The sequence below is a fragment of the Fringilla coelebs genome (assembly GCF_963513975.1).
Source record: "Fringilla coelebs genome assembly, chromosome: 15".
NCBI classification, from domain to species: Eukaryota; Metazoa; Chordata; class Aves; order Passeriformes; family Fringillidae; genus Fringilla; species Fringilla coelebs.
The window spans coordinates 1,450,635-1,522,723 of NC_140041.1; positions in this window are offsets into that span (position 1 = coordinate 1,450,635).

Sequence of the window (72,089 nt, forward strand, 5' to 3'; positions counted from 1 at the left end):
CAAGTTAAGAACCAAGTCTAAAAGACACTGGAGGCTGCTGCCTGACCAGGAACAGAGGAGGGGAGTACACATGAGCTCTGCAAGATTATCTTGCAAACCCCACACTACAGCTCTCCAAGGAGTCCAACTCTAACTAAAACTTGTTGGGCCTCACAAATGATACTATCCTGTATGTTAATGATGAGGCCAGAGCATTAAGCTGAAGTAAAAATCATTGATGATTAAAAATTTTTCACTAGAAAATTTCTAGAGAAATGGTATTAATAGATCAGATTCAAGTGACATTTTAAAGAAACTGATTTTTGTTTGTATTAGTGATGCATGAAGACAAACTGTAATGGGCTAGCGTAGGATTTTATCCATAAGCTGTTATATTGGGAAATACAATGTTATATTCCCCATAGAGCAAAACGTTGTTTTGTCTTATTAGTAAATATTGACCAAAAAACACTGATTAAATGAGTGTTCCCATGCTGCTGACTCAACCACATCCGTGTTTGTTCCCTTAAGAGAGCATTACACACGCTGAACATACATCCAGAGGAATCAATCATTAGACATATGGTTAGGATATTATCTTTTCCAAACCAAAAGTCCAGGCTTTCAGGGAGAAACCAAGAGCCAAGACAAGTTGTTAGACTTGGTTATCTCTCAGAAGCACAGCAGAACAGGTCACACCCCAGCCTTTGCCATATTCACATATTTTAAGGAATTTCTAAAGAGAATCATAGAATTCTTTTATTTCTCATCCCATTATTTTATGCTGTGGCTATCTATAAGGAAATTAAATAGTCTTGCAATTAAAAATACAACCCTGAATCCGCCTGATTTTAGGCAAATAATCTCCACCCTGGTTTTAAAGATCCTTGATGAAGGTGCAGAGCTTTAGAATAGGCTTCGATGTTTCCCTGCCACCACTTTCAAGGGAGTTGAAACCTACAACCTGTCTTACTCAAGTCTAGCAGCAGTGAGTGGAACAAGGCCTAAATATCTTTAAAATGCTTGGGTTGGACAGATTTTCAACACAGCTCAGCTCAAATTTCCCCTCTTCAGCAGGATCCACATGAAGTCAGAGCGTGGGGCCTGGGGCTTGCCGGCTCAGCTCTCCAAAGGCTGCCCAGCATTTTTGGGAATCTCGCCCCTTTCTCGTGTTCTCAGCTGAAAGATGAGCTGCTTGAAAAGTCCAGCTTTCATTTTTTGTAAAAAAAAAAGGCTCCCAACACACTGCTGATTCACACAGGCTCGGGAAAGCAGAAAGTGTCCAGAGCTCAGGCCTTCAAAAGGCTCCTGAGAGAAGCAAACACGGTCAGCCTGTGTCCCTGCACTGCCCAGCCCAGCAATATTCCTCATTCCACAGGCCACAGTCTGCTCTTCCATCTTCACATGCTGGCTTCTAAAACTAGGCAATTTAATTCAAAATATTTAAAACTACTGAGAGAGAAAAGCTGCTCCAGCTCTTCAAGTGACAGCCAGGGAATAACCTGGGAGGTCACATTTAGCAACTTTTCAGTTAATTATTTCTGGTTATAGTGAAAATAGTGAGATCTACAAGTCCTCAGATCTACTCCTCATTTTAAATAGTGTGGACAACAACAGTTGGATGCATACGGACTAAAATTTCTCTGTGTCATCCTAATACTGTTACTTCCCAGTAGGCTTTTGAAGGAGAAAACAAAAGTCCTGAAGATAGTTATTAACGAAGAGTTATATTCTTCATTTTGAAAAAAATTATGGCCCTTACTTTTGAATCTTGTCATGTGTGATGGACCAAAACCATATTTAAGAAGGGAGTGCAGGTGGATTTTGACAAAATGGGTGACCTGAAGGGTAAAATTCCATCAAATCTGGAAAATTGCTTTTTGAAAATTGACCTTTAAAATACGAGAAGCATTTTCTGATGAAACTTATTAACAACACTCCATTTAGAGTGCCTGAGTAATGCTCAGTGGTGTCTCAGCCACATATTCCCAGGATACCTTGCAGAGCTGTGTAGCTCTGGTGGCAGACACTGTGTGGGCTCCTGTGAAGAAGAAAGTTCCCATGGCCCTGTCCCAGTGTCCCAGCAGAGCAGCTTTCCAGGCTCCCGTGCCTGCCAGGACCAGGACTGAGCTGGAGCTGCCCCGTTGGGATGAGCTCCAGGTGCCAAAGGGTTTGGGAGAGCTTGGCTTGGCTCTCTGCTGTTCAAATGTGCTCATTACTGGCCTGGGGCATGATTACAGGAACCCTGGGAACGTGAGGGAAGGGACAAGTGCAATCCTCTGTAAAATATGTCCCAGCTGGGGATGACATCATGGCCATTGATCAGCCTGGGAGCCCTGCAGTCCCCATCCAGCCTGTCATTTACGCACTGCAGCAAAAGGGAACAAGGCCTGCACTGAGCTGCCCTGGGAGGCACCTGCCAAGAATTTCTTCTTGTCTCAGGACACTGCCAAGCCTCTCAAGAAGTTTTCTTAAAAGAAAAACCAATGACTGACTTCTTTCCAAGGATACTGGAATACCTCACGCCCTTTGGGTTTGCTGTGTCAGGAGCAGCTCCTGAGGTAGCTAAGAGCTGCTAAACAACTTCTTCAGGTGGGCAGACTAGGCACAGAATGGCTCAAGTGTGGCACTTGAAAGTGTCACCAGCCTAGGCAACTGCCTTTAAGTACATTTATATTTTAAACAAATACACTGAGGGATGGGGTTTTCTTCTCCCATTTGTCCAACTTACAGGTCCCAGGCTGAGCTAAACCCTCTCCAAACCTGTCCCCTCTGTGCAGCACATGCAGCCTCACGCTGCATTCCAGTCAATCAACAGAAAATCCCACACTCCCTCCTGGATGTTCTCCCTCCCTTCTGGATTAGTCCCAAGCTCCGAGCACTCCAGTAGGCACTGACAGACAGCAGGAGATGATGTAGAGGTGCAATCAGATCACACTAGGGAGAGTACAAATCTGTACAGCATAATGAGTCTTCTATTGCATATATCAGAGCTTTGAAAGTTTTTCTAGTTAAATATATAGTCTGAAAGCATTCAGCATATATCATCTCATCAGAACAACAGGCTTCCATTGTTCCGGTGGCATAAATCTCTCCCAGGCTCCTAACAGCACCTGATTTCCACGGCTCCAGGCTGATAGAGTGTGGCACGAGGAGAGGAGGGTTTGTACATGGAAATTGACTTACACTGGAAGAACAAATTTTGCATTGTTCTGTACCTGCAAGTCACACGTCTCCGTGCTGCCCAATGAACTCTTGCACGGGTTGTGCCGAGGGGAAACAGCTCAATAATCAGGTGTGGTTTGCCTGGGGGTCTGCTGGAGCAATCTGCAGCTCTGTGGCAGCACAGCCCTGCTGGATCAGCACAGCCCAGCAGTCGCAGCACAGAACACGGCGGCCCCAAGCCCCGGATCCAGGAGCCACAGCTCCGCCACTCCCTGGGGAACAAGACCTGTGCCCTACACCCTGCAGCCCCAAAAAGGACCCATTGGTGCTCTCTCTCAGCTCTGTGAGTGAGAGTGGGACACTTCCTCAGGGGAATAAAGGATCATTTACAACTCAAGGTCCTGTGTCAGGATGAGCAGCAAACACAGGTAGGCACTTAGTGGCTGCCAGGTGGAAGATATTTGCTTGGCAGGAAATGTCCACATTTCATTTTTGCTGGATGAAGCTCCACAGCTGGCTGGAGACAGCTGCTGCTCTGGGGCCAAGAAGAGCTTGGTATTAGGCCCTCTAAAGGCAGTTCTAGACCTCTAGAACTGGAACCAGCTAGACTTCTAAAGGTCCCAGCTAGGCAACTTGCTGCTCTACCTTCTGCTCTCTTAGCAAAAAGGACCTGCTCCTGCATCACAACAGGCTGCCTGGAGCTGGTGGATGCTGGATACAATTGTTTCTATCCTAAAACAAGACATCCTCTACCTCCTTCATTGTCAGCTTTGTTTCCATTCTCATTCCTGTCCCTGGCCACTTTTCCCTTCAGCTGTCTTCCCAGTCCTTCTTTTTGGGAATATATTGTTCCCTGCCAGGGTGGGCAGGCCCTGGCACAGGGTGCCCAGAGCAGCTGGGGCTGCCCCTGGATCCCTGGCAGTGCCCAAGGCCAGGCTGGACACTGGGGCTTGGAGCAGCCTGGGACGGTGGGAGGTGTCCCTGCCATGGGTGGGACTGGATGAGCTTTGAGGTTCCTTCAACCCAAGCCAGTCTGGGATTCTGTGATAACAATCACACCATGGCCATCCATACCCCTCCAGATGAAGACCCATAGTTTTCTCAGGGCTCTTGTGGCAGCTCTCAAAAGCACAAGAGAGACACTGCAGCACCTGTTAAATGTTGGGGACATTTTATAAGACTAACCCTGCATGAGAGGGGCTGTTCCAGGGGTACCCCCGGCTCAGGGGCTGCCAGTGCCAATCCCTTTGCCTGGAGTGCCCCCAGGAGGGGCCTGGTACATGGCACACGGAGGTGGCCAGAGGTCACTTCAAGGGCAGGATGCTCTCATATTCCCCTGAGGATGGAGCAGATGGAGTGCCATGGAGATGCTCTCTAGGGCTCTCCTGCAGCAAGCAATTGACAAATTCAGCCTCAGAGGCATTCCCAAGGATGAGGTGAGTGCAGCCATAAAGGCTGGTTCATGAAAGGGTATAAAACACACTGTAAAAACATTCCCATTCTAGCTGGAGATGGAATTGAAGTCCTTCTGCACTTACCCTGCAGCCTGTCCTTAGCTCTGAGGACCACGGGCAGGGAGATGCCCAGAATGCTCAGAGGGCAATTCCCGGGGACGGTAGGAAATGACTCACTGACTTCTGGAGGAGTGCATGAAATACTGGCTGTGCTCTCACCTCCTACCACACAGGCAGAGAATTCCTATCAGCACACAGAGGCTATAGGGTTACATTTTCTCATCAGAGCCCAGACAAACAGCACAGATTGCAGGCACTGCACTGGCAGCCTTGCAGGGCCAGGAGCTTGGCCTGCAGCATGCACGTCTGTGTTCTGCTGTCACTCAGCTGCACTGAAATTTGAAAACAAGAGGTCATGAACTACAGGCTTGCCAGGGTAGGAGCCAGAGTACAACCATCACCTCCCCGGCAAACAAGCATTCTGGGATAAGGAGCAAACTGTAAATAAATTATTTCTGGATCAGGAATAGTGGGGCCAGCAGGAGCAGGGCAGTGATTCTTCCCCTCTGCTGGGCAGCACCTTGAGTGCTGTGTCCAGTTCTGGGCCCCCCAACTTGGGAAGGACATGGAGGGGCTGGAGAGCTCCTTCCAGAGAAGGGCAACAAGGCTGGAGAAGGGTCTGGAACACAAGTCCTGTGAGGAGGGGCTGAGGGAGCTGGGGTTGTTTATCCTGGAGAAGAGGAGGCTCAGGGGAGACCTCATCACTCTCTACAACTCCCTGACAGGAGGGTGCAGAGAAGTGGGGCTGGGCTCAGCTGCCAGGTAACAGCAACAGGATGAGAGGACACAGCCTTAAACTGTGCCAGGGGAAGGTCAGGCCGGACATCAGGAAGAATTAGCATAAAGATTGCACTTAAGATAATCAGTAAAAGCACGGCACAAGTTTATAATTCCCAATGAAGTGGTTTATCTAATCTGAATAGTGTTTTCTTAATGAACAACTTTTAGACCTTTCAGTAGATTTCAATTTCAGTGAATGCCACAGTGATATTAAAATCTGCATGTTGTAAAATGCTTTGCAACAGATTTTGAGGGTTATGAGAATGCTCTCCAATGTACAGTTCTTTGATGTGTGTGACAAGGATGGCAATACAATTTTAGCACACAAAAGGACAGTGGGATTAAACTGACTCTGTTTGAAAGTACATCAAGATCCTTAGGAGAATGTACTAGAGATAAGAAGGGCTAAATGTTAATATCCAGAAACTGTCATATGATAAGGTCAATATATTGTTAGCTAATGAAATACAGACTTAATGTATCTCCTGTTGGCTATGGAGCAGGCAGGATGTCAGCCTATTTTATTAGCTTAATGAGAATTTGAAAATAAAGATATGAGAGAAGGTGGCCAGACCAACGCATGCTTTTTAATTACCCCAAATGGGATAATCTGTTAATTTAAATTCTCAGCTCCAGACATCAACATGACCAGTGCTGAGACATCTTCACAGACTTTGGCACCCTTCCTTTAGTGAATAACAGCCACAAACATTCAAAGGTTTAAAATAGCGAAGTTTCTGATTTTATTAAACATAAAATAGGCATCACATTGCACACATTTTCCAGTCTCCTGGGTCCTTCAGGTACTGATTAGACTATTCCTTCAGGAAGCATCCAGGAAAGCCAGGAGAAGGCCTTAAGACCGTGTTTCCAGCATAGAGCCTAAGTGATGTGTCCTCACCTGAATGAGAAAAGGAGCTCTGTAGAAATTCAGACCTCTAATGCTGAAAGGAAATAATGCTCTTAGTCGTGACTCATCAGAGAAAAATAAGTCTCATTTGTTGCATTTAGGTTCTTGTTTACTTTCTGTCCTGTTAATGGCTGTTTGCCACTGCTGTCCCCTCCACTTCCATATGTTTGTTCTTCCCACACCCACCTGGGGTGCACAGTGATTCCCCACAAACACTGTCACTCATTATTTCCTTCTGCTATGTCATAAACATCTCCTGTGCACTCTCAGGCCTTCCCTTTGTCTTTGAGATGGTTCCCAGGTATAACTGAAGGAAAGAAAAATTGTTAAAATATTCCTGTCTTCACATTTCTTCCTTACTTCTCTTATTTCTCCTTATGTCTTGTTTGTAATATGCCTTGACTTCCCTGCTTTCGCTCTGTCCTGGGAACTGGCATGTAGATATTTTCCTTCCAAATGCTGAAATCAAAGGTTTGTCCCAGCAGTTTTCCCCCTGGACCAATGTGGATATCAAAGAGCAGTGTTTGTATGCATGCTGCAAACCAAGCCCCAAAGACCTCCAGCCTTTGCTGACACTCACAGATGATAGTGCTGCTGCAAGACTGACTGGTGTGGATGCCCTCTGCAGCACCTTGATTGCCACAGAATCTGTGTCCACCAGGCTAAAAGTGTCTCTGGAGATGTGTTTCCTTCTCCATTGTGTCTCTGGAGATGTGTTTCCTTCTCCACTGTGTCTCTGGAGATGTGTTTCCTTCTCCACTGTGTCTCTGGAGATGTGTTTCCTTCTCCACTGTGTCTCTGGAGATGTGTTTCCTTCTCCACTGTGTCTCTGGAGATGTGTTTCCTTCTCCATTGCTCACTCAGGGGGTCACACGTTCCCACAAGGCAGCTCAGAGACTGAGGTATTTCAGGGAGACAGAAAGAATTCAGGTGTGAGTATCTGACCCAACAATTCCATGTCAACAAAACACTCACTGAATCAACAAATCCCTCACCTGGATTGATGTAGTCATTGTCCTTTGGATTAACTGACACCCAGAACAACACAGGCTGCCCACAGCCTGCCAAATCCTGATGGAGCAAACCTAAAACATCTGGTTTTGGCTGTAATTCTGAGAATTCAGGAGATGAAGACCCTGCTGTGAGAACGGGGAAAACAACCTGTTTAACCTGCCTAGGTCCCTTCATGGGCAGCTGCCTCACAAGCCTCACATCAGCTGGAACTGTGAACATCCCCCAGAATCCCAGCACAAATCACCCAAAACGGGTCCTGCTGCTCCAGCTTTCCCACAGGCAGCACCTGCATCCCTCACCACTGCCCAGGGGATCTCCTGGTGGCTGCACCAGCCCCTTCCAGGCCCTCCAGCCTCTGCAAACACATGCAGAACACCAGGGTAAGTAATGAGATGCAAATGTATTCCTCCAGAGGTTGATCCAAAGCCCAGTCAAGTCAATTATTATTAATGTAATTAGTACTGTATGAGCAGTTCAAGGCATAATTTAAGTCAGGTCTCTATCCAGGCAGGCGGTGAATATGTGCAGAGCAGAATGAAAGGGTTTACAAGCTAACTGAGTGTGACAGACAAAAAGAAATAGAGGAAGGAGATGTGAGGTGATATAGAAAGAGCAGATAATCTGCCACAGAAACCCAATCTTAATCCTGGGCTTTGTCTGGCAAACCATGCAGCCTTCAGCGGGAATTTCCAATAGCAGTTACATCAGCAGTGTGTTCATTAAACAGTATTTTGAACCTTTATTTGTCATGATTTTCTCCCTCCTTACATTTTTATTCATTTTCCCCTATGCTGGGCTGGCATGAGCATGCTGTTTATTTCTCTAGCAGGGACTGTGTACCGGGGGTCATTGGAGCCAAGTCAATAACATGACCCTGGAGCTGCAGGCATGAATGAAGGGCTGAACAAAACCCACCATGAGCTTTGCTTTCTTCTGTACCAGTAATTAAAAATGCCTGACTCACACTGAGTACTGTGGAACTGGTTTGCTCGAGTGCCACGTCCAGATGCCAACCCACGAGCCCCTCGCTGTTCACTGGCACTCACCCAAAAGCTCTTTTTTCACCTCTTTTTCGCTCTCTTTTTTTTTTTTTTTTTTTTCTTTTCCCCAGTCCAGAAGGGAGAGTTTCCACACGGGTGGAGGGAGGGGCTGGGAAGAAGCGGGCACAGGGAGGGCGGCTGGCCGGGATGCAGAGCTGCTCCTGGCTGTGCTGGGCACCCTCTACCCGGGCTGCGGCTCGGCTGCTGCAGCCACAGCCCCTCTGCTGCTGCGCTCCCCCCTGCCAGGAGCCCCTGGCACCGCAGCCCCTTCCCAGCCCTGCAGGGATGCTGCGGTACCCGGGCTGGCTGCAGCCTGCTCCCTGCTGCAGCCTGCTCCCCGCGCTCTGCCAGCGCACCGCCTGAGCTTTCGGGTGCTGATGGAGCGAGGGGTGAGCCAGGCCGCCTCCTGCAGGGATTCTGCACACCTGCTGCCCCACAGCAGCCTTGGGGAAAGGCAAGACCATCTCCTTGTTCTGTAACCCGCTGTCTGCCAGAGCTGGGGATACAAGTCTGCACCAGAGCCCTTGCACTGGCATGGGCTTATCTGGAAATATTTGTAACTGCCCTTGATATTAGAGCATATGAATGCAATTACAATATTCCGGCAGAAATCAGCTGAGTATGTGGTAAAGCAGGGGAACGTACACACGGGAATGTGTGTAAGATAATCTCCCTGGCATGCACATGCGAGGGCACAGGGATTCCTTCCAGAATCCAGAATCCAGCAGCTCCCCACACTCCCTGCTGCTCCTGGAGAGGGGAGCACAGCCTGCCTGAGCCTGCACTGCTGGCGTGGAGGCCACCAGGTCACCCCTGGAGTGGCCAGGCAGCCATGCCAGGCAGCCATGAAGAGCAGAGGTGCTGAGATCTTTGTAGCTGGAAAAGGCAAGTCAACATGCAAATCCTAGTTAAAATATCTTTATTAGCAGCATTTTAATCACTTGCAAAATCTGGACCAGGATCAAACCAAACATAAGGCAGCAGCTGCTGTAAACAGCCGTTGTTGAAATGGAAAAATGATTGGTGCTGAGGGAAGGATGTCAGGAGTAATGAGGCTGCCTTGGCTGCCCGGGCACCTCGGCATTGTCCTGCCCTGAAACCCCTCCTGGGCCAGGGATCCCCAGAGCTGAGACCTCCCTGCCGACCCCAGTAACCACCCCCAGCCATATTTACAGCACCAAGGGCTTCTTCAGACTCTGCTTGGAGAAGGGAACAATTCCACTGGTGCAGGAGCCTCTCTCATTCTGTCACTCACTGGAGGGTAATGCTGAAAATCATTTTAACTTCTACACAATTAGGGAAAAGTAATTATCCACCTTGTGCTGAAACAAGGTGTGTATTAGCCATATTTTGGCTCTGGTATTAATTACACTTTCTTCCTCTCTGCTGCAGGAAGGGACCTGGGGATCCTGGTCCATGGCCAGTTGAACATGAGTCAGCAGTGCCCTGGAGCCAGGAGGGACATCCCTGTCCTGGGGACAGCAGGCCTGCCCAGGGAGGGATTGTCCAGCTCTGCTCTGGGCTGGGACAGCCTCACCTCCAGTGCTGGGGCAGTTTGGGTGCCACAATATAAAGAAACATTAGAGAGTGTCCAAAGGATGGACGTGAGGATTGGGAATGGTGTGGGGACGAGCAGCTGAGGGGATTTGGTTTGTTCAGCTGGAGGAGACTGAGGGGAAACCTCATTGTGCTCTTCAACATCCTCCTGAGGGGCAGCTCTGATCTCTTCAGTCTCCTGGCCAGCAGCATGATCCAGGGAGTGGCTGGGGCTGGGCCAGGGCAGGGCCAGGCTGGATTTTGGGAGAAGTTTCTTCCCCCAGAGGGTGCTGGCACTGCCCAGGCTGCCCAGGGAATGGGCAGGGCCCCGAGGCTGCCAGAGCTCCAGGAGCCTTTGGACACCAGGGATGCACAGGGGGACTGCTGGGGGTCCGGGCAGGGCCACAGCTCTCACTGTGACACCTCAGTTGTCCTCACAGCACAGAGAGCTTCTCCTCCCTTCCTCGCTGACAGTCTGCCACAAGAAATTCCCCATGTGAAAGCAGCCCGGACCATGCTGAGCACGAGCACACACAGGCCGCGGATCATCGCCGTGGGGCAGAGGAGCGGCAGCCAGTGCCTTGAATCATCTGCATTTCAAACGCTGACTGTCAAAACACGAGCAGTGCCTTCAGACGAACCAGCTCCGAGTCCCGTCCGAGCCGGAGGGGAAAGGCGCTGTTGAGTGTTTTCCATTTCCATCAGGGGGAGCCTGTGCACAGAGGATCGCGGCCGGCGCCTCCCGGGCCCGGGCTCCCCTCAGGCGCCGCTCGCCGGACCCTGCCGTGGGACCCGGGCTCCGGGCCCCGGAGCTCTCGCTCCTCTGAGGATTCAGAAACATTTCTGCGCTTGCAGACCTGTCTGAGCTGTGCTCAGGAGTGAGATCTGTTTATCTAATTACCTTAGTGAAAGGCTAACATTTTTATTTAGCTGATGTATAATTCATACCACCAACAATGCAAACCACTCTGTGGTTTGGAGGTTGAGTCTACCTGGTAAATATTAACATTTGTGGCGTGAAAAATAATTAGAGGGTTAGTATCAAGATCTGTGTCAGGGTCATGTGGTAAAAGGCCCTAGACTGTAGGGCTTGAAATTAAAGACTTTGCTGTAATCAGACTTTACAAAACACCACCCTGGATCAAAGGGAAGCAGTAGTTTCTATCTGTTATGGTAGCACTTGAGTAAGTAAATTGCTGATAAAAAATTTTAAAAATTCAAACGCTTCCCATTGGAGAGGTAGGAAAAAAGTCAAATGCAAATCATCAGGTGTTATACAGAGTGAATCAGGTGTTAAACACACTGAACTTCTTACACAACATATGAAAAAAAACTCAGTTGAATAAAAAGCAATGAAAATCTAACACTGCAGAGGCCTCTGAGGTGTAACTTTAGAGCTCTACTTCCAGTTCTCTTGGAGGGAAAAATTGGCCTTCATGGTTAAACCTGTCCTGTGTCTGAGAAAAGAGCAGTGGCCACCACTGAACACCGTGTGCAGCATCTGCTGAAGTTCTCCCACCTTCATCATCTCCCAGGATTTCTGGGGTAAACCCAAACTCCCACACTTAGCTTAAGCCTCCTGTTAAACACTCGGAGCCAGCTCTGTGATACCCAGGAAGAGTAACCCTTCCTAAAATGATTATTGTCATTTTGTTTACACTCAGGTTTTAACACCTGCTCTGTCACCGTTGTAAGCAAGGTCAGTTATTAAAACCCAATTCCCCAATTCCTGCCTGTGTACCTGTCCTCCATGAAGGTGACTCCTGAAAACGCCTGCCTACGCTCCCAGGTTTCTAAAAAGGACTGATTTGGATGCCTCCCAAGAGGCTCAGCACATCAGAAAATCTGATTTAGGGACCACCAAACCATTCAGGTGTATCTTTTACCAGGTCAGTCTTTCTATGAGATCCAGAAAAAATTTGGGGTGTGCCCCCTCATACTCCAAACTGCAATAATGGATTTGGTTCTTCCAGTGCCTTTTCTGTCTCTCAAAACTGATCTGGTGCAGGAACACTCTTGCATTTTGCAATTTAGGACACAATTCAACAGGGAGGCAATTACAGGTGAGGCCATTAAAAAAATAATAAAAATATAGTGACTATAAAGTCAGCTCTAGTGGCTTGAGCGCAGACATGAGGTGGCAAGAGTCAAAGAGCACATTATATTAATTATAAAATAACTATGGAAAAGGCTGAATTCTATCTTCTGAAATCTTTCAGCTGAGTCTTACTAAAATATGTGCTCTACTCCTGCTAGGCTTATAGGCTTACTGGAGGATTCAAAGAGAATCAGAATGGTATCTCTTGGCTTTGAACATCTCTGGATCCTATGTGAGCAAAGGAGCTGCCAAGGAATAAAGTCTCTTTTTGAATGCAAAGTAAAACACACCTCCACCTCCAAGCTGGGCAGACAGCTACTGAGGAGATCTGATATCAGATCCCAGGCTTGGCTCCTCTGCTATAAGGCAAGGGCAGATCAGTCCATAGAAAATCCTCAGCATATCGAAGCAGTTGGAAAAAAAGTACATTTACTTGTTAATGTCTCATAGTCTCAGATGTCTGTGGTACAAAGGGAAGAATTTGAACAACTTAAAGGTTTTATGGTTAGAATAACATTCAATAGAAAATACATTTTTGCAGGACTGACTAAGGCACCACGGGCAGGCAGGAATTCCAGGAAAGCCCCCATTCCTCTGGAAGGAGCCAGGGGGGAGCAGGGAGAGGGGTCCCTGTGCTTCCCTGGCTCCCCAGAGACACAGGGAAGGGATGCTTGGGATTTTTACCTCTGGAAAACTCTGGTCAGGCAGCTGGGTTCAGTCTCACAGATGCAGCTTTCTGCTAGCAAAATCCCCAATCCACACGCTGGGTGCTATGTTTGCAATCTCCCAAAAAATCTGACGTGTTCCATGTGCCACTAAACCTCCCCATATCTGTGAGCTTGCCTAGAACAAAGCCATGAACTCTTGGAGCAACAACTGGCTCTTGGACAGAGAGGTTCTGGGCCAAGCTTCAAATATCCCCACACCATGGGGGATTGGTATCCAAAGCAGAGCAGCAGATTTACTGTTTCTTGTCATTTACAGAGCTGAAACCAGGTGAGATTCAGGGTTTTTAATGAGTTTGACCTAGAATTTGAAAATCCCTTTGATGCCCAAATTCAAAGTGAATTTGAGTCAGAGAAATGAGCCCACATGAACCAGGCCCAAGAATGCATCTCCTCAAAGCCCTGTGAAGTGAAAGCACAACTTTGCAGCAGCTTTTGTTGACATCTTCCCTTGCAGCACCTTTCTAAAACTTCTGACTGCCCAAATGCAAAATGTCCTCACCTCACTATTCACAAATGGCCTTCAAAAAATATTCAGAGGTCTGGTTATACATTACATGAGCATTATGAGAATGCAATATCTGGCACCAGCATTTCGCTGGCTTTCCAGGAGTTATATTCTCTCTCTCTCTGTTTGCATCAGTCAATGCCAGCATGAACTAAAGGGGTACTTAAGTGATGAGGAGTGGGAAATACAAAAAACTAAAGGAACAAGGACATCTGTATAATATTTCCGAGTATCTTCCCACACTCAAGAGCACCAGACCTACCAGTTCTCTGGCAGTGGGAGCCATTCCCTGTGTCCTGTCCCTCCATCCCTTGCCCCCAGTCCCTCTCCAGCTCTCCTGGTGCCCCTTCAGGCACTGGAAGGGGCTCTGAGGTCTCCCTGGAGCCTTCTTCCCCCTGACTGACTTGAGCCCTGGTTGTGATGTTGAGCTGAGCTCTCCAGAACTGAAGCTCACAGTTTTTCATTTTAGAAACTGCACGTGGCACAAGCTTGAAAATCCCCTCCACTGCAAGTTATCATGAAACTTCTGCAAAGGACAATAGAGGGAACCAAACCATGAAAAAATGAAAGCCTGAAAGTCCCACTTTGGCTGCACAAACCTGGCTGTAAAGCCCTGTCCAAGAGATGGTAGAGAAAAGCTTCTTGGAAGCCACCTGAGAAACTTCTCTGGTGCGTGGCAGTGCCAGCTGACACAACGGAAAGCACACAGGGCATGTTTCAAGAAATCACTTCACTTGGAAAAAACACTATGAGCAATGCTTTTTTCTGAGAACTAATTTTCCAAATAGAAGGTTCATTTTCTTCCTCAGAACAATTTCTCCCTTCAGCTGTAAACTCGACAATTTACATCTGAAGTAGCCTTAAGATTCTACTAAGTCAAAATCAAGGCAAGTGTTCCAAGGCATTCATTCTTTTTGAGACATTTCTTCTTTGGAAAATGAGAGACCCAACAGAAACTGGAAGATTTTATTGCAAGTGACAGAATATCAGGCTCAGTGATGGAAGCCTCAGCCTTGGTGTTAAGGAACATAAAGCTCCCGATTCCAATTAAGATTTGTTCCATTTATATGGGCAGAGAATTGGGTCTTTTGGAAGAAAAGTCACCAGGCTTCAGGCAGCAGCCATGGCAGGGAGACACCACGTGGAAATTGCTTTTATTTCTGTTCCCAAGACATCAATCCTAAAGGAAAGGCTATAGGTGCTGACAAGCTTCAGCACTACAGATTAAACCAGGACAGGAAAAGTAATTAAGGGTGAAAAACAAACAAAGGAAGATTTTAGCTCTCTTGGGACCAAAAGGTTCTTTTGCCTGGCATTATCGGTCTTCTCACACAAACCTTTAGCTTTGTTGAGGAGAATACTAGATTCTCCCGGGCATGCCAAGTCCTGAATGCATCATGAAAATCTATTTTGGAAATCCTTCTATCCCAGTATCAAAGGAAAAACTTGTGTTGACAAAAGTGCTTGTTGCATTCGATGCAGCCTTTCCCTGTTTGTTGTGTTGAGAGACATGAAGGAGGTTGGGACCAAGGGATTTATAAAAGTTAAGCAAGCTCTGTCCCTTTAATCTGAAATCTGCCTCACTTTGCCCTGAGGTTGACATTTATTGTTTAAAAACGTTGAGAAAATGTGCTGAGGAATTGCCCATTCCCATCAGTGTAAGTATGAAATGTTTAAAGTGCACATTTTTCATCTGGTGCCAGCTCCAGGCCCGCAGCCAGGTCCTGTTTGACAACCAGATGGGCAACACAAAGGGGTTCCCCTCATGAAAACGTTTGGATCTGGGAGCTGGCACAGCCCCTGGCTCACAGCCCTCCCTGCCAGGAGCTGGGCTCAGGTGTGTGCAGGGCACCCAGCAGGAGCAGTGCCACGCTGAGCCATCCCAGGGAATGCCAGAGGCCAACTTGGGGCTCCTTTTCCATTGCACTGGAATTCCCAGAGCTGCTCCAGGGCTTTCCATGGAAGCGATTTTAAGAGGGAAAATGAAAGCAGAGTGCCCTTGGCCTGGAGGTGAAGCAGGGCTGGTGTGTGGGTTTGAGATGCTCAGTCTGAGCACTGCCCCGGCCCCAAGGTGCCCCATAAACAAATCAGTGTTGCATCTGCTTGACTGATTTCTGCACTGAATCAAATTAACACGCAAAATTAGAATCAATCTCTTTTTATTGGCCAAAATCTATGGATGAAACAATCTCTACTTATAAGAGCAGGTGGCTGACTTCCCCTCCTGAGCACAGAAGTGCAAAAAGTGTACAGATGTGTGCTGATTTCTTGGGCAGAGAACAGAAAATAATTTCATTTCAGAGATGTTTTAGAAACTTTGTAAATTAAATGGGTAGTGCTCTACTCAGAGCCATCTTTGCATGGTTTGCAGGATTTGCTATTGTTAATCTCTACTGATTGTGGGGTTTGAGCTGTACAGATACTCCCACCACAGGGTCACTCTATAATGGCAAGACCTGCTCCTAGTTTATAGTGGATTGGGATAGAAATGTGTTGTTACCTCCTCATCTCCCTGTATACAGTGCAGAGCCAGCAGTTTGGGTTTGCAGAGGGTGGGAAATGCTGAAATGGGAAAAGGCAGATTCTTGTCCCTCTGCTCTGAGCTGAAAGCTCCCAGAACATTCCTGTCTGGGACTCAGCATCTAGCACCAGCAGAACAACTGCTGAACTGGGACCTGTATTTTTAACATCCACTAAATGATCATCTTGCCTCCACACTGGGAACCTGCACACATCCAGTAAAACAGGCTGGAATACAATAGCAGCACATTGCCTGATTCCCTCACCTGGGCAGAACCTGCTGTTAGAGAGTTTTACAATTTGGGGATACAGCTGAGTTTGGCCCTGTCATGTGGCACACTGGCTGGAGAACAGAGTCGGAAGATGTTGTGCCAGAGGAGCTGACTAAACAGCACTGAAACTCTGGGCTTTTCCCAGACTTGGGAACAGGACAGGATCTCTCTGCCCTTTTTTGTGTCAATCCTTCATGTTGTCAAGCTGGCTGCCAAATGAATGGCTGCCAAGCAAATTGACCTTGTCAGTTTTAAACCACCAATTATCATCATTACATTATTGAAAACAGCACTGTGCCTGGAATTACACCAGTAGGAAGATGCTCTCTGATACAATTTTGTTCCCATATGGAAATCAACAGATTAGTCCACAGCACCTTTACACTGATTTAAAGTTTGTATTGTGCAGCTCATGCTGTTGTAATCATAATATTCTTATCCCTGGGAAAGACTGGGAGGCAGCTAAACACTGAATAAAGTGAGTTTCTTTATTTTATATAAAATGTCATGCTGCTTCCAAATTCAAATAATGTCCTTACAGCAGCTGAGTCCAAACCTGCACACTGAGATCAATGCACATTGATCATAGGACCCAAGAAAGGTCATGTTTTCATGTGATGTTCATCATCCAAGGGGTCAGAGAGCCCCTTTGTTTTCAGACACAGGAGTGGCTGCACTGAAGCATGGCCTGCTTTGGGGCAGAGCAGGAACCCCCAGAGGCACAGCCTGCTACCCTATAGCCACCTGAGGGAATGGGGACTTCCCTGGGTACCCTTTGTGCCTCTAATACCCATCTTTTATGCTTCCACATTACTTGCAATCACTTACAGCTTATAAAGAACATAAAAATGCCTGGATCCCCCCTCCCAGATACATTCAGGAAAAGAAAAGGTGAACACTCAGTAAAAAGCCCAAATTCTACTTTTGCAACCCAGGAGGGAGAGGTTTGAGCTCCAAACCCTCACCAATAACCAGAGAGGACCTGAGCATTTCTGCCAAGCTGTACTTCTGCACACAGTCAGAGGCTGAAACGGGTCTGGTCAGTGCCGAGCACCGAGCGATATCGTCCGTAACACTGCAGGAGAAGCTTTAAAAGCAGATTCCTGCAGAAAACAATCAATCATCTGCTGGGCTGGCCGGCAGCCAGGGTGACGCTATCGCAGCCATCTCCAGCGCAGCTGAGCCGGGCATTCCCCCGGGGCGTTTGCTTTGCGCAGGGATGCTGCTCCTCCATCGCGGCCAGAGCTGGGCCCCAGCCAGGGCTGGCACCCGGCCCGGGAGAGCTGATCCCCCGGGACACAGAGCTGGAGCTCTGCCCTGCTCCAGAGCGAGGGACAGCAGCCCTGAGCTGGGGCTGCTCCTTCCTGAAAGGCTCACCGGGGCCACGAGGCACCAACTGAGCCACGCACGCATCTGGGAGCCTCGTGCTTCAGTTCTGCTCCACTTCTGCTGAGTCCCTGCAGCTACAGCAGCAGGAGGCACCTGCAGCCCCCTGCCGAGGCTGGCCTCCAGCACATCTCCCCAGAGAGGCTGGAGGAGGATGCTCTGTGGTTTTATGCAAAGAAAATGTCCGTGTGGACCCCTTACACTGTAAAGACTTACTTCCATGTGCCCCAAAATTAAAATTTGGCCTTGAATTTTATTAAACGTGCCACAGGAAATAAAACCTTTCATGTCAGTGATTTGGAGAGAGCAAATGGTCCCAGTTGCTTGGCTAGCAGCAAACCCCTCTTATTTCCAAGCCCAGCCATTCCCAGCAGCCCACCATTCCTATCTATGGCAGCAGCAGCACCCATCCATTATTACAACGTTATGTGGTTTATTTTCTTCTTTACTTCCTGTTACTCCCTGCCTGCATCCTGTTCTGCTGGGCTCCCAGAGAGGCAGCTCCCACCAACAGATTTGTTGTCTGTCTTGCTATTTGTACCTAGAGCAACTTCTGCATCCAGAATAACCCTCCCCACTCAGAAATGTTAATCCCATAGATCCTCCAGCATCTTTTAGTGATTTTCCACTTCTTCCATGGCCTAAGCTGCCTTCCCTGAACAGTTATAAACTTTCTTTGCCAGAACACCACTCAACCAAAACCCCCCGAGTCATCTGCAGGGCCCTGTGTTCTCCAGATTTCCCTCTTGGTTATGTGAAGGTCAAACATGTTCCCCAAGGTTTTATTCCATGGATTTCTTCACGTGCGGCAGTCAGGCTTCACTGCACAGACATTTGTGCAGGGTCTGATCTCAGTGCAGAAACCTCTGGCTCTGAAGCCTGGCTGAGTTGCTTTGCCTCAGGGAAGCTGCCAGGCTGAAAGTTACTGCAGGGACTGGACATAAGCTCTGAAATCTCATTCCAAGGTCAAAAGACTCCTAAAACTAACGACGGGTCCGCCTAGAGAAGTATTTCTAACTTGGTCTACAGTAACAACAAACAAACCCACTTTGGTTCTGCTGAAAATTATTCTGGTTATTAAACCCCCAAAATGCCTCTGAACAACTTCTGGTGCTCCAATTTCCCCTGTGTTCAGGGAAGCCCACATGCATCCATCACATGCAGTGTTGCTATTGGAGCAGGATGAACAAAGGCACAATTTAAATAAAAAATCTGCTGGTGAAGTTCCTTGCACACAAGTGTCTCAGCTGGAATCATTCTGTGTGTGACAGCAGTTATCCTCTGCCTTTCTGGCTCAGAGACCTGTGGGCTCCACTGCTCTCCTCACTCACCCCAGCAGTTTTCAGTGGCTCTTCCAAACCCCTTTCCCAAGGACTTTGAAAAACCCGTATTCATCTTTTTCCAAAAATACCACCCACTTAACACAAGATGGCACCGCTGACCACCTCAGGGCTGAATGCGAGCCCAGGTACGCAGGACAGGTTTAGATCTCTTTATTCAACTCATTTATGGCCCCTGAAAATCCTCTCCTGGTGCTTCCCCTCCTCATCCCTCGCTGTGCTTCGTCACAGACACAATCCGTCCTCTTGCTTCATCTTCCAACAACCCCTTGGTCAAAACAAGCTAAAATCTTCCCCAATAATTTTTAATTCTCTAATTAAGGCTGGCAATACCCTGATTCATAAATGTGAAGGAGTTGTGATACATCAAAGACTCACTCAGTGTAGTACCATATCTCTCTTTTTTGCAGCACAAGCAGATCGCAAGCTTTGCCTCAGTGAGAGGTGAAGGATGCCCCACAAAACCTCCTGTAAACCAAAATCCAGGAGCTCTGGGGAGTCTGAGTGAGCTGCCAGCCTGGGCTGGGCACTCAGCACCACCAGGCTGGAACCAGCCCTTCCTGATCCATCGCACAAAACTCCTCTGACGGGACTGGCTTTCAGTCACCACCAATCTGGACCCCATTACTAAAGGGGGGGAACAAAAATAGGTTGACTTGATATTAGCATTTCTCTTGAGTCCCTGGGAAGCAGAAAGACTGGGGGAAGGGTGAATTCCTTCTCTATACAACTGAGAATTACATCCTTTCTCTGGAATGTTTAAGCTAATTTGGAGAATTTAACAGATATTAATGTTCTTGCTGCAGAGTCATACACACCAGTCCACAGCCTGAGATGAATTACTTGTGAATCTTGTTCTATTTCCATAGTTCTCTCTTGAAACAAGGCATGTTTTATAGCACTTTATACTTTTTTTTTTTTGAAGTAGATTCCCCAAATCATTGCCCTTCTGTAAAGACCATGGCATTCCTTAAGCTGTTTTATACCTAGACAGGACTGAAATCTCCAGAGCCCACTCAAAGATACATTCTCCTGGTTTCTCATTCCTTGAGGATACAGAGGCAGAACTTGCCCTGTGTGTATTCTCCAGGCTCACATTTTCCAGCACCTCCCCTCCCCTTAATGCTTCAAAGTGCTTCTGCAAAGAATCCAAACCCACAGGCCAAACTTTTGTGGTTCTCACAAAATATCTCCCAATCACAACTGAACGACCAACTGGCTTTACTGGGCTTGAATCTCACCCTCAGCTGCAGAACAACTCCTTGGCTTTCAGCTGAGCTAGGTCAGACATTGTCCAGCTTTACCACTTCAGTGTGACTGAAAAAAAAAGGTTCAGCATATAATCTTTCAGGGCCACACCTGAGTATTTCTAGAAAGGTTCCTCCTACACTCAAGTCCAGAGTTACAGAATCATCCCAGTATCCCAGAATGATTGGGGTTGGAAGGGACTTTAAAGTCCATCCCATTCTACCCCCTGCCATGGCAGGGACACCTTCCACTGTCCCAGGCTGCTCCCAGCCCCAGTGTCCAACCTGGCCTGGGACACTGCCAGGGATGGAGGAACCTCTTTTGTCCTCACTAGCATATGAACACATCAAAATTATAACTCTGATAAAAACCCAGTGGTTATTAAAACTCACAACTTGTCCAGCATCAAATGATTAATTCCATTTTCTATTGCATGCACCAGAGCTTTTCTGTTCAGGCAGTGGCCCAGCAGGGAAACCGGCAGGCCTCATTTCCAGTGCTCCTCACATACTGGTACTAAGGGATATCAAGCATCCAGTGTTGTAGGAGAACATGCTCAGAGTGTAAAGGTTTGTGGTTAAAACACCAGCAAAGCATCTCTTAAGAAGTGCATTTTGCCTCAAAATCAGGTTTAATTTCTCTTTTAATAAGCATTTCTGGAATGTTTTCACCAGGACAGGATCAAGTCAAAAGATTTTCCCTATAAAAAGGAATTCAGGTGTAACCCCAAATTGCAAATTTCTCCCGAATTCATCCTCTGATTCTGTTTGGTTCAGGTTTGGTACTTGCAGCAGTGTCTCCTGTTCCCAGGCAGCAGCAGGAGTGACCTGTTCCCTGGCAGGGGGAACTGTTATGTTTCCATCACAATGCACAAGCTCCACTCCAAGAGGGCAAGCAGGCAAGGGGCCAAGAGCAGAATAGCTCTGCTTTGCAGTCATTTCTGAGCCAAGATATTTGCTTTGCTTTTCAAAAGCATGAGTGGTCAGAAAGCCCTGTTGGAAATTGAAACCATCCTCCACGCACCTCTCTCTGTGCAGTGAGGCTGAGCAGCCTGTGGGTTACATGACTCATGCTGCGTGGGGACTGCAGCTGCCCTATCAATAATGCTCTCAGCTTATATTTCTCATTTGCACCTCACTGCTTCTCCTGCCCTGATCACATGGTGAGGACCAAGGCTGCAGGTCCCTGCAGGGAGCCATGTGCTGAGGAGCTCACTGGACAGCCCATCCCCATCTCCATTGCTCTGGGACAGCTGCTCCTGATCCACCTGCCCTCCCAAGGGGCCTGAGCAACCTCTAGAATCTGTGGGGCAGCACCTGGGGAGTATGGGACAGCCCCAGCCCTCTGTGCTGCAGGAGCCCGTGCCATGCTGGGGTTTTGCTGACACTTCCCCAGCTATCCAGGGCTTGCTTTCATCTCAGGAGCAGCCTGAAGTATTTTTCAAGCTGTAGCATTTCTGTTTTATGGCTGTCCAAATGCTGCAATGTTCTGGTATTACTATAAAAATCCAGGGGGAAAAGCTTAAGCTGAATTAATTCTGTACAGATTGTGAGTCTCCATGGGTTAACTCAGTTCGTGCTGACTCAGTCAAGTTTGGCCTCTTTTGCCTGCTGAGTCTGGGTTACAGCCCCACTGTCAGGTACTAGGGCTGATCTCAGGGTAATTTATGAAGAGGGATGAAAATGGGGGACAACACATCCCACTGTTCTTTCTAAAACATTGGGAGGCTCCATCGTGCTCAGGACAGGCTCCACTCGATCCACCCTTGCTGTCCACAGTTAACTGGTACTGGTTGGAAATTGGAATTTTGGTAAAACCCACAGTTCTTCATATCCACAGGCTCTAATGTCCATGGCCTCCCTCGGCAAGCCAGCCTAGACACTGAGTCTGATTGGGAATTCATTAAAACTGCAGCCTGGGGAGAGGGGCTGCCAGGAGGGAGCTGGGTCCCTGCCTTGAGCTGTGGGCTCAAGCACATTCTACTCTGCTCATTCTCCTATCACAGGCACTTGCACACTCCTGAGACCGTGACCCTTCTAATCCAATCCACACCTGAGCATTCCCTTTTATTTCTGCAGAGTGCCTTGTGCAATCCTCCTGCACTGCATGGCATTTCCCTTTGCTCTAAAAACCAGAATAAAATCCCATGGAGCCCAGGCTGGAACATCCCATCCCAGAAGAACTTCTGCAGGAAAGCAAGCTGGAACAGGTCAGGAAATGCACAGAGGAAGGCATGGCTACTTTTAGACACTCGACAGCAGCCATAAAACAGCCTTGGGATGCTCACAACAGGTGGCAGCTGCTTGCAGGGACGTGGAACGGGCCCCACATGCTGCTGCTAATGAAATAATCTGAGGTCAAACCAATATTTGTGTAGAACCACTGTGTTTATCTCCATACGTCAAGATAGCACACACAAATATTTATCTTCCCTGAAACCATTTTAAACAGAGTATTCCTACCGATTGGAGTGCTGCCGAAATCCTCAGCAGTCACTTCCTGGAGTATCCTGCAATTCCCGGAACGGTACCCTCGGTTTGCGGCTGGACAAAGCCGGGAGCCGCCCCCACCGCAGCCCCGGCTGCGCACCGGGGCTTTCAGCGCACCCCGAGCTGCTGTTATCAGCACACCTCGAGCTGTCCTTATCAGCACACCTCGAGCTGTCCTTATCAGCACACCTCGAGCTCTTTTTACCGGGGTGCCAAACCCACCGGCCAGCTCGGAGCTCAGCCCTCGCTGAGGCTGCGCTGGAGCGTCCCTCGGGCTGCCGGGCTTTGGTGATGTTTCAGTGGCACAGACAGGCTGCTCCTCACCGCGACAAAAGGCAGAGCGCCGCGCTGGAACCCCCGGAATTCTCTGCCCCACGGACCATGAGTGCTTTGTGGAATAACTAGGGCAGGAGATCCTTCTTCTCTTTAATGCCTTTATTAAAAATCAGCTTGGGTAGGGAAGAACGGACGGGTCGCGTTCACGCCACCGCTACTTCCAGGAGTGGCACGGAGGAGGAGGAAGAGTGCGGCTGTGTCCGCTGGTCTGCGGGCAGAGCTGGGGCTTCCGTCCTCACGAGAGCACCAGGAGATTCCCACTTCTTCGGTTTCACATTCGGGGTCCTCTTTCTAGCCGACGTCTTTAGGTTAGGGTGAAAGGTAAAAAGGGTCTTAGCAGACACTGGATTCCATTCCTCACGTCTAAACATCACTTCGATCTCTTAATTCCATGTTTTAGGGGTTTTTCCTGCTCGGTTTGGTGAGGGGTTTCCCTCATCGACCAGCCCCGATGTCGCCTCCTCCTCACAGTCCCGGGTGCCATCCTCCAGGAGGCAGCAGGGTGATACTCGACAAAGGGAGTCGACAACAGGTCGTTAAAGAAAAACTATTAACAACAGGTGATTACAACACGAAATTATTAACAACAAATAGTTAGAACTCCCACTTGGCAGCAATCGGTTTAACTTGTGAACTCTGCAACCTTTAAAAAAAATGGGCAACTTTTCTATTCATAACACTTTGGATGGGTTTTCCCGCAGATCCCATCTTTCTGGAGTGGGTTGTGATGTGGCTCAGGACTGGGAATTGCTCTGGTGCGTGGGATCAGTGCGTGAGCAGAGCTGCACACCACAGCCCCGGGGACAGGATCCCAGGCTGGTACAGGAGGAGGGCAAACCTCACGAGTGAAGCGGCAAACCCCTGAGTAGGTACTACGGCTGTTCACCACTATTACTCACCCACACCACGGAACACATCCCATTTTCCAAAACCACTCCACTTCTCAAGTGGGTGTTAGGCAGTTGTAATGGAGCTCCCAGGAACGCCCCTGGCACCGCAGTTTCCTCTGTTAACCCTTCAGTCTCAGAAACGTTCCGTGATATTTGTCACTGAGAAATCTCCACATCATCAGGGGGATTTTGCTGTGCTGGCACTGACTGTTCTGTCTCACTGTGTACAAGAATTAACTCACAATGTACACAATTAATGTACAGCTCTACGTGTATGTACAAATGTGAACAGTGCGCTGGGAACCCGGCAGAGGGAACCTGGCAATTCAAGTCAAAAACTGAAATGAGTCTGCAGCATTTCTAAATTAACTTGTTTCCATCTCCTTTCCAAAGTGAGGTGGGTGTACCATTAAAACACAAATTTGCCTCCACAACATCCTTATCTTCCCCCCATTTTCAGGATGTTGAGCATTTAAGGTTAGGATTGGAAAGGCTGATGAAGCATAGGAAAGTGAAAAATGGCTTGCAGTGACCTCTGGAGTATTTCTGCTGTCAGAGACCAGCAGCCAAATGTCCTTAAGTTATGAGAAAAAGATACAGGCACTCCCTGCTTGTGTGCAGATCCATCAGCAAGTACCAGGCTTCTGCAGCTCCCCCTGGTGTGAGGGGATCATCCTCAGTGCAGGTCAGAATATCACAGAATATCACCCAAATAACTTCAGAGATGCTGGGGACAGCTAAAGCAGGTGGTACCCAGCAGCTGATAGCTTGTAAAAGAGCTTTAATGTGACATTGGGTTTCACCCCGTGAGTATCCTTGTAGATGGTTCTGTTTATCCTACTGACTGAGGCAAATATGTCCATGATTTATCTTGGTTTTCTTTTTTAATTACAAAATCCCTTTTAAAACCATTTTCATGCCATCATCCTTGTTTGTGATAGAACAGCAAGTGAGAGGGGGGGATTCACTTTACAACACATGTAACAGATGAGGCCTTTGTTTTCAAGACCCCCAATAAAATTCAGCTAAACCAGTTGCTCTGGTTTATGAAGGGCACCATCCCTTCATAAAAAGTATCAGTAGATGCCCCAAATTGGCTGACCAGAGTCCCTGGGTGTGAGCACTCCATGGTCAGCAGTTCCTGTTGGAGAATCCACAGGAAGGCAGGAGCAGCCCTGGGACACAGCCCTGGGCACAGGACCCCCTGTACCTGGGAGCTGAACTAGCTCAGCAGGCACCAGGTCCTCCCTCTCCTTGAGATCCCAGAAGAGCAGCCAGAGGGTCCATCCCAAGTCTGGGTCAGGCCAAAAATGTCTCATTACTGCCAGGGATAGGTCAGCACCAAGGCAGGAGAAGTGGGCACCTGACCTACAGAGACCCAGAGCTGCAGCCATGACCACCAGTGCCTGTGACAGGAGGGGTGGGGCTGTTTCCAATGGCAAATTATAGAAATCTCTGTGTGCTTTTGATTGCTCAACCTGCTGTGCATGGGCTCATGTATTAAACACCAGCTTGCACATTCCACAAAGAGGTTTGGGGTTTTTTTCCTGCTTTCTGGGCTGTCAGAAAGGATTTAGATGAGGTCAGTCTCTGAACACAGAACATTAAGTCTCAACTGAAGGAAGGACACAAAAGCTACATCTCTACTGTACAGCGTGTTGCATATTGTGCATATCAGTTTGATTTGTTTTATTACCAACAATTACCAGCTCCAGGCAGGGTGACCTGCTGAACGAGCTGTCTGACACAGTCATTAGTCACAGCTCAGCAGACACCAGGATGGAGGGGGAATTGGATCCTGTAAAGCAACAGGCACTTATCAAACAGTTGAAAAACCAAAGATTAAGCACAAGCAGCACCGTGGCTGCCAAGAGGGGAAGAAACCTCCTGAAATCTGGAATGTGTTTCTACTTACTGTCCATCCTAGTAAAATAAAATAATCTCTCATTTGAGCATATGGTTCTGCTTAGACAAGAAACTGTATATATTGGTCTAAATCCAGGATAGCCCTTCTGACATATTACTCAGTATTAGAAAATCACTACAACCTGCGTGCTCTGTAGCAGTTCCTAATGCTAAGTGCAACAAACCTTCAATGAGCTTCCTCCTCCCTCTCTCCTCCCCAGCTTTCTGTCCTGGACCCATTTCATTCTTCTTTTCTCAGCTTGATGCCTTTCCTATATCCTTCTCCTTTCTTGTCCCCATCCTGACACTCATCTCTTCAAGAAGGAATGATGACTTTTCCACAAGAAAAGACTTCCAGCAGCATCCCGGTGTTCCCAGTTTGTGTGGCAGCCTGCTGATTGCTCAGACTGAGCTTTCAGATGGCAAACACCTCATGGATAATCTGCATGTGTATTTTTAAGGCCTTTATCTATTTTAACAAATTGCTTGGCTTTTATTTGAGCACAGGCAGAGGGACAGAGGAAACTCCAAAGCTTTGAGTTGCTCAGGTGACAGTGGAGATGAAGTCTCCAATTTCCAAAGTAGATTTTTCTGAGAATGGAGAAGGTTTTGCAGATCATGGACAGTGAATGGAACCTCTCTGAAGAGAAGTTGGTTGACATTTCTCTGCCTGTATTTCCCAGCTGAGAATGTATTTTAGGCATGATCCAATATTTCCAGGGGAGCATACTGATTTTCAGAAAATGGCATTGTGAAAAAAATATTGAACCGAAACATTTCAGTGAGATCAAAACATTTGAATGGGGAAAGCTCACAATGTAAGAATGGATATGGATGAGAAAGGAGCCTTTGCCAGAAAACCACGCAGCCAACTGGGCCTGGGCTGGATCCAGCTCTGTCAGAGATGGATTCATTTCTGCTGGGCTCTTCTGCAGCTCCCAGAGCCCAGCAGCCACAGGAGGAGGGGGCAGCTCCAGGGCACCTGAGCTGCACTGGAACAAGCTCAGAGCCCTGGGTCCCTGAGCTGTGTCTGCAGCAAAACCTTCCCTGGCACCAAACACAGCCCAGAGCTGCCCCTCAGCCAGCACAGAGTGAAAATCTGACCCACAGCAGGGGCAGAAAATAGCAGTGGCAAGGGGATGCACCAGTATGGCCCCTGAGTCCACTGCTTCTAAGAGCTGAGCTGAAAAGCAGAGTTTTTCCCACGAAAAATCAGCTTCTTAGCTGAGTAAACGAACATTTACACACATGAGCAACAGGTAAATACAACTGCATAAAGAAAAATGCAAAAATAATTCCTTGGAGTTTTCTTAAAACAGATTTTTTAGCAAAGATTGGACTGGCAAAATCCCTCCCACTTCTCATAAGGAAATGATTCCTTTGGGACCATGTTTTTCTCTGTGGACTAAGAAGATATTTGCTGAATTTCATCCCAGCTTTTAGTTCCTGTTTAATTTGCCACCCACCAATATCAGCCAAGCCATCTGAGGAAATGGGCAAAATCACCCAGAAGGGCAAAAGCTCCAAGCATTTCAAGACACAGAGGGGAGGGGATCTCTTGGGATATCATGGCATGAGGTTGGAGCCCTTTCTGCACCCCAGGACCCTCAGTCTGTGCCAAGAGAACAGATTCTTCCTGCATAGAAAAGATGAAGGGGCCTCAATTACTTGTGTAATCCTGCTAGAACAAGCTTCCACTACTGACAAGGCTTCCACCAGGGCTGAGGTTAGAGTGAATGCCTTCAGAACTTCTCACATAGGGAAAAAAGGGTCTTTTGTAAAGTAGACATCTTCACTGAAGTAGGGCAGAAACCCACATCTCCCAGGGAGCAGTGCCCAGCAGCAGGAGACAGGCTGGGATCAGGCAGGGGCACCACACCCTAGGCAGGGAGCTGCTGACCAGCACAGGCTGGAGAGGGAGGGACCTGGCATCTAAAAACACCTCTCACATCACATCACCTCCAAATCCAACGGCATCAGAGGAGATTTCCATGAGTAAATGCCAGTGTTTCCTGCAGGCTTTGTTGAAATAATTGCTCTGGTTTGTTTCGGTGAGATGAAATTCATTTAGGCAAAGTGTACAATAAATTAAAAACCATTACCAAATGACCAAGCAGGGCTGAGTCCAGCCCTTCTCTCAGAGTGGAAGAGCAGAGGCACCGTGGGGTTTGCTGGCCAGAGCTCTCTGCTCTCGGAGCAGCACGAGCTGCTCTGTGCCAGGGGCCAAACCCTCCCAGGGCTCCGTGCCCAGCACGCCCCACGGTGCTCCATCCACTCACAGCCCTGCTGCAGAAACCAAACACAGCCCAGGCCCCTGGCACTTCAAACCTGTCCCCAACACCTGCTTGGATTGCTCAGGCTGTGCCCTGGCTGCGGGCCAGGCGTGAGCTCAGCCCTGCAGCTGGACCCCCCCACACATCACAAATCCCGGGCAGGCAGGGCACACGCGGCCCCGCCAGACGCGCTCCTTCCTGCTCCTCCATCCATCATCATCCAGGGGAAAGGCAAGCAACCAGCCAGCTGAGGAGAAAAGGGAGTGGCACAGCTTGGGACGAAGTGTAAAGGTGTCAGCAGAGGCACGGAGCAAGGTGGCAACCTGAGAGCAGCTGGGCAGGGAAAAGCAGCCAGGACAACTCCTGACCAGGGAGGGAACTTGGATAGCCAAAGGTAAGGAGCAGGGATGAAGGCTGGGGAAAAGAGCAGAGCTGCACCTCAGCACAGCCCTGGCTCCCACATCCATGGGTCCTGAGCCTGAGCATCCTCCTCAGGAGGATGCACAGGAGAGAGTTCAAACAGGGCATGGTCAAGGCACTGCTTCCCTCTGACAGGCACACTGTCCTCCCTCAGAAATTTCCTGGAGATATCCCTGTTGGGTAGAGTAGCAACAAATCAAACCTTCCTGTGACAACAGAGCTTGAATAGGGACACCAAGAAGTCAAAAATGTGTCAGAAAAACCTGCAGAGGTGTTTCCTCATTTTGTGATAAAAGCCAGCTAAAGCTATCCATTGCAGACAGGTTGTGGATGTGAGTGGTCCTGCACCAGCCAGCATGAAACCTGTCACCATTGTCCCACTGTCCCAGCAGGTGGCAAAGAGCCTTGAGTGCCAGGTAACTGGCTGAAACAAATACCAGGTGAAATCAAGACTGATTCCTACATTTGGCTCTGGTTCTACAAAGCTGTTGTGCTAAAGGGGCTATAATCAAATAGGAGGTATAAAAAAACCCCAAGATAATTTATTTTAAGGCAAAGTCTGATGATTTTAACTAGAGAATGATGTTGTGTGCTCACTTCTCCAGCAAAGGACTGGACATGAGGGTTTGGGAAGTAATTAATCTTATCTTATACATTAGTGGAAACATAGCTAAGAAAACTGCAAAAAGAGAAGGTTCTCTAGTTGGAAAAAACACCACAGCACCCCACTCTTCTCAAAAAAACTCCACACCCAAACAAAGGAAAACCCCAAAAAAGCTCCAAACCTTGGCCCATGACCTCCAAGCCACCCCCTCCCTGGCACATCTGTGCTCAGACCACAGACAGACCCCTCAGTTCGAGCTGTACTAGAAATTAATAAATCAGCCTAGAAACTCTGTGGTACTGATTTGTATGAATAGCAAAAAGAGAGCAGAGAAAAGGGGACTTGCCTGGCAGCAGGTAAACAACAATCCTGGGAAAAAGCCTGGTCTGTAACATCCCCACCCGTGTGTGGCTCTGAATGAGTCCCAAATACCATCACACCCCACCAGAAACCTCAGCACACCTGCCCTGTACAGACCCTCTGAGATTTCTCTGCTCCTGCAACCCAAAATTGGTTTTGTCTCCCTCCTTCACAGGCAAACCCCACCATAAAGATGAAGACAATGTGCAAAACTATGGGTGGGGGTATGGAGCCAAATTAGCACAAATCCTTTCAATATGAGACAAAAAACATATGTGAGACCATACTGCCTGGATTGGAAGCACAGGGAATTCATTTAGTGCCAGGATGTTAGCAAGTGGATTTTTACCACGTTTCAGAACTTCCTGTTACATAACAAGGAATGGGAGCTGAGTGGGAAGCTCTGGGGTCTCACCCCAACCTGCAGCACCTCACTCCTCATCCCTTGGCCTCACACAAAGGAGGAGCAAGACAAACAGAATAATACAACAGAATAATAACACAGAATAATGGGCTATCCTTCTTATTTAGCTTAAAAGCAGAAGGAATCTGAATTATTGAAAATCACTGGGACTGAATTATAAATCAGGGTCTGGTGTAGTCCCCTCATCTCCAGCAGCCAGAAAGAATGAACAACAGGAGAATGGTTGATTCAAGGACCTGGAAGGAAAACATTTATGGATTAAGAGCATCAGGAAGCATCCAGTGTAGTTCCAGTCTAGTTCAGACACCAATGAAAGCCTTTGCCAGTCAAAGTCTCATCAGTCACCAGAATACAACAAAATCCATGTTTAATGTGCTCGTTTTGAAGGTTAATCAGGGTGCCTGGCATTAGGGGGAAAAAAATCACTGGTTGTTCTTGTTTGAAGTAAAAAGAAAAAAGAAAAAAGGAGAAAAAATTACTTGGAAAGGGAATTACATTACATTCCATGCAGAAATTGGAGAGCATTTAGAGCTGAGAAAAGAAACAAGTGTTAAACAGGAGTAAAAAAAAATTCCTTTCTGTAATCCTCAAACCAGGCCCCTGCACTTTGCCACATTGGAGCATCACCAGTGCAGGTGTCTCCAGAAATGCCACAGAGTAGAAAACTAGGAGGAAATACATGTCAGAAATACACTTATTTTGTTAATTAATTAGATTTTCATTAAAATGTTATATATATATATATATATATATATATATATATATATATATATATGCATATATAGTATCCTCAAAGAATAAATTACAATAGAGTTGTTTGTGCAGTAAAGCATTCTGTTGGAAAGAGCAGCAAATTCTGACACAGCTTTTCCATCTGAGGATACCAACCAGGCACTTCTCTGAGCAGTTGGTGTGCAGAACATGAGCTCCTGCTGAAGGATTACATGTCTTATAAATACTGAATAAATACTGGCACCTCTGTTTCATCCTTTCTGTCTCACAAATGAATGGGATTTTTCAGGAACTCCTCTCTTTTCAGAGTACAAAATTTTTCTATCCCTAATGCAACTGCTGAACATCTCCATTGTTTATCTGTACAGTTTTTTGTGTAACTGAGTCACATCAAAAAGGATTTCTGATTCTGGAATAATTATAAAATACACAGCAGAAGTAGCAAAGGCTGACAAAGTATCAGTCATGGCAGGTAAAATGCAATTAATGAATATGAATATATTCCAGATATTTTCTATCTACATTTCTTGAAAAAACTGCTATGAAAGATATATTTTCTTCCAGTGGTTTTACCATCTTCCTCCTCCTGGAACCTCACTGAAGACATCTGTTTGATTTTCCTTATTTTTGTAATGCTGCAGAAACTTGGCCAAAGCACCTTTTAATGTCAGCCAGGTCTGTGTTTTGCAGCTCTGTGTAGCTGCAGCATTGAGAGGCTGTCCAGTATCCCATGGCAACTGCTCAGAGTTATTAGCTGCTGTGCAAAGTTGGTGATTCCCTGTCTAATTGAGGAGAAAGAAGCTGTGAGCTGGGAGGTGAAGATGGTTCATTTTATGACCTCTGTCCTTCAAGTGTTCCATAAAATCATCCTGCCGCTTCTGGATGCTATAAACCCACTCTGCTTGCATGTGCCTCCAGTTCCCCCCGACCCCAGCACTGCCCTCGAGGGAGGCTCTGCTCCTTCTCCTCCCACCCAGCAACCCAAACCCACCCACAGTGCCCAAAGCACACAGCGTGTAATCACACAGTGACCTTTGTACCAGTTCTAGAAACACTATGGTACAATAATTACTGTTAATTACTAGCAATTTGTACATACACTGAATAGCTGAATTTATTCTGTTTACAATTCCTTGGAAGAGTTGCACCCTGTGGTGGCTCAGCAGAAATGGAACTGAATCCCTGGGAGCTGCTGGGGTCTTTTTCCCAGAGCACAAAGTATCCCCAGAGCATTCCCCGTGCCCCACTCCACACTTTGTCCACCAGAATATTCTTGAGTTGAGTGGCCTGAACCTCTCCCTCTCCATTTGCTCCTCAGATGCTCCATTTGTGTATCAGCTTTGTCCCTACAAACCCCCCAGCCCAAACTCCCCTGCCCCTGCATGCTTTGGAGCTCTATTTTCACTCACAATTAACTTTAACAACTTATCACTCATCCACATTGGGCTTAAAGTTTTATGTTTAGTTTTATGTAAAGTTATAGTCACTCCCCCCGAGCCAACTCCAGCACCTCTTTAAAGTTCAGCCAATTTTCCTTCATAGGCCATTTTCTAATAAACAGTGCCAGTCTACTGCACTTAATCTGTTCCGCATTTTATCTGATTGGAAGCTTTTGAAGCCCAATTCACCTGTTTTTACATCAGACCTCCTACCACGGATCAAACTGGAAACAGCAACCCCTCTGTACCTTGAGAGGGTCACAAAACATCTTCCCAATGGAGAAAATCCAAACACTCTCTTCAATACCTTTACCCATTGTTTGCAATATAACACTCCCAACACACTAAATAAAGGGAATTTATTTATATTTATAACATACTGAGAAGTTTTGTGTAAATGTAGTGCAAACCATGTAAAGGTGGCAACCTCATCAAGTCACCATTCTGGATTCCTGCAATCTACCAGCTTTAGGTAAATAATTTTCCATTTAAAAAATCATTGCCCCAGAAATTCCTCATTAAACAACGAATTACCCAGACAGGAATTCACCGCCCAGCAGTTAATTCTTATTTTTTATTTCCATCACTCCATTTTCTACAAGGTCTGGGCAAAGTTTGCCGAGTACCAGTCCTGGCCTATACACCAGGAGCCCTGGGATGCCCTTTGCTCCCTCCTGTGCTGGGGGAGAAGTCAGAGAATCCCAAAGTCACTGAGGCTGGAAAAGACCTCCGGGACCATTGAGTCCAAGCTGTCCAACCCCAAATCAGGCCCCAGCAAGGAGGGGGTTCACTTGTGCTCTTTGTTCATCTGAAGGCAGATTGCAGGAGGGTCTGAGGGAATGTTCAAGCCATAATGGTGTTTATTTTGAGGAAAGGTTACTGCTGGTGCTTCTGAGAGCAATTTTAGTAAAAGTAAGGTGTATTTTCTAGAGCACATGGAAAAATACTTTATTTCCCAGCAGAGAAATTCCTCATGCAGGTATAAATGCTGGCAGCCCATTATTTTAGCAGCAACAGTCCATATGCACCTGCTGACAGCTGATTTGACTGCACTCCCTGTTCTTGGAGGTACCTGAGCCTCAGGAAGCTGCAGAGGGAGCAGGGATGTGCTCCCAGATGTGCTCCCTGGCTCTCCATCCTGCATCTGCACTGCCATCTGCATCAGCCATGAGCAGCATTCCCACTTGCCTGCCTGCAGAGCCCACAGCCCCTGCCAGCCCTGCCTTTGCTGGGGACCCCAGGGCTGCCCCTCACCCACACCTCGCTGGGCTGACCCTCAGCAACGGGCTGAGAGCAGCAGCCTGAGGGGGCATTTATGACATTTTGTTGACAAATCGTAATTTCAGTGTTGCAGACAGCAATGCAGAGATGACAAACAGGCTGGGATGGCCATCCCAGACCCAGCCCGTCCCAGCATCAGCTGGCACAGGCCCAGAATGCCCAGTTTTTCCCCGTTTCTTCCCTCAAGCCTGTCAGCATCACCCGTGGTGAGCCCAAGAAGCCACAGCAGGGCTGAACTCAGGTCTGAGATTCCTCCTCCTGAACATCCCTTCCCTGGGTGTAATCTGGAGTTTTACTGTGGCCCAGGTGTGACCCTGCACCTGGCACGGGCCAAGCCTGCGCTCCAAGGTGGCACGGGATTGTGGAGAGGGAATGCCAACAGCCAAGCAAATTCCTGTGCCGTGGGAGCACTGCCTGGCACGAGAAGCAAAGCTGTCACACAGAAAAGCAAAGCCCAGTAAGATTTTGGGAAGGAGGAGTGGCTCTGGTCCCAGCACGAGTCTCTGCTCCCCTGTCCAAGTCCGCCCTTTGTTCCCAGACTGAGAGCTGACCACGGCCTTTGGTACCTCCTGCAGGGTGAAGTTACCCAGCAATTATTGAAATCACTTAGCGAGCTTCGTTTCCATTTCAACATCTAGCAGCATCAGGAGCTTTCCAAGAGTCTGCTTCTTCTCAGGGTCTTTTTCCCCCAGCATGTTTTTAATTACAGCCCATGCTAATTTTAACGAGTTGTCTGCCTTCAGTTCTGCGTGACTGTAATGTTCTCCAGCTGATTTTCAAAAATCAGGAGGTTTTAACTTTTCAAGCTGCCTTTTCACCAAAAACAGCCGCCTGCTGAACGGCCTGGCAGCCAGCCCCGCTCTGCAAACTGCACTGCTGCATTCCAGGCAGGAGAATTCCCCTGCACCCCGGGATGGATCCCTGAGCCCTGTGAACCCGGGATGGATCCCTGAGCCCTCTGAACCCAGGACGGATCCCTGAGCCCTCTGAACCCCGGGATGGATCCCTGAACCCTCTGAACCTGGGATGGATCCCTGAGCCCCCTGCACCCCGGGATGGATCCCTGAGCCCTCTGAACCCAGGATGGATCCCTGAGCCCTGTGAACCCGGGATGGATCCCTGAACCCTCTGAACCTGGGATGGATCCCTGAGCCCCCTGCACCCCGGGATGGATCCCTGAGCCCCCTGCACCCCAGGATGGATCCCTGAACCCTCTGAACCCCAGGATGGATCCCTGAGCCCTCTGAACCCCGGGATGGATCCCCGAGCCCTGTGAACCTGGGATGGATCCCTGAGCCCCCTGCACCCCGGGATGGATCCCTGAGCCCCCTGAACCCTGGGATGGATCCCTGAGCCCTCTGAACCTGGGATGGATCCCTGAGCCCCCTGCACCCTGGGATGGATCCCGGAGCCCTGTGAACCCCCATATGGATCCCTGAACCCTGTGAACCCGGGATGGATCCCTGAGCCCTCTGAACCCTGGGATGGATCCCTGAGCCCTGTGAACCCTGGGATGGATCCCTGAACCCTGTGAACACCGGGATGGATGCCTGAGCCCTCTGAACCTGGGATGGATCCCTGAGCCCCCTGCACCCCGGGATGGATCCCTGAGCCCCCTGCACCCCGGGATGGATCCCTGAGCCCCCTGCACCCCGGGATGGATCTCTGAGCCCTCTGAACCCCGGGATGGATCCCTGAGCCCCCTGCACCCCGGGATGGATCCCTGAGCCCTGTGAACCCTGGGATGGATCCCTGAGCCCTGTGAACCCTGGGATGGATCCCTGAACCCTGTGAACCCCGGGATGGATCCCTGAGCCCCCTGCACCCCAGGATGGATCCCTGAGCCCTGTGAACCCCGGGATGTATCCCTGAGCCCTGTGCATCCCGGAATGGATCCAGGCACTGTCACAGGAACACTCCAGGGCATTAACCCCTGCTCTGCACTGACAGGAACACACCTGAGCTTCACAGCGCTGCATTTTTCACCTTCCTTAGCTGAGGAGCACGAGAGATATTGATCCTCAGAAATGACCATTCCCAAAATAATTTTGAAAGAAAATTTCACAAGAGTTTTCCACTAAGGTTTATAAAAGAGAAATATGCCCTTAGAAACTTAATTATTTTTGGAATCATGGAATTAATCAGAGAATGATTTGGTTTGGAAGGGATCCTAAAGTTCATCCCATTCCACCGCCTGCCAGGGGCAGGGACACCTGCCACCATCCCAGGCTGCTCCAAGCCCTGTCCAGCCTGGCCTGGGACACTTCCAGGGATCCAGGGGCAGCCACAGCTTCTCTGGGCACCCTGTGCAAGGGCCTGCCCACCCTCACAGGGGAGAATTTTTTTTGTCTAATCTGTGATCTGAACCCTCTCTCTTTCAGTTTGAACCATCTCCCCTCACTGCAGTCCTCTCGCTGCAACCTCTTGTAAATTGTCTCTCCATCCTTACAATGGAGAGAAAGGAGCTCAAAAGGGAACCCCATTGGGTTTAACCAGAGCTGGAACAGACTCTCTATCTGCGTCAATTCTTGTCCCTTTGTATAAACACAGAGCAGCCACCACACTCCTCCTCCCCTGCCATCACTGCCTCAGACATCACATCTGAGGGGAAGCTCCAGCATTACAAATTAATGAATGATTTATTGGCTTGTCATTATTCATGGGTATAAAACATTAGCATGCCCTAAATAAGTAAAAACATTTTTGCAGCTGCTGCAAATCTTTCATTCCTAGCTGTAAGCTTGGCCCAGAGCACGGGGCCCTGTGCCTCAGTGCCAAATTCACAGTGAAGTAATTAGCACGTTAAAAAAAAACACACCTAATGCAGGGCTCTGCAGCCAAGGCTTTCACAGGAGCACTGCTGATAGCTAGCCACAAACACAAATGTTTCCCAGGCTGCTCCATCCAGCCAGGTAACCCTATCCCTCATCCCAAAGGTGTGGAAGAGCATGGATGAAGTGTTACAGAATGGGAGCGACGTTGCATGTTACAGATGTGTAAAACAGCTGGGCAAATGATGTCATTAAAAATACTTTGCCACCTCTGCTACTTGCTGTTGTTATTAAAAGCAGACATTAAGTTTCTTTACCCAATCACTCTGTGTGAACCTGTTGTGTCAAGTGCTGGAGTCCGTTCTGCTCCTAATTACCAGAGACAACCTGCAGCTGCTCCCAAAAACTCCTCCCCAGCTTTGAACTCTCTGTGCTGCAGCACAGATGTGCTTTGCTCCTGAAATGCACATTTTTATCTGGACAGCAGAGCCTTCTGAAGAGCCCATAGGTGCTGCACTCTAAACCCAAGGCCCATGGAGCATGCACGAGCCACAATGGAACATTAAATGGAAATGAAACCTTAAACACTCTCTTTCCATCTCTGAGTCACAAACACAGAGAAAACTTACAGGTGAAGTCTTCAAACTGCTCCATTTCTCGTGCTGAAGTCAACCAAACCTCCACCTCCTTCTTGGAACTCCAAAGCCAGTTCCTAAAATCCAACAAGAATAACTCAGTGGCTTTCAAAATGCACCTATTAATAAAGAGGAAACCGAGTACATGCTTAGGAGCTTTAAATATTGGCCTTGTCTTAGGTTCTAAGGGTGTCACCTCTCCAATAAAGGATGCCTAAACCCTTCTGGGAGACCACCAAGCTCAGCTTCCCTGCCACTCTCCTAATTGCAGCAGAATTTTCAGATAAACTCCCCATGGCTCAGCCTTAGCAACACATTTGGTGAGTTTAAAAGGGACAAATCAGGTCTGTGTGGAGAATTGAGCCTCCTCTCACAAATGCTTTTTGCTCCTTGTCTTAATTTAGCCATGACAGTAGTCCAAGACCCCCCTGTGACAGATTGGAATTCTTCATTTGCCCAGTGCCCCCTCAGTACCAGCCCATGGGATCCTGTTAGCAGGCAGGAGTTCTCTGCAAGGCTCCCTGTCCATACACTCTGTATTTTCTTTCCAATAACAACATAGTCCTCCTGGACCATTGTTAAAGAGGGGAAAAAACCACCTAGATATTAGTAAACATGGATTAAAGTAGACTATTTTATAATCCTAATAAATTTCAATAGACTTTCTTTAACTCCAGCTGGCAGCACTACAGCTGTTTTACTCAAGTGTGCAGCAGGAGATGAAGGCAATGAACCAATCACTCACTGTCTTTATAACGACTGGCAGCAGACCCAAAAAATGCAAAAAACTGAATGTAATTAGCCTGTGTTGGGAGCACCAAAGAATGATCCCACCCAGATGGTAAAAGGAGGGATAAATAGGTGTATTTACATTTATTAAATAGGTATATTCCTTCTGCTTTGACATTACAGCAAGACTTTAAAAATTCCTACTGGATTTGAGCTCATGGCTTCACACAATGTATTGTAACCACACAGGATCACATCTTCTGCTGCCACACCTCCACCTAGGCTGGATGCTAATTTACATCCCACTAAGAGCTGAGGAAGAAAGGACGGGAGCTGCTTGGCTTTAAATGGCCTTTGGAAAGGATGAGAGATAGAGACATTTCTAGAAAAATGCCAAGAATGGCTTTTTGGTGCATTGTTTTCCTCTGTTTTCAGGGAGAAGCCTTTTTAACTGACAGTTTGTGGTCGGCTGGACAGCAGTACAGCAGCTCCTCTGGTCATGGGAAAAAAGTCATTGCTCTTGGAAGGCTGGAGCTGCTGCTGAGCATTCCAGTCCAGGAACATCCTCACTGACAGCCCAGCTCAGAGGGCTGAACTCCTACGTGAACAGGGAGTGAGAGTCTCCTGGCCTGGTTTGGGTAACCTCTGAAACATCCAGATGCTGCTCCAAATCCCCTTGGCCTGGAAACCAGGCTGGCAAACTCTCACGAGCAGTCTGATTTTTTTCCTCCTTGGCAAGTTTTCCAAAGCTTCCTGGTTTTGGCTGAGATGGCAATCCCACAAGAATGGTCTTCCTCGTGTATTCCAGAAGTTTCCTTTCCAGTCCCACCTCAGGCTGGGGTGTGGTGGAGCAGGCGGAAAAGACAAAATATGAGCCCCTGCTTGATCCCACAGGAGCCTGGATGTTCTCCCTGTGTTCCCTGGCTGGAGGCTCAGTCCCTGTAAAGAACAGCCTCTCACAACAAACCTTGCTGGAACCATCCAGTCAAGCATTTCTATACAGCCATACATTTATAATATTTCCATCATTAAGGTCTCTGAGACCATTACAGCCAAACTGGGTTGTCTTAAAAAGACCATCCTGCTTGATTTGGGGTTTTAGACTTAAAGATTCTGATTTTCCCTCTCTCCTCCCTTCAGTGAAAGTCCCGCTGCAACCTAAATTTGCAGGTATTTACAGGCGTGCATTGCACCCGTGGAGGGAACCTGCAGAGGAGACCAGAGGAGCTGCAAGGTCCCTTCCCACCGAGCCATCCCAAGATTCTGTGATGCACCAGGACCCCACTGCAGTCCCTGGGCTCCTGCAGGATCAACCTGCTGGGGCCACTTGCTGAATGAAGCACTTCACTGCAAGGAGGCTGTACAAAAATTTCCAGAATATTTCTCCACTCAAATCTGCCTGTGTTCCCCAGAGTAGTTTTTTTCCTTTTCAAAATTTTCATTCAAAAGCTTCTCACCGTGGCACACAAATACCTCAGACGACTTTTGTTCATATGATAAAATGCAGGGCTTTGTCTCTTTTCTGTATGTTTAATTTTTATTATTTCAGGCAGTGAAGATCATTATCAGCTCCTCACTGATGCTGGCAATCTGTAATGTGTTCTCATCTATTCATGTTTCTTTCTGAGTGCCAGGAAAGGCATTCTTCCCCCCAACTGAAAAACACACCATGTGTTCCCCTGTCTCAGTGCCTTCAGTAGTGGATGAGAACTTGCTAAAAAAACCTGCCAGCATTAGGGACTCTGATTGCAGAAGTGATAAGGACTTCTTCAAATTCCTTCTCCGTATTTTTCAAATGTGGGAAATTTGGCAAGCCTCAGATACTGTTCTCAGAACTTCACAGATTTCCTCACTGACCCCAACAGTTGTTTTTTACGTTTCTGAATTGGCCTTTCAGTTTCTGCAAAGGCATAATTCAAGGAGTGATGAGAAAAATCATATAAATTGAGGAATCACTAAAGCAGCACAAGCAAATGAGCAGAGCTCATTTCAGGGGATGGTCCTATTTACCTGAGAGTAGAGACTGAATATTTGACATCACCTTTACAAACATTTTATTCCTTCTCTCTGGCTGGCTTAGGACACAAAGCTCAGAGGTTAAGCAGAAACAAATGCACACTGTGAGGGATGCACAGCAATTTAACCAGCACTTCAACATGTGCTTTAACTTTGAACATGTGTTCAAAGCCCCTGATCTCTGTGGGGCTGAAGGACACGCTTAAGAGCTTTGCAGAGCAGGGAATGGTTATGGGATTACACATCCATTTAGGGCTGGTGTGTGTGCTCCAGTGCCTCTCAGCACAGACAGCAGATAAAGAGCCCCACAGCTCAAACAATCAAAGTGCTTAAGTTCTGTGTTCAGAAATATTTTCCATAATACCTGGCATTACAGAGAGGATGTAGGTCCTAATCTGTTCTCATTTTTCCTCAGCCATCTGTTGCTTCTTGGATTTACAACTTTTAAAACAGACTGACAAATTAAGGAAATTCCTGTCTAATTAACATTGAGACTTTCAGCCTTATCTGTGGCTTTTCACTGCTGTTAGCACAGGAAAGACATTCCCACTATCTAAATAAGCTCACTTTTCCCAGCCATTGCCGTGTCCTTTGAACATTCATTTTAGACCTCTGAGAGTCAGGGGAAAAGTTTAACAAGGCACTTTAAAAGTCAAGCTGAGCTTCTGTAAGAGCACTGGCCATGCCATGGCAGATGGATGGGGATGGGTTGTTGGTTTGGGGTTGTTTGTGGGGTTTTTTCACTGCAAAGCAATGCAAGATAACAGAAGATGCAGGAGCAGAGCTGTTCTTCTCAGGCACTCAGGGAGCAAAAGATGATCTGCAACCAAAGCTGGGTGCAGAGGGCAGAACCCCACAGCTCCTTCACCTCCTGGTGTCACCCTCAGGACAGCCAGCTCTCCTCTCAGGAAAAGTTCAGGGATTTACTGTCCCAATTCCCTCCCTGCTGCAGGAAGCAAACAGGCCAGAGCCTTCGCCAGCCCCTCAAGGTCTTTGCTGAACTGAGGGACATGTTTAGAAGAAAACATTTTCACAAAGCTTCACCTGACAGCAATTAATAAATCTGCCTCCAGTTTCTTCACAGTATTCTATTGGCAGAAATATTGAAGGGAATTAAAAACAATGTGTGTCCATAGAAAGGAGATTTTACATTGAGAATTATGTTCTTCTTAATAAGCAAAAACATGTTCAATCAGTTAGGGATTTTGAATTACCAAATTATCAGCTCCTTAAGAACTGACAGACAAAACACTATTACACAAATCAGTAAAAGAATTTAAATTTACACTTATCTGAAAAAATTAAACATTTTTAATGTATACAGCAGAGAATAAAATGTGGTTTTCACATTTTAGGAGCGGGAACAGAGAGTGCACTGAAAAGAATAACAGCATAATTTTCTAAAGTGCCCACTTGCCTTAGAATCAAAACTGATTTTTGAGTAAAATTATACTTTCCCCATCTCTGTCAACTGAAAAATAAGACCTTGATTCCTAATTTCAAAGTTGGTATTTAATCTGCCCTAAAGCCTCATTAAAAAGTCAGAAGAAAACATCAGCTAAAAGGTATGAAATGTTTTTCCCTGTACAAACCTGGTGACTAAAGGCAGAGCAGCACAGGCTGGGTTGCTGTGTCTCCCCCTGATGTGAGCAGCCCTGCAGGGCTCAGCCCCAGCCTTTGCTGCTCCTGCCTGGGGCACACCAGGACAGCCTCCAGCTGGGGCTGGAAATCCCAGCTGGAACAGGATAACCCGGCACTGCTCAGCATCTCTTTTATTCCTGGTCCAAGATCCCACAGAAGGGATTGCTCATGGTTTAATGAAACAATGAAATAGGGTAAAAAATTCACACCTCAGTTATCCTCAAAAAAGAGGAGTGATTTCAGGGGGGTGTTTATATATAGAGAATAAAAATGACAAATCTCCGCTGGCCACATCTCTGCTCAGATTTCTGCCTGTTTCTGCCAGTTTTGGTCACCCCACGTTAAAGCAGAAAGATAGAAAGAAAAACAAAGTGTCAGAAGGTCTGGTGTGTGTTAAAGGCACTTCAGTCAATGAATGGAGCAGCAGGATATGACATATTTTTATAAGAAACAAATGGAAAATGCTATTTAAAGGAGGGAAGGCAAAGCCGGGCTATTTAAAAGTGCCACAAGCTGGGAAGGTGCATTTAATGCAGCAGAGACTGGGAGAGGATTCCTGGCAGAGACACAAATTGAGGGCGTGGACAAGAAGGTCAGCGGAGGGTAAATGCGGTGCAGGAAACTGCCCGAGGCTCAAAACAAACTCCCCGCTGTGGTTTGCTCCTGTCAGTGCTGGGACAATGACAATTTTTCATGAATATTGAGAAAGCAAGTGCACAAATAAGCCCCGAGAGTGTAAAGCGAAGTCAGGAAGGGTTATTTTGGTAACTGTGCTCTGGGAGAGTTTGGTTCCCTGTGTAAGGGAACACAAGTGTGTGAGAGCTGTCACTCAGCCCAGGAGCAGCCAGCACATCCCACTGTGCACACACTCTTGGAGCCATTCCCACGCTCAAGTTCCCTGGCAAAAAAAAATCAGTACAGCCTCTGTAGGCACAGGTAATTTTTTAGATCATTTTGGTGGTATTTCTAGAAAGGGAAGGAAGTGGGAGTTCTCCCACAAACACTTTTTTTTTCCAAGTGGTCACTTGACCAGCAATGTGATCAAGCAGCAGTTATTATTTAAACCATGGTAAAGCTGAATATCCCAAGCTAAGACCTCACTACACACGAATGTCTGCTGAGTTTATCTGACAGGTACAGAGGGGCCATACAGGATGGGTGGGGGGAAATTCTGACCTGGAAAGAGAGATAAGCCTGGTAACCTGGTTATATCCATTCAGCCCCACACTGGCAATATATACAGCCAAGACCTTTAACCATCAGGGGATAAAGGACAGCCCTGGGTATCCACTGAGCTTTCCACTCTCATCTCTCCTGTTAGAGCAGGGACTCACAACTGGCTGCTCAGTTTTTTCCTTCTGTGCTTCTCCTTGGCAGGTGAAGAACCACGAGCTGTTTTCCCCTTGGCTGCTCCCTCTTTACAAATAACACAGGCTCAAAAGCAGATAAACTCACGTGTGCAGCTGGTGGCACATGGTCCCTCACCTTCATTAAGCTCTCTGTTGCTCTGAAGGGCTGGAGCTTTGCTGACCTGCTGCTCACTGCACTTCCTTAGAGAACCTTATTAACCTGCTAGTTTGGCTCTCCCATTCACCACTCATGGAATGAAAATAGAAGACTGAGAAAAGTACTTTGCTTTTTAGTCAATTTTACTTAGATGGCAACTTTTCCCAAATCGTTTATCCAGGCTAATTTACAGCAGGCAAACTAATGAGTGCATTGAGGGATTTTAAAGAAACCAACCCAACCTCTTGAGGCAGCAGCCCTGCAGGGTCAAGTTCTCCCGCTGCTGCTCACGTGTTGAGTAGGAGGTGAGGTGAGTGGAGGGTGGCCTGTCCCCATGTCACCATTCCCAGCAGCAGGAATGATGGTGAGCCCTGGAACACAGCCCTGGGAGGGCATTTCAGCCAAACAGGCTCTGAGGAGGAGGAAGGCAGCTCAGTTTGTTCCTGAGCTCTTGCCCCATGGTTTCCAGTGCAGGGTGTTTCTGACTCCGCTGAACTGCAGAGCCGTGAGCAGCCCCCTCTCAATTGACTTACTGTGAAAAAAGAGCCACTGAGCAGAAAACCAATCAGCTTCTAACTGCAAATGAGGCATCTGGAGAGTCACTGGGAGGAAAGTAAAGTAGTTACTACTCCATTTCATGATTATACGCTCAAGGACTCTGGCAAGTGCTGCTTCTGCACTGAAACACAATGTGTTTCTGCTTTTTACCCTCTGTCTTTTCCTTAGCTCCCAATATCCTTCTAATTAAACAAACTTTCACTGAGCAGAGAGAAATTGTATGACACATTAATTCCAGAAGATGCATTAGTAGCGGCTGCAACTTCTTCATATTAAGCAGATGTTGTTTTTAAAGTTTCCCTCCCTTTTGTCTTCTGTAGCTCCCAGCAGACCCACTGGCTTTGAGCAATCACCAGACAAGTTCATTTTGCCATTTGCAAAGCACACAGCGGGTGCACTCCACATTCTGGCAATTAGGAGCAGACACAGCCCTGAGCCGTTCCCTCTGCATCGTGGTGGTGCTTTGTATTTTCGTCAGCAGCCACTGCATTTGTCAGGGTTTCTCAGCAGCCACACGTCATTCCATAGAGCCCTGGCAGGCTCCTGAGAGGAGCTGGGTCCCTTACAGCAGATAATGTAAGCTCTGGGCTTGCTTGGAGCAGGTCGCTTTGGGAAGCCTCCAAACTCACTTCAAAATACTTCCTGCCTGTGCCAGAAGCTGCTTTTGAAGTGCTGTGCCCAAGCCACAGGCACTCGGGTGCCAGGATGCTGCACAGCCCAGGGCAGGAAGCGTGTCAGCACTATTGCCCAAAAACAGGGCGGGGAGGGGCAGGGAGGGGTGCGGACACCGAGTGGAAAATCAGCTGACCCGGCCCGGCTCTCGGAGCAGATCGGAGATGGGTCAGATGACATCCATTCAGCTCTCGAGATCAAACAAGGCTTTATTCTTTCGTATTTTTGGCCCTGCATGTGAGAGCGTGCTGCAATACTGTGCTTTTAAAAGTGGAATATGCCGGAAATAATATTTGAAAGGCCTGGCATTTATGGTATTTTTACAAAGTTCTCTTTCCCCATTGCTTTTCATCTGTTTTCTACATTTTTTTCAGCATGCTTTTCCTTCTAATTTATTGGTTTAATTTTTCTATTTTTAAAATAGGAAATATTTTCACTCCAGAGTTTCTAATGTAACGCACATGAAAATTAGCAATGGACAAACCTCAAACTCTTTAGAGGTCTGATCTGGCTGGGAGAAACATCCAGAAGTTCAGAGGCTAATCCAAAGCTAATCTGAAGATTTCCAAACCTCTTCAGTCTAGACACAGCTATAGGAACCCGCTGGCTCAGGACCCCACCACGGGCTGGGCTTGCCTCTCACTGGCTGCTCCCTCCCCGAGCATCCAGGAGCAACTGTGAGCAATTCCTTGCTGGAGAGCACACAAGGTGTGCAAACACACCCTTTCCTCCTGGCAGAACCTGGCTCTTGGGACATTGTTCCACAAAACAACAAACAGATGTTTGGTTCCACTGGAAATGGCTTAAAACATCTGCCAGAGGCATTTGCTTACCAGAAGTGCTTTGGCAGATTTAAGCTCCACAGTGTGATTAAAATTTATCATCCCCCTTCATCTGAATCACAGAATCACGGAACAGTTTGGGCTGAAAGGGACCTTGGAGCTCATCTTGTCCTGTGCCATGGCAGGGACACCTCCCACCATCCCAGGCTGCTCCAGCCCCATCGTCCAGCCCGGCCTTGGGCACTGCCAGGGATCCAGGGGCAGCCCCAGCTGCTCTGGGCACCCTGTGCCAGGGCCTGCCCACCCTGCCAGGGAACAATTCCTCATTCCCAATCTCCCATCCATCCCTGTCCCCTGGCACTGGGAGCCATTCCCTGTGTCCTGCCCCTCCATCCCTTGTCAATCATCTCTCTCCATGTTCCTTGTAGCTCCTTCGGGGGGGGAAGCCAGGCAGGAGGGGGAGGATGAGGGAGGACTCACCTGAACTGGCACATACAAGGTGACACAGCTCATAGCTCAAATTCCACAATGATTATGAGGTTTTACTTCAATATTCTGTCGTAGGCAATGTTTACTTCAAAACTCTCTGAGCTCATAGTGCTGAATGTATTAAAACCCCTCCGAGAGCCCCACAGCTGATGGACCTTTAATATTAGGACCCATTATACCTCAAATGACCTACAATTAATCACCAGAGCTGCATCCAGCAGACATCCTATGGCTGGATTCTGAAATAGGGCCGGAGTTCTCTGAGCTTTAGCAACATTCCTGGTTATGCATTAAAGCACAAGGACCTTTAACCACCTGGATTCAAAGGCTGTCTCAAAGGCTTTGGTTAGGGTTTTTAGTTAGACTGGGGGAGAAGAGGGGCTGAAATGAGTGTGTGTTTTTCTTGAGGCTTTCACGTTCTCCTCAGTGTTCATTTATCAACAATGCCCTCCAGCCAGCTGCCAGGCCTGTGAGACCAGCAAGACAAAAAGCTCTGCATCTTACTCCAATAATCCAGAAAAATGCCATATATTGGATTAAACAATAACCAAACATCTCAAATCTGCTTAAGCAGATGATAAATATGGCCATTCCTGTATTAATTTACATCCACTCAAATTCAGAGGAAAGGAAGTGGTATGACAGACACACAAAATTCTTTTTCCTTTCAGAAAAAACCCTATAACTTAGAAGAGCAGAGGGCTGGAATACCAACCCTTCTGCTCATGCTGTCACCCGGAAAGCACATTTCCTCCTTGCTCTTGGCCAAATTCCCTTTATCAAAGGGATTTGCTCAAGCTTTCCTTGGAAAAGAACACAACCTCTAAAAGAGTTTTGGTTGTATTTAGGCAATTTTACCCAAAGAATTTGATATTCAGTGTTAAAAAAGGAGATCCTTAGGCAGAGTCAGATGTTTGTCCACAGGGAGATAATGAGATGCCGGAAATGGCAAAATTGACTTCAGTTGTGTTCTGATTATTTAAAAAACAAACAAACAAATCCACAGAGCTCACTACTGCTCATTTTACTTTTTTTTTTCTCCCTTCTCTCTTATCTTGGGCCATGACCTCTTCCAAAACCCAGTCCATACATCAATTTTCCAAGACAGCTCCAGTGGTGCAATGTGTGGATTTGCCACTGGTTTATTCCCTCCCCGGGGAACCAGGAACAGTCTGTCCAGCTCTAGTTGTGCTCTGTGCTGTAAGGAGGTGAGCTTTAGAAACTGCAGAGTTCTCCAGCCGTTCCATCTGCAGGTGGGGCCGTGCACAGAGCCCCAAGCGTGGCTGCAGAGCTCCCAGGACCGTGTGGCGATTCCCTGACACTCAGACGTTCTGGAGGAGAAACCTCCAACACTGGCCAGAAGCCCAGTGGAATTCACTGAGTGTTTGGGTTGGGTTTTTTCCCCAAAAAAAAGTATTTTAAACATTTTTCATTTTTCCAAATATCGACTCAGCTTCCCCCCTCATTTTTTCTAAGGCTTTTCCTCTGAAGTGGATAACAGTGTTATGTCTGATCCTGAAATTCCAAACGGAATTATACACCCAGGGCATGGCTTCCCAGAACAGCCACTGGAAGAGCACTTGGCCTTCTCAGGAAGAGGCAATTTGGATGTCTGGGTATGTCTTGGAGCACATCAGGCAGCAGAACTGCCTGTCCTGCCTGTCCAGCCACGCTGATCCACTCTCCAGGGATCCCTTTCCCACCTCACTGTGGGAATATCACTTCACTGTGGAATATCACTTCGCTGTGTGGAAATATCACTGAGAGCAATGTGTGGGGACATTGCTCCCCATGGGGGAAGGCAGCAATCACCAGTTCCCAAATCCTCAGGCTGCAAACACACCCAGCCCCTGCCTGTGGAGGAAGCAGCTTCCACTGCCCTGGGACGAGCCCTCTCCTACTCTGAGTAGTAAAAACACGAGTCCAAATGCTAGGAAAAAATGGGAGAAGCATCCTTTTTTGGTTGGGGTTTTTTGTGGGATCTGACTCCTCTCCAGCCCCACCTTGCAGGATTCTTCCAGGTGCCTCTTGCTCACAGCACAGGGATGGTTCTGCCAAAGGCACTGAGGTCACTTGCGCCCCAGGAGAGGCTGAGGGAGCTGGGCAGGGGCTCAGCCTGGAGAAGAGGAGGCTCAGGGGGGACCTCGTGGCTCTGCACAGCTCCTGACAGGAGGGGACAGCCGGGGGGCCTTTTCAGAACACATTGGCAAATACAAGAGCAAGAGTTGTAGACTCCGAGGAAGTGCGGAGTGTAGAGCAAAGGCTTTCACCTTGTTTTTTGCAGATCTCCAGGGCTGTACTCTCAGATCAGAATTATGATTTCCATGCACAGTTTTAGGGTTTGTGCCTTTTCCTTGAAAAGAAGAACAATAGTTCTTCCACATCCACTTGGAAATATTCAAACTGACAGGAAAGCAGTTTGCAGAGAGAAAAGCAGTGAGATGAGATGAACAAACAGCACCAGAGGTATTCACAACCTCCACAGGTACAAAATACCTCATACAATCTGTCCATTGTCTTTAATACTAAACTGGTATCTTATTGATTGATCCCAGATGGAAAAAAGCCCACACTAATCTACATCTGGTATAAGTCTGCTCAACCAAATATTGATGAGGAAGAGCTTTTCTTCTGACTGGAGAGCACTATGAAAGTGTGATTATAAGCAAGGAAATGTGGTACATCCCAGAGAACACATGTTGGGTTGGTGATGGATTGTGTGTGACACTAATCCCTGCACACAGCCAGCAGAGCATGGACCAGGCACTGGAGCAGAGCAGGAAAGGAAACGAGGAGAACCTTTCTGGTGCACTGAAATCATAGGCTTTGCACATAATCTTGCAATTTGCTACCTTCTCAAATTCCCCCACTCCCTTGCCAAGACAAATCAGGGAACATCCACAGAACCAGAGCCCTGCAGCAGAGACCCGGGGTGTTCTCCCTAAATGGGAAATTCACTGAGTCTCTGGGGGTTTTCTGTACACTGGCTCTTGAGAACTATGAAGTGGATTCTCTCCAAACTGGAACTGCTGCATGTCTGGGGTCTAATCCAGCTTCCCAGAAAGGTGCAGGCCAGGTGATTGTTCTCTATAAAGTCAAGGCAGAAATGCAGCACACTGTCCTGTGTGAAAAAAGCTTCATCAGACACAAAGTACAAGTTTTGGGGAATTATTTCCAAAGCTGACTTTAATCTACTTTTTGCTGCTGGATTTCGGCATATTAAATTCTAATCGTTCCTGATTTATTATGGCTCTCAAACACTTCAGAGCAGACCCTCAGTCCTCTGCCCTTTCTGTCCAGGCTGTTGGAACACAGGATGTTGTTTTACAAAGAGAAATTTTACAAAAAGAATTTTACAAGGAGGGTTTTGCAAAGAGAAAAGGAGATAAGAAGCCACAACTCAACACCAGGAGCTGCCACGGTCAGGAATGCTCTAAGGTGGCACCTTCCTGACTCCTGTGGATGAGTTTGGTGGCCCCAGCAGTGTGAGAAGCTCTGGTCCCCACCACCCATCCCACACCTCTTGGCACTACAAACAGCTCCAAGTGCCAGAGCAAACTGGTTCTGCTTACAGGGAAAGGGGAGGCCCCAGAGCCCCTCTCAGCTGGGGAAACCTGGATTTCCCCAAAGCCCCCCCTGCCTCAGAAGACACAGGGCAGGACCTCTGCATGGGAATATTCAGGAATGAGGCTCAGCCCAGAGCAAATCCCTCTGTGTCCCCTTGCCTGGAATTCAGCTGCACACCTGCCAGGGCTGAATCCCTCCCTGGGCTTCAGGGCAAATACAGCAAATTGGTGTGGCTGTGGTTTTCAACTTGGCATAGAAACCTTCAAAAGTGCCACCCTGAGCATTCTCAGGAAGAACTGGAACCAAAGCCCCTGGAAAGGCACAAGACTGCTGCCATCTCTGCCCCTGCTTTGGAGCAGACTGTTCTTTCTAAGAATGGAGCAGGAGCTGAGCCTGGCTCAGCAGGGCTGGGAGCCCAGCAGAAGAACCTTGGCTGAGCAGGGGGAGATGAGCCCAGGGCAACCACAGCCCTGATGTTGCAGGAAAGCCGACAGTTTGACAGTTTCCATTGAATTCTGATTTTCTTTTGAGAACTACAGAGCATTCCAGGGCACTGGTGAAGCACATCCATTTCTATCTGAACTGAAGCACACTGGCTCTCTCCCATGTTTTTTTGGGTGGAAAGGGAAACTCGGTGGGTCATGGCAGGGTAATCTCTTTTTCATGTAGTCCTCTGTGCAAAATCCACACTGACCCAGACAAAGGCAGACAGATATTAATGATATTATCTTGCCCACGTACAAAAATAAAACATCTGTGGTGTTATTAATCTGCTTTGATGACTCTCAATGCTGAAACCTTGCAAGTTACCAGGTCTTGTTAAAAGATACAGAAAAGGTATTGCTGGAACTAAAATTTCGAATTTCAAATCCTGGTCTAAGTGCATTTAACTCAAGATATACTTTGACTTTTCTTTGAGATCCCACAGTTCCTAATCAAGCTGAAGACCAGCTGGAGTTCTGGTTTCCAAATGGAACTCTGACATTCAGTTAATAAAGGACACACCAAAGCTGCCATGCAGTTACCAAGCCCATATATCCCAAGTCCACATCACCTGAGCACACAGGAATGTTTTTGCTGACTTTAGGGTGGGTTTGATGGAACACAAGGAAGGACTGTACTTCAGACAGCCCTGATCCTCAGTTTTCAGACCTCAAGTACAGCTTAATTCCAGCCCAGCTCACAGATAGCTACTGAAGCTTTTAATCTATTGCTCATCATGCCTCAGAAGTGTGTTCTAGAGATAAACCTGTCACTAGGAAGGTCTGCAGAGGAAGAACTTCACTTTTCCTGAGCCATGGCCAGCATTTTCCAAACATGTGGTATCCAAATGCCCGTTTGGAAAGAGCATTCCCTCTCCTGGGGCAGGCACACACACACACCTCATAAAAACAGATTTACAAGTCAAGACAAGCCCCGGCTTGGAATGCAGATCCTTCCCTGTGGATGCTGCAGAGCATGAGGTGCTCCCCAGATGTGCCTGGTGCAATAAAATGACCCTTGCAGGAGCAAGGACCAGCTGATTCCATGGAACTTCCCAGCTCTGTGTTCACTGTGGGGCACAGCCTGGCTCCTCCCAAGGGTGATGGGGGCACTGCCTGCTGGGAACTCCTTATTGCCCCTAATTCTACCTCCCAAGGCAACCCTGGGCTCTGCACACCTGGGTTGGCTGCTGTCTGTCTCTGCCCAGACAAGGGTGAGATGGGTTCGCTCCCCGGGCTTCAAAGGACGAGGCTGGACTCTCAGGTTTGGTCTTCAAGGCTGTTTATTATTTCTTATCTACAAAGTTTTCTCTCTGCCCAGCCGGGATCTGACCAGCAAGGCAGCCAAAGGCACTCTGACCGCCCACGGGGCAGTCGTGTCCTTTTATAACAAAAACTACGTAAATCTTATTTACCTTTTGTCCCCAATACTTATCATCCTTATTAGCAAGTGTACCTTCATCAAGAACCTATCAAAATATATCTGTGTCACACAGAAAATGGAAGACATGAAGAAGGAAGAAGAACCACGAGACAGGCCCAAATTCCTCCATCTTGTCTCTATAACCCCCCTGTACCAAAATCTTAAAACCTGTGTTTTACCCTGTAATTATACTATTTCTATACTATTTAAACCTCAGTGATTCTCATATCCTCATATGCAGGTGGCACATCTCTCGAAGGGTCAAAGTCAAGCCACCAGGCACTTTTGGCAACATTCCAAGACTCCCGAGCCCCCCCAAGGGTTCTCTCGGTAGCTCTGGACATGAGGAGTGATGTGCTGAGTCCCCACACACACCCAGCTCCCAGGGATGAAAACCCTTCTCACACACCCCGAATTGTCACTGAATACAGAGAAAGTGGGACCTTTGACTGGGACCCATTCGTAAACTCCCCATTAAATTAACTGGAGGGACAGAACTGTCCCTCATTTGGGCACACTCAGAGCTGGCAAACCAATTCTTTGGGAAACAGGAACTATTCTTCATTCCCTCTGCATCGTGTTTGAAAGCAATTGTACTTATTGTTCACAAAATGAAGGGAACCCTTTTTAGAAATGCTTTTCTCCAGCTGCCATGGTGCAATTTTCATTTTGGTGAGGATTTTTTTTCAGTCTGTGGCTCACTCCTCAAGGCTTAACTTCAGCTAGAAAACGTTCACAAGTCGTGATTGCTCCAGTCACTGCTTTGACCTCTGACTAACACCCTGCTCCTTGCTCTGGAAAATAATGACTTGCAGGGAACCTTTTTCTAAACACAGATCCTCAGAGGGAGAGCAGCCACCCCTGAAACACGAGCACTAACCAAACACGCCGGCATAAATTACCTCAGTGGGCAAGCGAGGAAGAGACAAGAGTTGTCAAAACAGAAAGTGAGTTGTAGTAGATTTACTAAGTTTTTCTGCTGTTTAACTAACTCTGCCCTTAGCGTAGAGGGGGATATTTTTGGAAAGTCTTATAAAATCCATTCAGCTGTTTGAGGTAGATGAATGTGGAAAAAAAACCTCACAGCTGTCAACTTTATTTTTCAGATATTTTTCTTTTTTCTTTTTTGGTGCTTTGGATAATTCAAAAATGGCTTTGATTTAAAACTCCAAATTGGCAAGGGCAAAATGGTAGCCTTGACTGAAAAACAAGAGCAGTGCCTGAAGTTCTGAAATAACCAACTTATGGATGTTTAAAGCTGACTCCTGAGGCTGAAAGGACAATGCTCTGACCCTGGGCAGGTGCAAAGGCAGCCTTGGAAAGGCTGTATTGGAATATGGAGGTGTGAACTTGGAGTGTTCAAAGCAATCCCAGCTATGAAATACAGCAAGGGACCATTTAAAAAATAATGTACTGAATTGGTACCATGGTAAGTCCCACAACGAAATATCAGGGCAAAATAGCATCCCCTGAAAACACCACACTTAATTTTCTTCATCTTTTTATCTCCACTGAAAAACAGCCTTAGGTGTGACTGAAAATCAAGTTAATAAACTGACCATGCTGGGAATACATTTTCCCTGGCAGGATGAAGCAATTCCTGGACACCAGTGGCTGCACTGGCTGCTCTTTATCAGCTTTCTTTGGATTATTTCCAGTTTAATGGGTCTGTGTGTTGATGCTATAATGGGATTGTGTGTTGAACATGAAGTTAACACACAGGTATTTTTCTACTTCTCTAAATTATAATTTGCTCAAAATGAACAACCTTTAGTCAGGTACAAGTGATGAACTCCATTGTTAACAATTGTCCCTCTGTACTCAGCACCAGAGACTACACCCCCAGGGCTGTGCCCAGTTCTGGCCCCTCCTGGCCAGAGAGCCCTGGAGGGGCTGGAGCGTGTCCAGGGAAGGGAATGGAGCCCCAGGAGGGGCTGAGGGAGCTGGGAAGGGGCTCAGCCTGGAGAAAAGGAGGCTCAGGGGGGACCTTGTGGCTCTGCACAGCTCCTGACAGGAGGGGACAGCCGGGGGGGTCGGGCTGTGCTCCAGGGAACAGGGACAGGACAGAGGGAACGGCCTCAGGCTGGGCCAGGCAGGCTCAGGGTGGCACCAGGAGGAATTTCCCCATGGAAAGGGTGCTGGGGGATTGGGAGGGGCTGCCCAGGGGGATTTGGAATCCCCATCCCTGGAGGTGTCCCAGGAAGGGCTGGAGGTGGCACTGAGTGCTCTGGGCTGGGGACAAGGAGGGGATCAGGCATGGTTTGGACTCGATGGGCTGGGAGGGATTTTCCAGCCTCAGTGATCCTGGGATTCTGTGAACTCCACAGCTCAGATGATGAACTCTGACATCTCAGTGCCTTTTTCCTGAGACAACCCAGTTAATTCATAAGCTCACATGAGGTGATGGAGGAAGGGTGTGGGGAGAGGAGTAAACCAAAGCAAAAGATAAATTAAATTAAACCCAGGGCTTTCAGTAGCCTCCATTCAGTAGCCAAGAATTAGCAAGGAAAACACCATTTCCCATTTTTTAATTGATGCTTATGCCAAAAGGCCTCAGGTATGTACAATCCCAAACAAAAGTCTTGAGGGAATTTCAGCCTCAGGAAACAAACTCTCCTGGGCAAAATGTGATTTCCTTGAGTCAGTAGTTCTATTGCAGAATACTGGATGTTAACTTTGTTAAGAAGAAAACATTTTTCAAATGAAAAATGACTTGTTAAACCACTTTTATGCCACTTTTTCAGTAACACATTAAAGTAAACAAACCTATGATGTTAAATAAAATAAAAAACCACTACACCTGCAGAGTTTTACCAGCTCACATTACAAAGTGCTCTCTGAAGTGGTTGGGGAGCTATTTCCATTACAAACAGCAAGTGTGCCTGAAAGTAATTCAAAGAGTCAAATTAGGCAGATTACATCAGAGTGTATTTCCCTGCAGCAGAAGGACTTTTGAAACACCTGCCTGACATATTTCAAGCTCTGCAGAGAAATATGACACGGACAGGTTTCAGGAACAGCTACAGCCTGCACAGGGAGGCTGTTTGATGTTTGGTTCCACAAAACAATCCTTAATTAACAAGCCCATTCTGTTTGCAATTTGTAATTTTGTTTTTAAACACAAACCAACAATAATAAGCAGCGACAAGAGGCCAAAAGCTGCAGCAGTGAATTTACAGTGAGGTTTGTACACTTCATGTTAAACACTGAACTGCTCCTATCAGTCCTAGCATTTTGTTGGCTGGGACACATTTTAGCCAATTAAATATCTCACCACACACTTAAGTGACAAGATTGAGAAAGGAGAGGGACCAAGAGGTCGGGTTTAGCACTGGAGAGAAGAGCTGAGAGCACATAAATGGATCCACTGTTGGAGCTGACCCACCCCAGATGCGTCGTGTCACAGGGTACTTGGCATCTGAAAATTCCAGACTGCTGCAATTGCCTTTTCACTTTGCTTCAGTTCTTGGAAAAATGCTGGAACAAATCATTACACAAACATTTGAAGCCAGAGGCAGAGATGACTGATGGCCAACAGGCATTTCTCAAGAGCAAATCATGTCAAGGGGTGCAGCTTCCTCACCACAGGTAGGCAGGGGACACTGAGGAGGAGCAGCACGTGGAGTCCATGCCCCACATCTCAAGAGCAGTGCACACACCACAAGGACAGGTGTGGGAGGTGCCCACTGATTAGAGAATCATGGAATATCCTGAATTGGAAGGGACCCACAGGAGGATCAAGCCCAGCTCCTGGCCCTGCGCAGCCACCCCAACAATCCCACCCTGAGCACCTGTCCAAATGCCCCTTAAATTCTGGAACCCTTGGAGCTTTAACCTCTACAATAAGGTTTTGATGCTGCCTTTCAGGGTGTTTTCATCTTGGTGTACGTGCAAAGGCTGATCTGCACTGGGCTGGACTGCAGCACAGGGATTTCCATCAGGAGGGGAACCAAACCCTCCACGAGATGGGAAACACCCATTTGCTCTGGAGGCCAGTCCTGCCCCACCCAGGCTGTGATGGATGGAACAGCATCAGTGGCAGGTCAGGGCAGGGGGTGGCTGGAGCAGGGACCTCTGCTTGGTTTGAGAAGGGCAAGGTGAATTTTGGGGGCTGGGAACTCCGTGACACGAGCAAGCTGCTGCTGGGGTGTGGGTGGAATGATGGGAGCAGCAGCTTCAAGAGGAGCACCTGCAGGTGAGCAGGGGAGCACGGACCGTTCCCATCATTCCGTGTTAGAGCTCTGCTGTGAGTGAAGGACACGAACCTCAAGTTGAGCTGAAAAATATTTCCTACATTTCTGTCTCTTACAAGATAATTTTCTTTCATTTTTTCATCCCCAACAAATGAGTGTTGTGAAGCAATTCATGCCGCTCTTCGAGCGATGCATTTTACCGTATCCAAAACAAATCTTCTCACTTGCAAAAGGAGTTGAGGTGCAGTGAGTGAAGGCATGGAATTGGTTTGGTATTGCACTGGAGGGAGAATAGGAGCTGCAGGAGGAATCCCTCAGCTGTGACGGACAGCCCAACAGGTACCCAAAAAAGGACAAAGGACCTTTCCAGGTCTCCTGGCCCCGAGCAATCCCAGAGTGCTGGGGCAGAACAAAGTCCAGGAAGAGCCCCTGAGCAGAGCGAGCTCAGGGAAATGCCACATCCAGCGATGCGGGAGGAGGAATGCACCGTGCTCTGGGACCAGAGCAAGAGATTCCCAGAGAAATCCATGCAAACAGCCTCCCTGGGACCATCCCTGCACAACTCCCCTGGGACCATCCCTGCACACCCTCCCTGGGACCATCCCTGCACGGCTTCCCTGGGACCATCCCTGCACACCCTCCCTGGGACCATCCCTGCACACCCTCTCTTGGACCATCCCTGCACACCCTCCCTGGGACCATCCCTGCACATCCTCCCTGGGACCATCCCTGCACACCCTCCCTGGGACCATCCCTGCACACCCTCCCTGGGACCATCCCTGCACACCCTCCCTGGGACCATCCCTGCACGGCTTCCCTGGGACCATCCCTGCACACCTTCCCTGGGACCATCCCTGCACGACTCCCCTGGGACCATCCCTGCACACCCTCCCTGGGACCATCTCTGCACACCCTCCCTGGGACCATCCCTGCACGGCTTCCCTGGGACCATCCCTGCACATCCTCCCTGGGACCATCCCTGCACACCCTCCGTGGGACCATCCCTGCACACCCTCCGTGGGACCATCCCTGCACACCCTCCCTGGGACCATCCCTGCACAGCCTCCCTGGGAGCATCCCTGCACACCCTCTCTTGGACCATCCCTGCACACCCTCCCTGGGAGCATCCCTGCACGAATCCCCTGGGAGCATCCCTGCACACCCTCCCTGGGAGCATCCCCGCTCCCAGCCCGAGCTCAGAGCCCAGAGCAGCTCGGCTGCTGGACAGAGCCCTGCCCGGCAGGACGGACTGTGAGCCGGGAATGCCGTTCATTGTCCTGCTAATTCCTGCTCGACAGGCTGGGGCAAAGTGTTTTTTCTTTTTTCAATGGACAGTGGCCCCACTGGCAGAGGGAGGGCTGCAGCAGGTGTGGCTGAGGGCAGTCACTATCAGCCTCGGGGGAAGATAAGGTTGTTCACAGAGATGTTCTTTTGCTCGAACTACACCGATGTACAGTTAATTTTACTTAAAGACAATTACACAAGAAGCTGTGAAAGGAAGAAAGTCTTGCCTTGGGCCTGCAGCACAGAGACAGAAAATTATTTAATCATTGTCACAGCTCTTGCCAATAGGACAGAAAAATTGATCAAACTGGCACCATTGTTTTTTCAAAATCATTTCCTGGGCAATTTGACTAAAAATCCCTGGCAATAACAATGTTAACACAACTAGTGGAATCATTTTCACACCTGTCTGATTCCTCTTCAAAAAACACAATCCATCTTAATTACTTCTTGAACGCTTCAACATGAAAGTCTCTTTTTTTCCATTAAAAAAAATTCTATCCAGTGAGTGAAGTCAAATATGCAAGAAAAACAAAGGTGGCCTTGAGGGCAGCACCACAATAAATGTCCTTGGCTGGATCAGCTGGCCCAGGTCACTCTGAGAGTTCCTGAGCACCTCCCCAGCAGCCCCGAATGTCCCTGCTCGGCAGGACAGACCCACAGACACCTGCACAAGCCCTTCCCCACCCCGAGGGACCCCTGGCTCTCCTCAGCCCAAGCACAGGGCTCTGGGGGGGGAGGGTTGCTGCTGAGCCAGCCCTGAGCCAGGCTTTGCCTTTCCAAGGCTCAGCCTTTGGTCCTTCCCTGAACTCCTGCTAAACTCCTCTCTCGCAGTCCTGGCTGCTGGGGCTGCTCTCGTTTCTCTTAGGGAATAGCAAGTCAGATGTTGGCTGGTGGAAATCATCAGAGATCCAGCTAAAATCAGGTTTCTGGTTGATGTCTGCATCTGCAGACCCACAGGGCAATGTCAGGGACAATGTCCCTTCAAAGAGCCAGAAACTGAGCCTCCTGCTGAGCCAGAACTGGGTGATGGAGGGTTCATTCCAACAGCTCAACTCAAAAATGGCCTGCCAACCTTAAATCAGCCTGACAGCCTGGGAGGAAGAGAGTATCCTCCACACTTCATATCTGAGAACTGAACTCAGAGTTAAATTAAGAGACCAATTTTAAATTAATGCATAGTCCAGTCCCTAAGGAAAGATAGGTCCATTGAAGTCAGCCCTGGAGCAATTTGCCTGGGGATAAACAATAAATCAGTGTAACTAGATTGTTTCCAAGCTAATTAAATTATTTACAGTTTTCCTGTTGAGTTCAAAGTTGCCTGGCTATCCAACTATACCCAGGTAGGCATTATTTTATAAACTTTCCCTTTCTGAAGGAAACATTAACATACATATATAAAAACATCAAGGTTACAGCCCCAGCACTCAAAGCTTAGGAAATGCCAGAATGAAGTTTGCATGGGCAAAAGAAAATATTTTTCTCTTAATTTCATTCCCAGAAATGGTGAAACCATTTTTTGTTGAAGCTTTCCAAACAATTCATCTGAGGCAGACATTCAGCATGGAAAGTTTCAGCCCAAACAGTTAAAATCTGGCACAGATTTATGCCACTGAAAACTGGGGCTTATAATGGGAAATGTGAGGCAAGCCTAATTACAGGCAGCACTACCAGTAACATTTATAATGTATTTAAGACTAAAATTTCATACTGGCTTTGCTCTGTTTTTCTAGGAATATTGTACATAAGTATTTGAACCTTCTTATATGCCTTTAAATTTCAGACTGTTTGTAAGTCTGGGGTCTGCAACAAAACTCCAGCAGAGTTCTTTGCATCAACCCTCAGAAATAGGAGGCATTGCTTAGAAAAAGAGGTCTCACTTGTCTGATATGAAGTAGAAGAAGCCTTATGTTTTCAAAGATCCCACTGCCCACACAAGGTTCAGATTTCTGAGGGCATTTTTTAGTTTGCATGTTTCAATCAGCTCTAGAGCTGGACCAAGGTGATGGGTTGTTTTGTTTTGTTTTGCTTGGTTTTGCATTTTTTTTTTTGGTTGGTTGGTTGGTTGATTGGGTTTTTTGGGTTTTTTCCCCCAAGGCATTGGTTTCCAGATAAAATCAAATAAATATTAAATTATTTACTAAAATTAAATAAATATGAAATAAATAAAAATTATTAATAAAGAATTCTCAGCTGATCTGCTCAATAATTAATACTCAGAATTTCAAAAGGAAAGGAACTAATTTCAAGACAGACAGCTGGACGTCCTGATGTCTCAGGATTTGACATCACATGGTGAGAGATTTTTTACAAGGGCCTGGAGTGACAGGACAAGGGAGAATGGCTTCAAACCAAGAGAGAGTTGGGTAAATGGGATATTTGGGAATGAGGAATTGTTCCCTGGCAGGGTGGGCAGGCCCTGGCACAGGGTGCCCAGAGCAGCTGGGGCTGCCCCTGGATCCCTGGCAGTGCCCAAGGCCGGGGTTGGACAGGGAAGAAGCCCAATTTATTAACTTCCTAAAAGCACAAAAATAAATCTGCTATAAATGACTGACAGGAGATGTTTTGTTCTCCCACAATCCAAATGCCTTTAGCAAGTGGTGAATGAGCTTTTGGCCTAAGCTCACTGCAGCATCCTGAGATGCAGGAGATCTGCTCCCAGTTCTTCACTGATTACAAACTTTGGTTTGTTCCTTTCCTCTTTGAGGCCTCTGCTCCCCATGTTTCAGGTGGAAATACCATCACCCTGCTCTCCTGCTCTTTCAGAGAGCCAGGAGGCTCCTCCAGGCAGGCACTGTCTCATTCTGCACATTGTATTCTGCCCCCTGTACATTGGCAGCGAATCCCAGGGGCATTTCAAGGTACTTCTGCTGCAGAGCTGAATCCCAGCTCTCTGTGCTCTCAGCTGATTAAATGCTTTCTTTTCAGCAAAATTTAAGCCCTATTCATTTTAATTAAGCATTTCTATTTTATTTGGTGCTTCTTCAGTTTGCCTCTCTGGAAGCAACCCCTTCAAATTTATATGAAATATTCTAGCCAGCTGAACACACAGTGACTCCTTTATTCCCCTCAGCAGAGCAGAGTGACATAAAGGAATCCTGTGAGGAAAGGCATCCACGGCAGGAAAAGTCAAGGTTCTTGTAAAGCACTTCTCCAACTTTCCTAAGGCTGCCCATCTGTGACTCCCAGCCCAGGGAGGTTTGTTCCAGGGGGCCGTGCCAGCGGGAGGAGCGCGGTGACACAGCGTCCCGCTGCTGTCTGCACACAATTCCTCATCCTTCCCCACTGCTGGGGGGTGGCACACAGCTGCTCACAGCTGGCCCTGGTGGAGCATGAGGGTGCCCTCAGCACATAAACACCTCGGGGATTTGCTCAGAACTGCTGCTGAGCTTGAGCTTTGTGCTTTGCGGCGTCCTCCGCATTTCCGTCCGTGTGGAAGAGCTTTGCTCACGGCAGCAAAGTCCACCTGGTGTCTGCCCAAACCAGGGTGAGCCACTGGCACCAGGAGCATCTCCTGCAGCTCACTGCAGGCATGAAAATTGCCCCAGAGTTGTAGCTGGCAGTGGGGGCTCAGTTCCAGCAGGAGAAGGAGCATGTGCTGTGCTTCAGCCCTCCAGGTGTATGAAAAATGACAGAAAATATCCCCATTTCTTTGGGTGATTTGTACCACCATGGGCTGATATTGCAGAAGTGCATTTCCTCCCAGGAAAGGTGAGCTGGCAGAGCCACTCTGATACCCTGGCAAGAGCTGCAGCCAAGGTGTTTCTAACTCAGAGTATTTCATTTCATTTCATTTCATTTCATTTCATTTCATTTCATTTCATTTCATTTCATTTCATTTCAATCTAACACCAAGATATTAGACATGTTTTCCAGCTTGTGTTTTTATACATAAAATAGACACATATGGATCTTTCCTTGGTTGATGGATGTACCCATTACCCTTCCTCCTAAAAATCTGTGCTAATCCTATTTTTACTGCAGAACCCCAACACGTTTTTATTTTCTCAAAGCACTGCTCTGAAAATTCAAATAGTGGTCATTTCTCCCTACCTGTATTCCAGGGAAGGTTTCTGAAGGAATGAGACCTGACCCAGCTTTCAACAAACAAGAGCTGTAGCATCCAATTTTGTCAAAAAGTCCAGAGGGGTCTTAAAATATTCAGTTGGAATTAAGAATTTTTACAGTATTATCCTTGATATCTGGTGTACAAATACACACAGATTTCTTCAGAATTTTCTTGTACAGGGTGAGGTAACAATGTCTTAAATCATACCTCTTTCTGTATGGTGCTTCAGGGAGAACAGGGTTTTCTTAGAGCCACAGTTCAATCTAACATTCAACATCCTTAAACAGGAAAGGCTCTGCAGAAAACTTTACTGTGATCCTGATCTACCAAAAATACCCCAGCATGGCATCGAGAGTAAGCCAGACAAATCTCTGGGTGACCAAGTCACAGAAGAAATGCCAAAGCTGCATTTTTCCCTCAGGAGCACCAAGGCTGCCTGCCAGCCCTGGGGATGCTGCAGCTCCCGCAGAGCAGGGGAATGGAATGAGCAGGGGGGACCTGCGGGTCCTGGCTGCTGAACAAATGGGGGTCAGCAGTGCCCTGGAGCCAGGAGGGACATCCCTGTCCTGGGGACAGCAGGGACAAGGGAGGGATGGTGCCACTCTGCTCTGGGCTGGGGCAGCCTCACCCCCAGTGCTGGGGCGCCTCGGGTGCCACAACATCAGAGCCCCAGAGCTGCTCCAGAGTGCCCCAAGGAGGGGCCGGGGCTGGGGAAGGCTCTGCAGGGGCACCCCAGGAGGGCTGAGGGCACTGGGCTGGTTCAGCTGCAGCAGAGGAGCCGAGGGCAGAGCTCAGGGAAGGAGGGAACGGCTGCAGGGGAGCTTTGGGATGGAGATCAGGAAAGGTTCTTCCCCCAGAGGGTGCTGGCACTGCCCAGGCTGCCCAGGGAATGGGCACGGCCCCGAGGCTGCCAGAGCTCCAGGAGCCTTTAGACACCAGGGATGCACAGGGGGACTGCTGGGGGGTCTGGGCAGGGACAGGGGCTGGGCTGGGTGATCCTGTGGGTCCCTTCAGCTCAGAATATTCCCAGATTCTCAGCAGTTTTGGCTCCACTGCCCATTTGTGTTGCAGTGGTGCAGCCCTTGCCCTCCCATTGCTGAATCCGAGTCTGGGGCTGCAGCCTGCTTGGGGGGAACTCTGCAAACGTGGGGCAGTTTGGGAGGGCTAACCTGAACCTCACATCTGCCAGCAATTCCATTTGCTCACTGAAGCACAAAATAATTCTGCTTATTTGTGTTATGCTGTGAATGCAACACGGCCCCAGAGCCCCGGGCAGGGCTGAGCCCAGGAGCTGCCCCTGCCCAGGAGGCAGAGCTGCTGCCCTGGGCAGTGCCAGCCCTGAGCAGATGGGGCAGAGGCTGTGCAGTGTCCCTGCCTGGGGCCATGGCAGAGCTGTGAGCACACCCTGTGTGCCCTGAGCTCTGGGATGGCCCTGCTGGGGCAGGGGGGTGCCACCAGGTGACCGAACCTGACCCGTTCTGGGATTCTGGGATTCTGTAAAGCTCAGAAGCCAAGAGAGGCTTCCAGAGTCAGGATCAGTGTGGAGGCTCTCAAGGATGGGTAATTCTGCTGTGGGAAGGAAACATGACCTCCTCCTCAGGCAGAGCAGCAGTTCTGGCCAAAAATCCCAGCCAGTGTGCCACAGCCACAGAGCTGGTGGTTAGGAAGGAGCTTTTAAATGGTTTTGAGAGACGTGGAAAATGCCACAATTGGGGAACTGTATATTCCTTATGCAAATATTTTTCATACGCCCTCCCATGCCGGGAGGCATTTGATTTTAGGTTTGTTTTCTTAGGGAAACAAGGTTTAAGCAACCACAAAGTCTGCTTGCTCCACCCAACAACCTGTGTCATTCACTGCTACACCTCTATCACATTTATTTCAAACTGGCTGTCCTGCAAAAGGCAGAAAAGCAGAAGGCCTGATAGAAAAGAGAGATTACTTTTGTGACAGAGGGATGAAGTCACAGTGCAGCCTTTATTACATCCCACTCACAGACCATTCTGACAAAGCAGGAATTCCAGCTCTTGGAACCAAATCCTTAAGGGCCTGGGTTGGATAACTGCTGCACATGATACATTGCATTAGGGACATGCCCTAAGGACAGGGTTAGGGCAGGCACACTCATTGTTTGCCCTCTGCTTCCCCTTTGGAGAAGGCAGCTCCCAGCAGCAGCCAGAGGGTTCTGGCAGCCCAAAGGTGTGAGCAGCAGAACAGAACCCCCAAAGCCTGCAGGAGTCAGGGGGTTTAAAGAATGCAGCCTGCAGCTGAGGGATGCATTCCTGCACCCACACAAGGCAGCACCTGGGACCCCACTCGTGCACCCCTGAAGGATGGGGAGACATCCAGAGGGACCTGGACAAACTCCAGGGCGGCCCAAGGGAACCTCATGAGGTTTAACAACACCAAGTGCAGGAACTGCCCCTGGGCTGGGACAACCCCGGGGTCATCCAGGCTGGGGTGAGCAGCTGGGAGAAGGACCTGGGGGTGCTGGGGGTGGGAGCTGGACCTGCCCCTATCCAGGACCCCCAGCCCTGGGCTGAGCCCCAGCGTGGGCAGCAGGGCAGGGGGGATCCTGCCCCTGTGCCCAGGTGAGAGCCCACCTGCAGAGCTGCCCCAGGCCTGCCCCAGCACAGGCAGGAGCTGGAGCTGCTGGAGCCAGGCCAGAGGAGGCTCCAGGATGAGCAGAGGGATGGAGCAGCTCTGCTGGGAGGAAAGGCTGGCACAGCTGGGAATGTTCACCTGCAGAGGAGAAGCTTTGGGCTGAGCTCAGGGTGGCCTTGCAGGGCCTGGAGGAGCCCCAGGAAACCTGGAGAGAGACAATTGCCAAGGGCTGGAGGGACAGGACACAGGGAATGGCTCCCAGTGCCAGGGGACAGGGCTGGATGGGAGATTGGGAATGAGGAATTGTTCCCTGGCAGGGTGGGCAGGCCCTGGCACAGGGTGCCCAGAGCAGCTGGGGCTGCCCCTGGATCCCTGGCAGTGCCCAAGGCCAGGCTGGACACTGGGGCTGGAGCACCTGGGACAGTGGGAGGTGTCCCTGCCGTGGTAGGGGTGGGATGAAATCAGCTTTAAGGTCCCTTCCAACCCTATCTATTCTGTCCTTTCAGGCTGCTATGACTGCAGGATTCCATGACTGCTACACACTCTTGCAAGAGTGGTTTCCTCACAGGAGCTCATCAGCAAAGGACTCTTTATCACAGAAGCCCCTGAGCCCAGCAGGAATTACCCTGCCCTGGTACCAGAGGGAGGGTGAAGGAATTCCCCTCACTGCCTCCCCTCCTCGCAGCAGACAGGGCAGGACTGAACCCTCAACGTGATCCTGGAGCTGGTGTGTGACAACACAGGGAATTAGAAGCACATGTGCTGAGGGAGCAGTGTAATGTCATTGGCATGTTGCAGACATGAGCAAACCAAGACATGGACTGTGAGATTAAATTACAAAGGTGTCAAATTCGTGGCAGGGATAAAGGCAACAAGGCAGAAATTGTTGGCAAGATGGAGAAAAGAAACATTACATCAGAAAATATTTTTTTAAAGAGCAAGTAGGACAGATTTCTAAAAGCAGCAGGTTTTGAGGTGGAAGCTGAGAGTGGCTGAAACACCTGAAGTGCAGACAGGGCACTGCATTGTATGTAAAACATGACAGCAAAGAGAAAACTAAGGCAGGCCTTGGATCTCTTTATTCCATAAGTAGAGCCCAGAGAAGGTTCTGGGTTTTCTTCTTGAAGACAATCCAAACACAGCAGTGAAGACTTTGGTGAGCATCCACCAGGGCAGGCACAGGGAATGGCTGTGATGGCCCCCAGGCACCAGGACATGGAAGTAAAAAACCAGGGCAGGGAAGCTCTGTCTGAGAGGAGAAGAGAGGAGGAAAGGAAGGTGTGTGCATGTCAAAAAACAGAACCTCAGTTAGGTCTGCCCAGGCAGATGCTTTTACACACAAATTGGATAGTGATGCTAAAATCTGCATAAAATACCAATTTGCTGTCACTAAGTACAAGATAACAGCTTTACAAGCCCCACTGGACACGGCTTGGGGGAACACCAGGCATTTGCAAAATAGCTGCTGCCCTACACTTGGACATTCAGACTCTTCACTTTGACATTCAGACTCCTCTCTTTGTTTCCTCTCTAGTTTGAGGCAGCTCTCCCAGACTCACAGAAAGCCTCACTGGAACAGAGGAAGGGTTGTGGTTTGGCATGAGGTGCTGTCTGATGACACAAGACTGCTACTGTCCCCAAAACTTGCAGATGCTTCATTATCTTCCATCATTTGCCAATATTTTGTCTTTGAGCTTCTGTTTTGCTGAAGCCACTGTCCCTCTAAGAGACCACTGGTTTTCCCTGACAGCACTCAGCAGGATGCCCTGGTGCCCACAGAGAGGCAGAGGTGTTTTAGCAGCTTGAGGCTGAGCTCTTTCCCTCTTGCCCCCTCTCCATCTGACCTTTCCTTCTGGCTCCCCAGGGAAGGTCAGAGCACCCCCTGCTCTCCTCAGCACCCACCTGGAAGAAGGAAGCAGCAAAGGGATCCAACCCAGGCAGGGTTTTCCCCCAGGCAAGAGCAGGGTGTGATGACTGATGTGTTTCATCAGAATTCAAATCCAGCTCCAAGAGATTCAGTGAAACTGTGAGAACTGGAATAGTGGAAGGAATGAGTATCACAGAAGATCCAATAGTCAGAGGAGTTTTGGACTGGTTACTCAGAGTGATAAGGACCAGGAGCTTCACTAGAAGACAAATTCATCCCAGTTGTGCAATGTTTTTGCTGCTGTGAACCAGGAGCAATTTGCAGTGGGCAGTACCTGAAACACGAACACAGCTGCTTCAGCCTGGTGTAACATGAGACGGAGCTTTGAATTTTTATGAACACAGAGAAACAGCTGCAGAAGTTAAAACTCTTAGTAATCCCCCTCAGAGAAGTCTTTGGCCCAAAAAGGAGTTTATAAACTCGCAGGCTTTGTGCATCATCTCTTCTGTGTGCTGTCCGGCTCTGCTGCCGCCAGCACACCCAGCAGGCACCTCGGGAAGGGCAGATTTACCAAGGGATGCAACCTGCCAGGCTTTGGACCTTCCCTGGCACAGCAGGTGGCCCTGCAAAGCACCTGCAGGTTACCTGTCCCAGGGATAACCTAGGAGGCCCAACAGGACAAGCTGGGGTGTGCCAAGCACGGAAGCACACCAGAAAGGAAAGCTGCCCCCATCCAGGACAAAGCATTCAGGGCAGAGCGGGGCCAGGCTGCCAGGGCAGCCCTGGGCTCAGAGGATGGTGCTCACTGGCCAGCAAAGCAGTGGAAAAGCAGAGTTTCCAAATGAAAAAGCACATTTGCTGAATTGGAGGCTGGGCAGAAGATGGGTGTGATTCCTTTGGGAAAGGAAAGGCAGGGAGCCTGACTGGGAGCCTGCAGCTCCTGCCAGAGCTTCCTTGCAGGCTGTCAGCTGGATTTCAGGATCCAGCACTGGCAACTCTGAATGACAAAACACTTTGTGATTTGAATAAAACCCGTGGGCTCAGGGGTCTGTGCTGGGGAGGGAGCACAGCCTGAGAGGGGCAGCTCCAGCTCCTCCAGCTCCTCCACGTCACACAAGGGCTCCTACACATTCAGAGAAGCCACATTGTGTGTCTGGTCCTTTTCCATCTCAGAGCAATTGATCACTGCCCTTTCTAGTCATTATCAAAATCTGGATTTAGACCTCAGGAGTGGCTCAGTCATTTCCACAGCTCAGCGTGTCTGGGGCTATCTCAGCCTTGCCCAACCTTGCCGTGGTTGGTCTGTTCTGGCCTCTCCCCCCACGCTGTGCTGCCCACTGGGTCTTTTACCAAGCACTTGCTTCAAGCAATTGGATTTTAGGTGTTGGGAAAAAAATCAAAAGAGCAGCTCCAGAGGGCACATTTGCTAGGTCAGAGCTCTGAGAAGTGTTACAGAGACCTCCTGACACTGAAACAGTTTCAGGCAGTTGGGAACAGGCTTAATTTGGGTAATTGAGTCTGACGTGGCTGTGAGTGAGCAGGGCAGAAATCCACTTTAGAGTCCCTAGAACAAGAAGATAAGTCAAATCTACCACTTGAAAATCATTTCTTTCATATCTTTCACTGGCAATACCATGAACTCCTAGTTAATGGTGTAGCAGCTGCAAAATGTCCAGGTCACAGCTGCAATTTGGGGAAACAGGCAGGAGTTTAATTTGTTGCCAAACAAGCTGAGGCTCTGAGCTGTTGTTCCCTTTGGCAGCATATTCCCACATCAGACATTCCCTCAGAGCATCCAGCAGGGACTGTGGCTCCTGGAGCTGGCTCTGAGGCAAGGGGAGCTGTGTTACGTGGGAATTCAGCACATGGAATGAGACAAATTGCCTTTAATTAACAAATTGCCTTTAATTAAGCCCCAGCAGGATAAGAAGGGGCATTTTTCAAGGCACCCAAAAGGAGCTGGGTGTCACACTCCTATGGAAAAACCAAAGCCCTCAGTAGTGAACCCCTCCCTGGCACTGGGGAGGAGCAGAACAGACCCACAGCACCCACAGTGAGACATCCTGAGCAGCTGAGCTGAATGTTTTCAGCTGTCTGACACAGATGGCTCTGACAGGAGCATGTCCTGCTCATGGGGCTCTCTGTTACACCAGGTCACCTCTGGGAGTCACTCTGAGGTAAAGATTTACCCATCAGGGGTTCAGCACTTTCTGCTCCATCAGACACCCCAAGCAGCCCCTTGTTCCTCATCCCTCCCACTGCCAGACACCATTCATCCAGAGAGAAGATAAAATGATGAAAAGGACACAAAACAAATTCCCGTGGAGAAGGCTGAGCAGAGTACAGCCCTCTGTGCTGCAGCCCTCATGACAGAGTCAGGTAACAGGAACATGAGTTATGAATATTTTTTCATGTGGTTTTTACCCAAAGATACCAAACCCACACAGATCAGCAATTTAATTGGTAAGAACGTGGTGTCATTGCAGCCTCATATGAAATTATAACACACTTTGATCTTAAAACTCAAAAAAAATCCAGTTTATCCCATCCCAAAGGCTCTGTGTGAGATGCCAAATCTTTTTCTTCAGTTTTTCTTTGGCACGTAAATTAAGAATTTCATTATAATTCATCTATCCTCACAACTCTGAAGTTGCATGGTTTCATTACCTCACAGATCTCCTAAATTCCTGTAGCCCACAAACAGCTCCCTCATCTCTCTGTTTAATTACAAATTACCTTCCCTTACACCAAAAATCTCTCATGGATTGGATGCAGACTGTCTGACAGAACTGTTTGATAATTTTCTGTGCCCTCCTTTTGAGGCTCTCCATCTCTTCCAGAACCCTGAGTGAAACAAAATGCTTCAATTCCTTTCCCTTCCATGCTTTTGCCCCCAGAACAGCTCCTGGTTTGGTGTAGAAAGAAGGATGCACTCAGATCCATCCCTGGCTGCAGTGCAGACAGCCCTGAGCCCGGAGTGCACCTTTCTGAGGGAGACAATGCACAGTGTGACATGGCAGGGTGTGCTAAAAATATAATTTATTAACAAACAATGGACAGCTCCTCTGACCAAGCAGGCTCTCAGCCTCCTGCAGGCCACCACACCTGAAACCAGAAAAGCAGTCTTCAAAATCCCTCCCACATTCCACCTGAGCTGCTGGACACAGGAGAGATACAAAGGAACAAAGAACAACTGCTCTGGGTCAGCAGAGTGATGCTCAAAGGTGTTTTCCTTGTCTGTTGCTCCATGAATAATTATTTACCTGGCTTAGTTCCCTTTTCATTCCAGGTAAGGAGAGATGAGAGCTGGCACTGAACCTGGGCACAGGATGGCAGGAATGGCACAGGGGAGATTTGATCCTGCTTGGGAATGCTCTGCCCGTGGAGTTTGGGTCCTCACCCTGCAGGAAGCAGGTGTCCCAAAGGTCCCTCTGTCCTGGAGAATGGCACAGAGCAGGGGCTCAGCATCCTGACAGGAGGCATGGCAGCCTTGTCACCTCCTTAGCTGTGCCTGCATTAGAATTACCCTCTGCCAGCCCTGACATGTACTCAGGTCAGGAGCTAACAAGGTAAAATCCCATGTTCCTTAAATACTAAATGTACCTATTATAAATAGATATATTGCATTATAAAATGATAAATATATATATAAATACTAAATATAAATACCAAACAGTTTTGATGTGTTAGTTATCCCTGCACAAGTGTGAGTCAGCAGTGCCCTGGAGCCAGGAGGGACATCCCTGTCCTGGGGACAGCAGGGACAAGGGAGGGATGGTGCCACTCTGCTCTGGGCTGGGGCAGCCTCACCCCCAGTGCTGGGGCACCTCGGGTGCCACAACATCAGAGCCCCAGAGCTGCTCCAGAGTGCCCCAGGAGGGGCCGGGGCTGGGGAAGGCTCTGCAGGGGCACCCCAGGAGGGCTGAGGGCACTGGGCTGGTTCAGCTGCAGCAGAGGAGCCGAGGGCAGAGCTCAGGGAAGGAGGGAACGGCTGCAGGGAGCTTTGGGATGGAGATCAGGAAAGGTTCTTCCCCCAGAGGGTGCTGGCACTGCCCAGGCTGCCCAGGGAATGGGCACGGCCCCGAGGCTGCCAGAGCTCCAGGAGCCTTTGGACACCAGGGATGCACAGGGGGGACTGCTGGGGGGTCTGGGCAGGGCCAGGGGCTGGGCTGGGTGATCCCAGTGAGTCCCTTCAGCTCAGGACAGTCTGTGATTCTATGATATATTTTGAGATTTTTTAAAAAAATGAAGGAGTTGTTGTGGAAAATTGACAGTGAGACGGGATCAGAAACAAATCCAGAATGACCAAAAAGCCAAGGTGGAGTTAAACTGGACAAGATTCTGGGTTATGTTTATATTCCTTGTTTACCTTTCCAGCTGACCACTTCTCCCTAAGGCTGATTTGCACCTGGAAGAGGCGTCTTGAAGATAACACAACCAAGAGCCGAAAGAACGTGGAAAATCGACTGACATCATAATTTGGGTGACATTTGCAAACGGGGAAGCGAGCTAGAAAGGAGGAAAAAAGGATTCAGTCTGTTGTAGGGAGCATGAAGGCAAGGTGGGAGCCGGGCAGGAGGGAGGTGTTGGAGGGAGCAGGAGAGATCGGCTGGGCTGGAGGGACTCGGAGCAGCAGGACGGGCTGGATCCCGGTGTTTGCCTTGGCACTGCCGCTGGAATCCTGCGAGCAGCACAATTTACACCAGCTGACGATCTGGCCCGGAGGCTGCGGGGCTGAGGAGGGACCGAATCCATCACAGGGCTGCGAACCCGCCCCGCCCTAGCAAAACAAGCGGCGTCATCTGGGCCCTGGGCTGGCTGCAGCCGAGTGGAAGAGGTGCCAAACACCTGAATGTCCCATGCGTGGGGCTTGCTGTTTGGGGAGAAAAACCCCAGACAATAAAAACAACCTTACTGCCAAAGGAAAGTGTCCCCGACGCTTTCCTATAGAGAAACAATGACATCCAGTGGTGAGTCCATTCATCACGGGGATTTCCATCAGCCCGGGAAATCCCATCTCATGCTGGTCCCAGGGAGGGGTCCCATCGCTGTATCCATCACCCATCTGCTGTCCCGGCCCTGGCAGACTTTAACGTTGTCCTTGCTGCCAGACAATCTTACAAATGAACCTGCCAGCACAAGGTCCCCTCCAGAGGAGCTGGTGACCTGCTGGGTTTTCAGGACGTTCATTAGAGGACAATTGGGATTTTTGGTGTATAAGCTCTTGAGGTAAAAACACCAAAACACCCACCTGGTCGACATTTCCATCCATCAATGATGGATTCCTGACTGGATTTTGTCATGTAAGTACCTTCAAAAATCCCATTGGACACACAAAGTCATTGCTGAATTGTCTGAACAGCCCCAAGACTGCCCCAGCTCTTTCTGTCAAAGCCACATGAAAACCTGGGCTAGGTCAGATCCTGAGGAAAAGCCTGAAGTTTGGATTGAAGCCTGTGGAGTGAAATGCTGTAAAAGTCCTCAGTGAGGGCTGATTCTGTTCTCTAATTCCCAGAGTCCAGAGTGGATCAGGCTGAGGGACCACAGGGCTCAGCTGGTGGCACCCCCCTGTCCCAGCAGGGCCATCCCAGAGCTCAGGGCACACAGGGTGTGCTCACAGCTCTGCCATGGCCCCAGGCAGGGACACTGCACAGCCTCTGCCCCATCTGCTCAGGGCTGGCACTGCCCAGGGCAGCAGCTCTGCCTCCTGGGCAGGGGCAGCTCCTGGGCTCAGCCCTGCCCGGGGCTCTGGGGCCATGGCTGGGCCTGGAGCAGAGCCTGGGGCTGCCCTGGCCTCTGCACACAGGGACAGACTGGGGGACACGGGGACAGACAGACAGGGACACACAGGGACAGACTGGGGGACACAGGGACAGACAGACAGGGACACACAGGGACAGACTGGGGGACACAGGGACAGACAGACAGGGACACACAGAGACAGACTGGGGACACAGGGACAGACAGACAGGGACACACAGGGACAGACTGGGGGACACAGGGACAGACAGACAGGGACACACAGGGACAGACTGGGGGACACAGGGACACACAGGGACACACAGGGACAGACTGGGGGACACAGGGACACATAGGGACAGACAGACAGGGACAGACTGGGACAGACTGGGACAGACTGGGGGACACAGGGACAGACAGACAGGGACACACAGAGACACACTGGGGGACACAGGGACAGACAGACAAGGACACACAGGGACAGACTGGGGGACACAGGGACAGACAGACAGGGACAGACTGGGGGACACGGGGACAGACAGACAGGGACAGACTGGGACAGACTGGGGGACACAGGGACAGACAGGGACAGACAGACAGGGACAGACTGGGGGACACAGGGACAGACAGACAGGGACACACAGGGACAGACAGGGCTCAGGCTCCTCTCCAGGCTGAGCAGCCCCAGCTCCCTCAGCCTTTCCTGGGCACTGAGATGCTCCAGGCCCTTGCTCAGCTCCAGGAGCTCCTGGCCCTGCTGTGCTGAGGAGCCCAATTCCTTTAAAACCTCCTCAGGCAAATCACACAGAGGGAAATCTGCTCAGGGGAACACAAGAGTCTCAAACTCAACGGCATTTCTGTTAAATCAAGCTGTTTGTACCATTCTTGTCTTTGCCTTTGGGGATCAGGACTTCTAAGCAGTCCAGTTAAAATAATTTCCGTTTCACTTTTTGCTAAATGACCCCTTGCTGTCATCTTAGAGACAAAAGTTAACTTGAGGAGTGGATTCGTTTTTTGCAGTACCTTTCCTAAACACCTCGCTCACATACTCTCCGACCCTTTCTTCTTCCAAGCTAAACAATTCTCACTTTTGCACTCTATCCTCAGATGTAAACCCCACCCAGTCTTCCAACCATCTCATGACATGCTTTTGGTGGCCTTCCAAACCAGAGAGGTTTCCAAACTGAACCTCCAAAATGTTTGAGGTTTCCCCATCTCTGCACAGCCCTTTCCAAGAGCACACTCCCATTGATCCTGGAGGCAGCCCGGGATCCAAACAAACCAGAACGCCGGCAGGAACAAGTCTGGCTGCTTTTTAATGAGCAAATATGCTCTTGGGAAGTATCCTGCAGTGATGGGCAAACCTCAAACACATCGGAGGTTCTGCTCATAAAGCTCTTTGATGTGGAAGTCTCGCTCAGTGGCAAGCCCTGCTGGTTCTGCCTGCCCAGGAGCATCCCAGCCGTGGCAGGAGGAGCTGGGCAGAGCAGCTCCCTGCACACCCATGGGGCTGAACTGGAGCAGCACGAAGGTTCAGCGAGGAAAGAACATTTCAGTACCAAGAATCAAAGAGAAAAGGGCCCAGAAGTCTGCAATTCCAGTTAACAACACCCTCCCACCCCACAGAGTCCCGCTGCAGCCGTGCCTCAGAGCCAGGCTCGCAGAGCTGCAGCTGCAGAGCTCCCTGGCCAAGCCAGGCTCAGATGATGATGAAGCTTTAACTGCTCGCTGTTCCACAGTGACAGGGAAATCAGGCTCTGCTGGGATGCAAAAATCTGCTGCACTTTTATTAATCGAAGCTAAAACACTTGAACTGTGAAAGAACAAATTTTGCTGTCGGTGCACGTCACCTCTCATCTGCCCCGGGGACGAGT